Source organism: Castanea sativa, chromosome 10, assembly GCF_040712315.1.
Source record: "Castanea sativa cultivar Marrone di Chiusa Pesio chromosome 10, ASM4071231v1".
Lineage (NCBI taxonomy): Eukaryota > Viridiplantae > Streptophyta > Magnoliopsida > Fagales > Fagaceae > Castanea > Castanea sativa.
In genome coordinates, this window is record NC_134022.1 from 5,198,872 (window position 1) to 5,270,960 (window position 72,089).

Sequence of the window (72,089 nt, forward strand, 5' to 3'; positions counted from 1 at the left end):
TTTTACTATCACACAAATGTCATGATGATAGGTCCAAGATACGATGATTGTGCAAATATGAAGACATATACGGGTAAAATATTTTCTCTTCCCATAAAGTATTAAATACTCATAATATATTGATTTTTTTTAACACACTTTCATATGTTTATGTGTTGCGATGAGTTCAATAGAGTATTACTTCAATGTTTTCTCAAAAAAAAGAAAAAAGTATTACTTCAATGATTATATTAATGAGTGTCTTTAGAGCAAATATTAAGAAATATTTGACATTATTTTTATGAAAAATATAAAAAACTATCAACAAAACTAATTGCCTTATTATTTTCTTATAAAATATTTCTAAAATAGTTTCTAAACTAATGCCCTTAGAGTATTTTTTAACATTTTCCTTACTTCAAATGTTATGTGAATGAAGTGTGAAAAATAATTAATAAAAAATATTAGGTGTCCATGATAAAAGGACAAAGTTTCTTTAGTAACTAGTTTGGAAAGAAACTCTTCCTATATCTTTTTATCGAATGTGAATTTTGAAAAATCTACTATTAAATTGTATTTTCTTATTATATCATTCATGCTAGTAAAATTTTAAGAATATCAAAGATTAATAATTATGTTATCAATCAAATATTTAAATTTCAATTTTTTGTAATTTTAAATTATATATAAAAAAAAATAAGTTAATGAATTGAATAGTAAATAACGTTTTATTTGAATTATGAAATTTGATATGTATGTTAAAAATATTTTTAAAATATAATTCAATAATAAAAATTTTAAGATATATAACTGTAATAATTTTTTGAGTGAGACTTTGAAAGATTTGAAGAGAAACATATATTGTCGGTAGTTGAACAGTTTTCTATATATATAAAGGAGGTAGTGACCCATAAGTTATAACTGTAGCCGTAGTACCTCTAAATGGGACTCTTTCGGACTTGTACCCTAGAACCGACCACGTGGTACTACTCTGCAACCTGATTTTTACGAAAACCACTTGTTGACTCTTGTTTGCATGTTCGCGTGATACAAAAGAATTCACTGATTGCATTGGTGGCCCAAAGTAGTGAGGCTTACTGTTTATTGGTCATTTCCTGCTCCCACTTCACATCATGTTAGCCCACACATTCAATTTTTTTTGGCCGAATGAAAAAGAGCTGTCTGGTGTGGGCTCATCGGTTGTGCGACGGTAACGTGTGACACTACAGGTACCATACAGGTTTGTTAAAATTATTATTTGAACAACTCCTCTGTGGGTACTGGGATAAGAACTTTTACCATCAAGTCACATTTAAGTCTCTTGTGTAGTAGTCCACACCTTTAAATGTAAAAACTTATTTTCTTAAGAACATTTATAGTGCCGCTTTAATCTTTTTGTTCTAGAAGAAAGGGTTACCATTAATATTTCCATAATGTTGCAAATATGTTTCATGGTTTACTGAGCTTAAACCAAATTCCATTATTAAGTAATACTATGTATAAGTTGCCTTTGTTAGCTAACTTCACAAATGGACATGAATCATCTGGAAATATATCTCAGGTTGATTTGTTTTTGTCGAAGCCGTCAATCAAGATTAAATGGTCGTTAATCCACCTGTATATATATTTTCATGGACAAAGTAATCACATGTATAAAATCATTTCTCAATGACCATATGAGCCTCATGATGATGATTAAACCGTCCAATATGTCCAACTAAAATCAAATTATCAAGAATCAATAGCCAAAAGCGTACCTTAGTTTTTCAAAAAAATAAGTTCAAGGATATATTCAATTTCATAACATTTTAAAGCGTTAGATTGTAATGGGTGTATAATAAAAACGAGGTTGGTGATGCACTTACCTAAAAGTACTGCTACTGAGTTGCTCCATTCACAACTTAAGTCCCTGGCATATTATGAAATCACTATTATGAAATTGGTAACGATGTGTCAGCAATCATTAATTCTTTATGGACAGAGTCACGGACGTAAAATTCCCTTCCCAATGGCCATACGACTATCATAGTGTCATGATAATTAGCCACTAGAAAATGTTCAACTAAAAGCAAATTATGAAAGATCAAAATTCAAAAGCCGTACCTTATTTAATGATTCTACTTAGCCACCAATTACTATTTATATTTACATATGGTTTGATTAACAGGAGCCTTGAGGCATTTTTTAATGGATCATTTTAAAAAGGTGTTAATATAATTTTTATGTGAAATATAATAAGCTTTCAAAATAATTAGTTACTTTTTTCTTTTTCGATAAAATACTTCAAAAAAATTTCTAAACTAATACTTTTAGGGAATTTGCTAGTTTTTTACTTTATATTGACCAACAAGAGAAGATCTCTATTTTTAATTAGCAAGCTATTAGAGATCACAATTTAATAATAATAATTATTATTAGTATAGGGTCAATGGGTCCAGGAGTATGTATTGAGCCAAAAGTCCAATCTGAGGACACTAAATGGTCCGAGGATATGGGAGTGTCGACCCAAGAAGCAATGTTGATGGATAAAAAGGCAAAGGCTGATCAAGGTCATTCCGGAAGGTGGTCCAAGGAGAAGTCCGTCCTCGGCTAAATAAAGTCGAGGTAGGAAAAGGTTACCCGACGTCCAAAAGTGATGTTCTAGGAGATCCTGTAAGTAAGGATATGCATGGTGGGTTTACAGGATAGGAAGAAGGGCTATGAAATATCCAAGATAAATCTGCTACCATCGCATTAAATGCACTGCAGCTAAACCTCTGACCGCATTAATAGGGAAGTGATGCCTGAGTATTAGGGTTTAGCCTTACAGTTACCTCCAAAGACTTTAGGGATTGGCTGATGGGACAAGTATCCAAACTAGTAATCTAATTCATACGTGAAGGATAGAGAGATGAAAAAATATGATATAAAAGGAGAAGAAGACATTCAAAAGGGAGGATCGAAAATAGGAGAAAGAAAACAATGTAGACATTTAGATCAATATCTGTAACCTGTTTTTGAGAAAGAGAAATATAGGATCCAGCCTCCTCAGCTTGAGTTTGAGGACAATTTTTTTTTTTATATAAACTATCCCATCTATATGATGTTGCGATCTAGCCCATTATCTTTGTTATTTAAAATCACTAGAACCTAGATTTCAAATTCATTCTCTATACATTCATTGTATTGGGCTTTTTAGGCATATCTCAATCTTATTTTTTGAGTTTGGGTGTAAATTGTGTCCTTACAATAATAATAATAATAATAATAATAATAATAATAATAATAATAATAATAATAAAGCTATTATAAAACTAATACGAGTGGAATGTATATGAAAAGACATATAATTAGTGTGTTTGAGTTTAACTTAAAAAAATAAATTGAGTAAAAATATTACTATATCTGAAAAGAGTAAACTTTAAAAGGCTGTAACTAAACAAACAAACAAAAAAAAATGCTAAAGAAATTATTAAAATTTTCTTGATTTATTAAAATAACTCCTTTATAGTTTATATATATATATATATATATATATATATAGAAAGTTTTAATCTATGGTGTCCGCTCTTGATAATAGCTCTTTATCATCAGACTAAGACACCAATCAGTTTTTGGTGTAGACGGAGATTGAACTTTAGATTTTTTATTCAACCATAAAAAACCTTACTAATTAAGCTAATTGGAACTCGCACTTTGTAGTGTTTTTCAAATAGTGTTAGAGATATTATTCTCATGTCTAATGCCTAAGATACTTAAACTAAGCAGGTCCATGTATTTGAAGAATAAACAAATAAATTCTAAATTAATATAAGATTAGACTAGGTTTCTCTAATATATAATCATTGCATTAAGTTCATTGTAAATGCAATATAAAAATTATATCCACAGTAAACTTTCTGATGTTGATACGGACCGTTGAATCACATCAAATTTTTACTTTTACTGTTATTTTTTATGGGAAATATTAACAAGCACCGTGCCGTGCTTGTTAAGATTTCCTTTAACGGGTTGTGTTAATAAAAAATGATAAAAAGTTATTAAAAATGTTACTAAGGATTAAAAAAAAAACTTTTTTTTTGAGAAAATAAAAAAAAACTTTTTTTTGAGAGAATAAAAAAAACCTATTAAAAAATTGTTAAAAAGAATAAAAAGCTACAAAAAGTAAATTAATACTATAAAAAGCTGTAAAAAGTTGTTATTAATGGACACCTTACATTGCCAATTAACCCAACTCATTTTTTATTTTCTCCATTTTAATTACTCAAACACTCAACAACTTCAACTAGATGTTTGAACTTTGTCATCTTATCAAAAAGGCATTAAAATAACATATCATGATTGAGAAGAAATTCAAAAGTGAAGTCAAGAGAAATAGAAGAGACGCACCGGAAAACAACGACCGCGTACCACACCGCGGAGAGTCCATTGACTCGTCTTTTGTATTGGGTAGGCAAAGTGGAACGCTATCTTTTTCTAGTTTTCTTTCTCAAATCTTCTAGTAGAGTAATACATGGCGGCTAAAGCTACAGCTATATTAGTATAATTTACAAAAGAGAGTTACATGCATCATGTAACTTGCTAGTTGCGAAAGTCTAGTAGTTAAAAAAGAAAAAGGTAATATTAGGTCCACGTCCACAAAAAAAAAGGGTTACAATATTTTTCACAACATATGAATGGTTGAATTTTTATTAATTTTTTTTTTTATAGAGTTTTAAGTTATAACGTCTTCTTTTTTAATATTATTATTTATCATTAAATCAAGACATCAATTATTTTTTAGTCTAAACTAAAAATTAAATTTCAAATTTCTTATTCATCTACCAAATAGTTAAAATAACTGGAATCTATTAATGAAATTTGTTATCAAATTTTTTTTGAATGGGTTGTGTTAAAAGGCAAGGTGCCCGTTAATACCAAATTTTTTATCCTAATTTTTGTCTTTATGTCATTATTTTATCAATTTTTGTAATTTTTATAGGTTTTAGGGGCTATTTGGTACTGATGATGCGAAGAAAATCAGTAGGCTGGATGCTTCGGACTGGAAAGGACTACTGGTTCTTTCTACGGCCTGAAAAAGAAAGAAAAGCGTATCAAAGGCGACCGGGGCTGCCGGCCGAAAATCCTCCGATGGCAAAGTTAGTTTTTTCCTCTAAGTTATTTGAGTTCCAACTTTTTTGGAGTAAAAACTGAACATACCTTGGGTTTGTCTGAAACAGCCTTTATATAGTGTTATCATAGGCGGTTACCAAAATTGGAACTTCTTCTGGCTTCAAGGAGAGATAGAAATCAAACGTAACTTGCATAACCGTTTGGAAGTTATGCTCTTGTTTCACAACGGATACCTGGCGGTTATGCGTGGGATAAGGGATTATCATATCTCATTTGGAGATTTTTCTAAGTGTGACACCCTCGTCCTTGAGTTCCTCAGTTGGGCGTGCTTTGTTTCACACGCGGGGGCTGCCTCGCCTAACGGGTGAATTTACTCAAGACGAGGATGTCGACACTCTGGACGAGTGCATCACCCTGACGGTGCGTACCTCGTCTTGAGTTCTTCTTCCCTGGACGAGGCACTTGTAGGTAAGTTTCTGAGGGCATTTACGGTAGTAGGTGGGCTATGGACGACCTGTATGGACGACTTGGAGATGGGCTAAATCATTCTCCTATCAGGTACATTATATTAAATATATATTTTCAGTTTTTAAACAATATTACACTAATTTTTACAAACTTTTTTACCTATATATATTTTCAAAGAAATTAAAAACTATTATTTAAATACACATACCTCATTGCACATTCTTAGAATCAACTTTTTACAATTTTTCTTATTTATCTCATTTTTTTTTTAATAAGTAAGACCCACTGTTATTTTAACTTTTAACTGTTTGATAACATTTTCCTTTTGTAAAATAAACTTTGACATTAAAATACAAAAAGAAAAAAAAAAGGCAAAGAGTGACACGGACGAGTGGTGATGTGACGACAAATTGAAGAGGGGGCATGAATCACGTGGAGTTGCCGCCCGCACATAAAATATAAAAATATAGAAATAATAATAAAAGAGGGAAGACATGATTGGGTCTGTTTTTATTTTCCCCACCACTACTTTGGTCTTTGCTTTCACGTTTATCTCCTGTGCTTGTGCCACTCTGATTTTTTGTATGGGTACACGCATTTTGTTCGTGTATCTTATCCCACTGGGCCCTACCTCTACCAGCTGCAATCTCTTTTTCAATTCTAGCAAGCACTAGCATGACATTTTTCCCAAGAACCACTTTCGTCATTCTAAGACATGGATCATGCATGCATGTTGATTCTTCGTTGGCATTTTCTCTTAAAAAAATCAATACACACCAGCACAGCATAAAAAGATAAAGACAAGTTACCTTTTAAAAGGTTTTAAAGAGTTTTCGTGAAAGAATGATTAGTGAGGATGCTCGCTGTGATCAAGATTTTTTTATTTGGATAAACTCTGTATTTGGATCTTATCTTTTACGCTAGACTTTAATTTGATCCGTAACTTTTTAATTGTGTCAATTTAGTTCTCTAATTTTTTATTGTTATATCAATTTAATTTCTATCGTTACTTTTTAAATGGAAATTATTGACATTACTAACCGTCAAAATAAAAAATTAGTTTCCATTGATATGATAATAAACTAATTTTTATTTTGATTGTTTACCATGTCATCAATTTTTATCCAAAAGATAATAGCGGGGGCCTTAATTGACATGACACTGAAAGATTAGGGACCAAATTAACACAACTAAAAAGTTACGAATCAAATTGAAATATAATGTAAAGATAGAGGCCAAATATATAGTTTACCATTTTTATTTTAAACATCTACTAATTTAGAACTTGGATTATTATCGATGTAACAAAAAATTGTCAGTTGAGTCACTAGTTCAATCTATAACTTTTGATGTGCTTTTAAGATTTGTAAGAAAAAACAGAGGTGATCAAAGAGACTAAAGGATTGTGCTCGGTGGAAATCAATGGGAGAGCCTCTGATGCTTGAGTCAATATCAACCCATATATTTTGTATATAGATGGTGTTTTGTAGTATTCTTTGATGTGTCTTAGTTAGTTTACTACAGTAACCATGTAAATTGATAATAGATGATGGTTGTTTTATATGAAGAAAGAGAAACTACTAAAAAACAAGAAAAATTGATATTTTAATGAATTTTAGTGTAAAATAAATAGTCTGATGTAAGGTGTTTTGAAAAAGGAGTGTGTAAAATAGAAAAAAATAAGTTCTTATACTAAATAAACAGAAATTTTTGCAAGTACGAGTACGAATGATCTTATTTGCTTTATTATACCTTCTCTATTTTATTTTTCCAATTCCTAATAGCTTTACTAATTAAAAAATAGAGATCGTCTCTTGCTGTTTATATATAAACAGCTAATTAGTGACCAACTGAAATGATTAACCAAGTTCATCAAAAAAAGAAATGATTAACCAAGGTACAACTTTTGACTATTGATCTTTGATAATCCGATTTTAGTTGAGCAAATTCTACTAGCTAATCATAATGAGGCTCACATTGCCAATGGCAAAGGATTTTATGTCTGTGACGCAAACTATAAAGAATAATGAAGAATCCATTAATTAATGGGTTATGCTAACAAGTGCCCTTAGGGCATTGGTTAATAATCTATTTTAGGAAAGTTTTGACATCACTTTTATGGTAAATGAAAAAAACTGTCAAAATATTAATTGCTTTTCTTTCTTTCCCCATAAAAACTTTCTTTAAATGGATTACTAAACAATGCCTTAATGGCATTCGTTAGCATTTCCCTTAATTAATAGCCATTTAATCTTCATTGACTAAGCTAATCAAATAATCAACCTGAGATTGTTTGAAGAGGGTCCGTGTTCATTTGTAAAGGATATATTCTCAGTTTATTCAACCTATTTGGTTTCCATATAGTTAATGTTATATTATTTCTTGGTAGTTTATTCTTTCACTCAACCTAAGGCTAAGTTCAATGAACTAAAGTGAATACGTAATTCTCAAACTCAAACCATAAAAGATAGTAATATTTAATAGGAAATAAATTCTCATTATAAATCAATTTACAAGTTATTATTCTAGAATCTGGGGGTGAGGTGGGGAAGACAACCTAATGGTACGATCGATTCTGGTCTGATTTCCTTTTCCTCTGAACTGTGGATATAATTTGAGTTCATTGCATGAAGAACAACTTAGAATGATAAGCTAAAATTGACTTTAAATGTGGGCAAACGCCTTTCTCTCTCACACATAAGCTGATCATATTTATTTTATAGAGTTTCAATCTATGGTGTTCACTTCTACTGATTGTGTTCTCTATCATCAGATCAAGACATCAATCAATTTTTTATGTAAGCGAGAATTGAATTCTAAATCTTTTATTTAACCATTAGAGACTTTACAAGTTAAGCTAATTATAACCCTCTAATCCATACTTTTATATATATATATATATATATATATATATATATATATATATATATATATATAAAAAGAAAAAAAGAAACGAACTAGTAAAGTTAAACAGGCAGTAGTACGATAAAAGAAGGCTCCTCAGCAAAAACCTAAAAAACAAAAGACATGTTCATCAAAAAAGAAAAGTCATGAGATCATGCCAAAGTTCTTTTACTGCGTATCTCTTGCCTCCATGTGCAATACTATATCACTAATTAATTATACACACATTTCAAGCATCCCCACTTGCCGTCCATTCAAATAAACAAATTGTATGTAATATCGTATAGATTATGACACTTTGTCTTTCTTCTTGACCCATACTAAAAATCTAATATTTTGTGATCACCGTATTAAATGTGACCGACATTTTTTAGTGTTTTAAATGAAGATATATAAGTTTAAATCTAATTCTTTATAATCACAATATGAAATCCAACTAACACTTTTTAGTGTTTTAAACGAAGATATATAAGTCTAAATCTAATTTTTTGTGATCACGATATGAAATACAACCAACATTTCTTAATGTTTTAAATGAAGACATATAAGTTTAAATCTAATCATTTGTGATCACGACATAAAATGCGACCGACACTTTTTAGTGTTTTAAATGAAGACATATAGGTCTAAATCTAATCCTTTGTGATCTCGATATTGTGATTGACACATCTTAGTGTTTTAAATGGAGACATATAGGTCCAAATTCTTATTTTCAACAATCGAATTAAAAAAAAAAAATCATTTACCAACTGATATATATATATATACACTAATATATTGCTTCTTTGCGCAGGACGAAAAATGGCGTTGCTCATTGTTAATATGCAAGTTGATGGCCTTATAAAACTGAGGTTCAAGTTCAGAATAAGGATTAAGAGAAAAAAGAAGACTACAGTTTTCTATTAGAATATAATAGGAAGTTCAAGTAAGATAAGTCTTCAAGAAGATCTGATATCTCTAAACTACTTATAGACCACCCTTTTTTTTTCTTTTTCTTTTTTTTTTTATCAATTGAAGTTAAGTAAAAAATAGTGAAACCCTCTTTGAGAAAATTTCATCTTTCATCAGGCTGACCTCACTGCTTATCTATATTTAACTTCAAGTACCTCAATCGGAACACATATTTGAAAGCAGTGAAAGCAATTTCTACACGACGCCTAAAAATATTTGAAGGCCTCAAATTAAGATGTAATTAAATATCGGGCTTGCTTTTTCTTTACTTGGTCCGATTAATAACTGTGTTCAGATTCTTTAGTAGATATAGTTTAAAGGTCTCTCTCTCTCTCTCTCTCTCTCTCTCTCTCTCTCTCTATATATATATATATATATATACATGATTGAAGGTTTAGGTATGGAATTGGCTTGAATGAGTTCGCCACATATATTCTTGAGTTAGTTTTTCTCTTCTGGCTTTCTTCGTACGTAGCAAAGAACAAAGATGAGATAGTACATGGATAAATTAGTTCAACATTAGCTTGATTTCTAGCAGAATAAGGTTATTATTATTATTATTATTTGGTAAATCAGAATTGAGGCCCATAGCATCATGTGATTTGGCATGATGCATAAATTAAAGTTTTGAGATCATATATACTGATAAAAATTTTATAATATGGATACTTAGACCGTATAAATTGAGGTGCCATCATATATTGTAAAATTAGTGATAATCTCAAAACCATAGATCAAAATAGATTATGTAAGGAAAAGTTTCGGGTCCTAAGCCCAAAAAAGTAACAGGGTTAGGGTCTAGAGAGCCCAACACAATAAATTTGTAGAAAGTGGATGTATGGACTGGGCTTCAATGGATTGAGCAACACACACAATAGACTAAGGATAGTAAGAAAGTAAAGAAAATCCCTCCTTGGCAAAGTCCGAGGAGAGTAGTTCTTGAATATATTTCTTCAGACTCGGTTACAATTTTAGTTCTTGGTTGCTATAGTGTCTTCTTCCACAATTTTCAGATGCCCCCCACTTCTGGTGGGTTTCTTACGTTATTTATCCCCTTTTCACTGATTTTGACCCTCCATTTGTTGATCATGTAGGCCATCACTCTAGTGCTTGTCCCATCAAATGTTTCCCCAAATCTCTTGTGAGTGGCGGCAACCAAGACAACACTATTTAGGGGTCTTCTCCACATAAATGCTGTCAGAGGGTTTGGTGGGGTGCAATTAATGTAGTGGTAACTTCCATCCTTTTAGACATGACTGGATTAACTCCCTCTCTAAAGTTCTTCCCCTGCAGTGTGACCTCCTTTGATGACGTGTCATTGACGTGACCATGGCTCACCTTCCTAGACTCACTGTTTGAGGGGATGGTCTCCTCAGATCTGCACTAGACTCCTCGACCGTGGGTATGACATGTGGCATTGCTATCTTATTAAATTATTGTACCCCACAATAGCCCCTCGAAACTCTAGTTTTATCCTTCTTGTCCGAGGAGAAAAATGAGGTTTTAACTCTGAGTAATTGATTCCACATGCTTCTTTGAATTTCCCACGTGAGAGTGTCACTTCGCATGCCCTGCAACCACTCCTGGTGCTTCGGAGTCTGTAACGTCTCATTTAATGCTCTAGGCGGCGCCTTGTCCCCCACATCTTAAGGTGAGATGGAGATCCTATGGCTGAGACTTCTCCTCGAAATTTGGGTGGGGTAACTCCTGCCCAACTCTGCCTTCTATATAAGGCACTTGGGGATTCATTTCTCCCACTTTCCTAATCTTCAAACTTTCAAGACTTTCCCAATCTTCAAACTTTTCAAGACTTTCCCAATCTTCAAACTTTCAAGAAGCTCCACTCCAGTTCCAATTTTCGTAAGTTCCCTATCTACCCTCATATTGTTCTGAAGCTCTTTTCTCCTCGGCCAGTCTCCTTGGCCTTTTGTCTTCTGTCTCTTTCTTCAAAAAAGTTCTTTCCCTTAACCTTAGCTTGCTTAGATGGGTAGGTTTGCTCACCTTGCAGATACACTTGAAAGTATGGAGGGATTTAGGGCCCTATACCATATTTCCCAGGGTGTCTCCCCGCGGCATTGCCCTCAAGGTGGTTGGCACGACCTTAGGAAAGAGGGAAAGGTCGTGATTCCAATAATTGTATTCATAGAAGGGGGAATAAGGCTTCCCTTGGGTAGGGTAACCAGGGATTATCTGATCACCCATAGGATCTGCCCTTTTTAGTGCGCGCCCAACCTGTTTAGAGTCCTAGGTAGTGTAGACGCTCTCAACATGTAAATGGGGTTGGGCCTCACTTGGCACGACGTTGCTTGTATGTACGAGTGCCATTTGCTTGCAAACTTTGGCTACTATCTTAAGTCTGGGTCTTTTGAAGTTAGGCTTGTCTCGTGTCTCCCCAAATCAAACAAAAGCATGAAAAATGACTTTCTAGTCGTCACGGGTGAATGGCATGACAGTTTTCATTGCCCAACCTAGGAGGGAGTATCAAGTGGGGTACCTTAGGTTTAGGTCCTTTAGTATGGGAATCAACTTTGCAGTTTATTTCTTCATTCCATTAGTAATTGGATTCCTTCTGACTGATGACTTGCCTCTCTAACTATGACTTTGTTTCTCAGCTTTTTTGCAAATAAAAGATACCTGATCCCTAATATCAATTTCGTCAACGTTCCCGGTCTCAACAGAGTGCTGAGATCTGAGGTGTTTGTAAGTAAGGATAGGCAACTAAGAGCTGTCCACCTTATTCTTGACTTCAATCCTCTGTCCGACAAGTTTCAGAATGTGAGCAACGCAATCAGAGCAGGTGATCCTTGGCTGGCCCGAATTGACGTCTCGGCGCTCAGATTCCTAGCCCGAGAAGGCACTATGCAAGTTGAACTGCCCTTCCATCGCTCTCCTAATGAAGCAGCGGTTCAGAGAGAAGAGACAGCATCTTCGTGCTTGTCACTCAAGGTAAAGATAGACTAGTTTCAGCTTGAGGAAGAGGGAGAGAAGTAGGGAGTGATTCAAGTCTCACATTCAGAAGATGAGCTTGATAGATCTTCAAGCCTCCGTACCTCCAAATTTGCCATTGCGCGTGCAGTTATCAATTCGGAGGAAGAAGAAGAAGAAAAGATACCGCTAGAGAGGAAGAAGGGTCTGCAAGAGCTTCTCGCAAATAAGGCTAAGGGGTCGGCACTCAAGGATGTTTTAGGGTCTAAGCTTCCTCCCCCACCTCCTCCTCCTCCTTCGGTTAACCCCTTCGTGCCTGCGAACTTGAAGAAGAGGAAGAAGGACAAAGAGGTGGCTAAGGAGGGGGAGTTGGTCCTTCATAATGAGGAGGCTCCTCCAAAGCTTCCAAAGACGGGCAAGGGTAAGGGGAGGGCCTCCTCGGTCGAGAGAAATAAGGATAGGCACGTGGCCGCGGTGCGCCTACAAAATCCAACGTGGAACCCTCAGTTGGAGTTGAATGAGGCAGCCATACCATTAAACACCACCGTTAAGGAGTTCCAGAGAGGAAGTGCCCACTACCTCTCCGAGGCCCTAAAGCAGCCCCTCCTATTGCCCAGGCATATGACTGCCTTGAAGAATATGAGGCAATAGGACCTCTTTTTGTCCCTAAAGTGGGACTTGGCCTTGGTAAGCTTCTTAACATGCCTTAATAATCCCATGCCACATTATCTTTTCCTTATTTGATAAAGCATTCTTCTGTCATTTTTGTGCAGGCCATCCAGAAGGTCTTTATGGCCGAGAAGTGGGTGAAAGATGCCCAAAACAAGGCTAGTCTTGTAGATAACCTTCGCACAGAGACCAACAAGTCCCTGATCATTGCTGAGAGCAAGAACAAGGAGCTGGCTCTAAAGCTGGCTGTTGCAGACTAGATCGGAAGAGCATTGAGGTTGGCCTCATGACTGCCGAGGCTCAAGTTGAGAAGCAACGTAAGAAGCTTCACTACGCTGAGATAGAGTTGGCCACAGCCCAACAGGAGGTCGTGGCTTTGAAGGAAGATCTGGAGAAGGCCAAGGAAGCTGTTCCGGCAGCTAAGGCAGACCTGGAGAAGGCCAAGGGAGCTGAGCAAAAGTTCTATGAACTTGGGGTGCAGGAGATCGAAGCCCGTCTAATCGAGGAGTTGGCTGAGCTCTACAGGGACTATTGCTAGGAGGTATGGATTGAGGTACTGAACTTGGTTGGAGTTCTTGCTGCCTCGGAATGGAGGAGAGCTGAAATTTTTATTACCCATTAGACCTTTGAGAAGCTCCCGCAGCACTTCCAGGCTCCAAAGCAGATGCGGCTGCTACAACAATTGCCTCTGAGCAGCCTCCAAGCACCCAAGCCACTCTCCCCCCTCTTGATACCTTTAAAGGGCCTGACAAGGCTGATGACCAAAGCCAGGGGGTGGAAGGGGCCAAGGGCAAGGAGGCAAAGACTCTACTGGAGACTAAGGCCCCTGAGGCTGGCCGAGGCAAGGAAGCTACCCCCAAAGCGAAGGAGTCCGAACCGGTTAAGCCTTAAGCCGTGGCCCAGGAGAAGAAGACCTCCTCGGGCAAGACTTCTGATCCTTCTATCTCCCAGTAAGCTAGCACAAAGGACCCTCCCCTAGCCAAGGCTTAGCCTAGGATTTTTATTTTTTTTATTTTTTATATATGTATTTTTCTTTTGTTGTGGCAATTTGCCCTAGTTTACGATGTATTTTTCCTTTTAATTTAATGAAAATACATCAGCCTTTGCTTTGTGAACGTTTGTTTTTCTTGCAACATTTATCTCTGATTGGCTGTGGTTATTGTTTTGTCCTTTGCTGAAGAGTGGTGATGCTTATAAGGGTGAACACCCATACTTTAACAAAAGCTAATAGTAATGAATTTTTATTAATTCAAATAAACTAAGCCCATGTAAACATTGAGAAAAATAACTATGTGTTGGTACTAAGAACTGTATAATTAACAGGAATGTCTAAGCCCTTAGAGACAAGCAAAACACTTAGTAGAAAAAGGGGGTGTTTGAGGTCTATCATTTTAAGAGTACCCTATGAATGTACCTTTAGAATCCTTTGAACAAAATCCAAGGTGAGTTCTCATTTTCTCATGATGATGCATATGCCGAGGTCCCATCATTGGTGAAATTGCGAAGTGTTATTTTACTCATGGCATGTGGTCCGAAGGACCAGGCATGGCCGAGGTCCTGCCTGGTATTCTCATGATCAAAGAAATGTTAATTTACCTAAGGCATGTGGTCCAAGGAACCGGACATAACCAGGGTTCTATTTAACACTTCAACAAATAATGAGGAGTATTAATTTACCCAAGGCATTTGGTTCGAGGAACTAGACATAACCAAGGCTCTGTTTAACACTTAAACAAACAACCCAAAATATTAATTTACCCAAGGTATGTGGTCCAAGGAGCCGGGCATGACCAATGTTCTATTAAATATTCAAACAAGTGGCTCAGAATATTAATTTACCCAAGGTATGTAGTTCGAGGAGCTAGGCATGACCAAGGTTCTATTTATTATTCAAACAAGTAGTCCAGAATATTAATTTACGCAGGGTATATGGTCCGAAGAGCCAAGCATGACCAATGTTTTGTTTAATATTCAAACAGGCAACCAACATGACACATAACTTTAACAAAAATATGGCAGAATTGCCTTTTATTAATAATAATACCTTCACAATTTATTTACATTTCAGAGGCGTGGTACAACATTTTCGTCCAAATCTTCTAGGAAGTATGCCCCTATACCAGCTACCGAGATAATACGGTACGACCCTTCTTAATTGGGCCTAACTTTTCTCATGTTGGGTTTTTTGCAGTGCCTGCAACCTTTCTTAATACCAAGTTCCCAGGGGCTAACAATTTTACCTTCACACTTGAGTCATACCCCTGTTTGAGTTTCTGTTGATAATATGCTAATTGAACCATGACACTTTCTCTCCGTTCTTCAATTAAATCCAGGCTTTTTTCTAGTAGGTTGTCATTGCTATCTAGGGTGAATAAGCTTCTCTTCAGCGTTAGGAACCTAGTCTCCAAAGGGATCACAGCCTCGACCCCATAAGTAATTGAAAATGGTGTTTCCTTTGTGGACCTACGAAGGGTAGTTCGATACGTCCAAAGAATATGTGGCAGCTCTTCCACCCATTTACCTTTAGCATCAGCCAACCTCTTTTTGAGTCCATTTACTATAACTTTATTGACAGCCTCGGTCTGTCCATTCCCTTATGGGTAAGCCAAAGTTGAGTACCTATTCTTTATTCCCAATTCATAACAGTACCCTCTGAAAGCTTTTCTATCAAACTGAAGTCCATTGAGGGAATGAGGAATTCCAAATTAAGTGACAATATTCCTCTACACAAACCTTTGGGCATCCACGTCCCTAATATTTGCTAGTGGCTCCGCTTCAACCCACTTGGTGAAGTAATTAGTTCCGAACAAAAGGCATCTTCTATTTCTTGCTGCTTTAGGAAAGGGCCCTACAATGTCCAAGCTCCATTGAGCGAAAGGCCAGGAACTAGACAGAGGATTAAGCACACCCCTTGACTAATGAATATTCAAAGCAAATCTCTGGCATTAGTCACACTTCTTCACGTATTCTCGTGCCCCATTTTGCATATTTGGCCACCAATATCCCTGAGTGAGGGCCTTGTGAGACAACGACCTTCCTCCCATATGGCACCCATAAATCCCCTCATGTAGCTCCTTTAGGAGTGGCTCTACCACGTCAGGGTGGATGCATAACAAATATGGTCTAGAGAAAGAGCGCTTGTACAACTTCTGATCCTCGGATAACAAAAAATGAGGAGCTTTTCTCCGCACCTTATTAGCCTCCACTTTCTTCTCAGGCAAGATGTTATCCTTGAGGAACAGCACAATAAGATCCATCCAATTAGGCCTTGCTCTGACTTGATGGATCTGAGCTTTCTCCCTCTTCAGATCAGTGGGTTTACACAAATCCTCGACCAAGATAATCTGAAGTAAGCTCTGCGCCGAGAAGGTTGCGAGAGTGGCAAGGGAGTTTGCATATGTGTTTCTGTTTCTAGGGATTTGTTGTAAGATGAAAGACTTGAACTCTGATTGCAAGTGCCTAACTTGACTCAAATATACTTGCATCCTCAAATCCCTAGCTTCCAACTCTCCATTTACCTGGCCAACAACCAACCTTGAATCTGAAAATACCTCCACTGTTGTTCTTCCCATTTTTTGAACTATATCCATTCCAACCAGCAAAGCCTCATACTTGGCCTCATTGTTTGTGGCCGAGAAGCCCAACCTCAAGAATTTCTCAATAGTGATCTTCTCGGGAGATATCGCAACTAGCCCCACTCCAGATCCCCTTTGATTGGCTGCACCATCAACGTACACCATCCCAATTGATTTTCTATCTATGTTTTGTTCTTCTCCTTCCTTTTCCAGTGGGGACTCAGCAAATTCAGCCACCAAGTCCGCGAGGACCTGGCCTTTAACAGAGGTACGAGGCATATACTTGATATCAAAAGCCCGTAGGATCGTACCTCACTTGGAAATCCTTCCAGTGTAATCAACTCTCCAAAGTAGAGATTGAAAAGGAAGTTGGGTCAAGATCACAACCATGTGAGCTTTGAAGTAATGGGGGACCTTACGTGTAGCATGCACCACTGCCAAAATGGCCTTCTCCAGTGGTAGGTAGTGAACCTCTGCTTCATTCAATGACTTGCTCACATAATAAATTAGTCTCTGCATTCCATTGTCAACTCGTATTAGTACAAAGCTCATTGCATGGTAGGCTACAACAACATAAGGAAACATAATCTCCTTCTCCTCAGGCCTAGACATAATAGGTGGCCAAGAAAGGTATTCCTTTAGCTGTTGGAAGGCTACGGCACACTCCTCGGTCCATTCAAATCCCTTCCACTTATGCAATAGCTGGAAGAAAGGCCTACACCAGTCCGTCGATCGAGAGATGAATCGGTTTAGAGCGGCAGTCATCCTTGTCAACTCTTGGACCTCTTTGGGATTTCGGGGAGGCTGCAAACTGTTAATTGCCTTGATCTGATCAGGATTGAATTTAATTCCACAATGAGTGACCATGTAGCCCAGAAATTTACCCGAGCCGATGTCAAACGAACATTTGGAAGCATTGAGGCGCAGTTTGTGCCTCCTGAGTCTTTCAAAGATGCTCCTGAGGTCATCCACGTGCTCGAATACTACCTTACTTTTTTCCACCATATCATTTATATAAACCTTAATATTTTTGCCAAACTGTGGTTCGAACATCTTGGTTATTATCCTCTGGTAAGTAGACCTTGCATTCTTCAGTCCAAATGACATCACCTTATAGTGATAGTTTCTAGTGGGCGTAACAAAAACTGTCTTCTCCTGATCTTCCAAAGCTAATGGTATTTGATGGTACCCTTGAAATGCATCAAGGAAGGTCATTCGAGGATGGTCCACAGTTGCATCTACCAACTGGTCTATCTGAGGCATGGGAAAGGGGTCCTTTGGACAGATCTTATTTGAATCTGTGAAGTCCACACATACTTGCCATTTCTCGCTTTTTTTTCTTCACCACCACTGTATTGGCCAACCACTCCGGGTAAAAAAACCTCTTTGATAGCCCTGCCCACTTGAGCTTGGTCACTTCCCCCCTAACGACATCAAAATGTTCCTTAGATGATCACCGAGGTGGCTGCTTCTTGGGGACGGTGGATGGGTTGATATTCAAGTGGTGGCAAGTGAAGCTCGAATCCACCCCGGGAGCTTCATAAGCACTCCACCCAAACACATCGAGGTATTTCCTAAGAAATATTACTAGCTCCTCCTTCTCCTAGGGAAGCAGCTGAACTCTGATTTGGAAGAACTTACCCTTGTACCACGAACAACAACTCTTTCTAGCTCCTCACACTCTGCCTCTCCTACTACCACATCCGCGGAACACACTGGTACCTTTGATTGCTATAAACCCTGGTCAATATCAGCCAATAACTCACTTTCGGCCTGATGCCTAATTGTAGCCACCGAGCAATCCTTGGCCATAGACTAGCTTCCCACCAGTTCCTCGACCCGATCCCCTGATGGATACTTCACCTTCAAGTTCAGGGTGGAAGGCACGACCCCCATGGCGTGGAGCCAAGGTCTTGCCACAATAGCAGTATAAGGGGCGTATGCATCTACCACGATGAAGTTCACTTCCACGACCTCTGACCCAGTCTGAACAGGTAGTTTGATTTGGCATTTCGAAAAGACAATTTTCCCATCGAATCCTATCAGAGGGGAGTCATAGCTAGCCAAGTCCTCAGGCCTCAGCTTCAGCCCCTTATACAGGTCGGGGTACATTATCTCGACACTACTACCCTGGTCTACCAGCACCCTCTTAACGTCGTACCCTCCAATCCTGAGAGTAACTACCAGGGCATCATCGTGTGGCTGCAAAGTTCCAATTTTATCCTCATTGAAAAAGCTCAAATATGGTCGGGCCTTCGATTTAACCTTCTTCAAATTAGGGGGCAAGTCCCTTGTAGATGGCCGAGCTATATACATCACCTTGGATGGCTGAGAACCAGTCCTCACTAGGGCAGCCAGAATGACACTGATTGTACCCAAAGGTGGTCTTGCAGAAGCATTTCTTTAAGCTCCTGACCCTGTCTGGCCACCCTATCTGCTAGGTTGGTACAGGAATTGCTTTAACTTTCCACTTCGAACCAGCTGCTCCAAAGAGCCCAACACAATCAATTTGTAGAGAGTGAGTTTATGGACTGGGCTTCAATGGATTGAGCAACATGCACAGTAGACTAAGGATAGTAAGAAAACAAAGAAAATTAAGCTAAGGGTAAAGAAAATCCCTCATTGGCAAAGTCCGAAGAGAGTAGTTCTTGAATATATTTCTTCAAACTTTGTTACATTTTTAGTTCTTAGTTGCTACCGTGTCATCTTCCACAATTTTCAAATGCCCCCCACTTCTGGTGGGTTTCTTACGTTATATATCCTCTTTCCGCTGATTTTGACCCTCCATTTGTTGATCATGCAGGCCGCCACTCTAGTGTTTGTCCCATCAGACGTTTCTCCAAATCTTCTATGAGTTGCGGCAACCAAAACAGTATTGTTCAGGGGTCTTCTCCACATAAGTATGGTCAGAGGGTTTGGTGGGGTGCAATTAATGTGGTGGTAGTTTCTATCCCTTTAGACACGACATGATTAACTCTCTCTCTGAAGTTCTTCTCCTGCAGTGTGGCCTCCTTTGATGACGTGTCATTGACGTGGCCATGGTTTGCCTTCCTGGCCTCATTGTTCGAAGGGATGGTCTCCTTGGAACTACACTAGACTCCTCAGTCGCGGGTATGACACGTGGCGTTACTATCTTATTAAATTGTTGTACCCCATAGATTAGTATCAAAATATTTTGTTCTAATAGAAAAAAAAAAAAAAAAATCTCGTAAACCAAATCCCAATTTCCCACAAAATAAAAGAAATGAATTTTAACCACCCAACGAAAAAAAAAAAAAAAAGAAAGAAGAAGAAGAAGTAGGATTAGTTATAAATAGATTTTTTTTTTTTTTTTTTTGTATAACTAGACATGGTTTTGGAAATATTCCCCCTTAAATAGACCATAAAATATTATCTATTGCTATTTTATTTAGAAAAAATCAATTAAAAACAAAATCAAGGTTTACCTATTTTCTTTTTCGTTTTTTTTTTTATGAAATTAAAGAATGGCCACATTTTTATTAGTAAACAATGACCACATAATTCCAATCACATGACTAAATTGTAAATATCCTTGTCTTGGCACTAAAATATAAAAATGTCTTTATCTCCTCCAAAACTGATATAAAAGTATGCGGCATCTTTTATGTCAATTGAGTTAAATTAATAGGTGGGATCCATATTCTATCTTCTACCTTCTCACGAAAACTAAAATTATAGTGACACGATATTTGTTATAATTTGTGTTCATATTTAGGGTCAACTTAATACAGTATGAGCTCTGTGACTATTTTTAAATGAATTTAGGAATTTCCTTATTTTTTATATTTAAATACCACATAAATAATATTTAGTTAATGTTCTATCTTTTAATTTTTATAATTCATTATTCTTCCCTTTTAATATGAATAATTCACTTAATAGTTGTGGCAGGCAAATAATAGGACAGGTTAATTATTAGTCAAACTTGCTTCTTTTGATTACACAATTAATTTGAAGAGGCGGGATGCTTAATCAATCTTGAATACCTTTATTTGATGAAAAGAGTTAATTTGGAGTTGATAGAATTAGTTTTAAGTGCAAATATACGCTGATGAATAAGTAATGGTCTCAAAGGATTTGTATTGAGCTCCTTGAGCTTACTCCGAGGCAGTGATTACAATTTGTTTTCGATGCTAAAAAGTAAATCCTTTTTCTTCAGGGCTTTCTTTGCCTTATATAGTCATCTAAGTTGTATCCTAGCCCTACATCTGGAGGGCTAGGGTTTAAATTGCTTGATACTTGTCCCATCAAGGCTTTATTAAAAGGTTTCTATATTAAGATACGAGTTGTGTTGGCATTGTTTAGGGGTCATTTCCTCATAAATGCAGTCAGTCAAGTAGATTCATAATATTGAATGCGGAGGTGGTAGACGTTTTATCTGTCTTCCTCCCTTCCAAGCTTGATGACAAACTTTCACTCTCATCCTCAATTTATGCCCAAGGGCCTTCACTGCTGGTTCCCAGCCCTCAAGAACATACTCTGATCCTCAGGTCCTCGGGCATTATAATCTTCCTATACCTGCAAATGATTGCTCATATCTTCTTGAGGATTCACTGTCGGTGTCTTCCAAGGTTTGTACCCATGTCATTGTCCCTGGCCCACCTATTCACGTCCTCGGATCCTTGTCCTCCCACAACAGTGATTTGATTGAAAATTTACTAGCTTAGGACCAATCTTTTTGATATGAAATGGGTTGATTGGAGTAATATTGTCTTCATTCAGTGTCCGTTTGCTATTTAGCTTATTTTTGTTATTATTTATGAGTTCCACTGCAGCTTTTGGTTCTATTAATGGGTCTCATTGTACTATTTCAGTTAACTTTTACCTTTATCTACAGTATTTTCAGTTAAAAGTTTTCAGTTTCAACAAAATAAGCGGATCCCAAACGGATCCTTAGATATTAAGGTAGTTATTATTATACATCAGTCACAATAGGTCTTTGAAAAAATAAATTAAAAAAGAGAGTTATACATCTAGACTTTTTTTTTTCTTTCTATTATTTCATTTTGTAGAGACATGGTATTGGTATTTTATTCCATAATTTTCTGATTTTATGAGCTTGAAACTGTTTTATTTATTTATTTTAGAAACAGATACACACATATATGACTCTCAAAAAAAAAAAAAAAAAAGATACACACTCCTACAAGAGAGAGAATGTGGTTCTAAGTAACACAAATACACACTATAAACTCTACTCAAATGGATGTTTGTCAACACATATGAGCATGAATTGTCTAAAAATGGGACTTAGCCAACACATATATGACCGAAGATTGACATCATTGGTGGTAATTTAATATGTTGAGTTCCGACCAAATTTGGAAGCTAGCCTTGCGTTTTATATTTGGTGAGGGTTGCTTGTAATTGTAGTACGTACTATTGCTGTTTTTTTTTTTCCTACTGCAAGGAACCAGAACGTAATTGGAGCAAAATACTATGTTTGTACGGAAAGCCCTGCACTTAATTAAGTCTTAATGAGTACCAATGTTGAAGACTTGAAGAAATTGCAAAATAGACTTAGTCGTGTGACTTTCAACTCCAACAAAACAAGCATGCGCTACTTTGAGGAAACGCGTTGTGTAGGGAAGTATAAGATCAAATCAAGTCCGATTATAGTAAAGCACAGTCAAAGTTGGTCTGTACGTAGTAGAGTGCTACTCTACAATTTCAACATTTGATTGGAAGTCATTAGTCATTAGTCATTAGTCATTAGTCATTTACCTAGAATAGAGTTGTTGAATGGAAAGTCATGTTGATATGAGAATGGTGGTGCTGGGTAGTGAGTACTTTTCGACCAAGGTACTTTTATTTTTTTATGGCATGAAATACTGCTTTTTAGTCACTAGGGGTTGTGTTGCTCTTGTCAAGAAGCTTTCATTTGTATTTGCAAACTTTTTTTTTTTTGGCTGGCATCCATAAAGATTGACATAATTTCCCAAGTGCCCCTAAGAGATTATTCCTTCTTTTTTTTTTTTTTTTTTTTTTTGGGAACCCCTTGGCAGTACTCTTTGTAGAAAAAATGATTTTTATTTTGCAGTACTTTGTAATTTATAGAATTTTTTAATAGGGTTTTATTTCTTTATTTTAAAATTAAAAGTATTTTAATTAAAAATAATGGGAAATATAATTCTCTTGAGATTTTGAGTGTTTAACCCTTGTGGTATTGTTTTATTTATAAATCATTAACAATGTGTTAGGAAGTTTAAAAGGAGAGAAGAGAAGAGGTAAGGGGCCCCCGACCCTCCCCTGTTAAAAAACAACCAAACATTATGGCATTAAATTCTCCCCTTCCTTTTCCCTTACTCCCCTTCATGCCTCCTCCATCCCAACACACTACAATTGTGTAATACTTGACTCCCCCTTGGGTTTTTGGTGACACGCAAAACACTCTTGTGATTGTAACATTGTATTTAAAAATTTAGTTCTAAAATGTTCATATAAACTAAACCACAAAGGGATTACGAGTTACATTTAAAAATCTTAGGGGTTTAAGAGTGATAAAATTGATGGTTTACACATAAAAAAAGAATGCAAAAGGGTTAAATGTTACACTCAAAACTTACATTAATGTAAGCCTTTTGGTGAGATTTGATATTCCTCCAAACCTTTCCCCTCCCCCGTTAAAAAACAACCAAACAATGTTTATTAAACCCTCCACTTCCCCTTCCCTCTCCTCCCTCTCCATCATAACACTACAAAAATTGTGTAATACTTAACTCTCTTTGGGCTTTTTGGTGTAACAGAAAACCGCCATGTGACATTGTATTTGAAAATATAGTTCTAAAATTTTGCAAAAGACAAAATCACAAGAGGGTTCAGTGTTATGTTAAAAAAACCTCAAGGATTTAAGTGTGATACATTACACATAATTATTTCTCAAAAAAAAAAAATGAGACAACAAAATGTTTAAGTGTTACACTTAAAACTTAAATCTACGCCAGCATTTTTGGCGAGTAGATTAATTCCTCTATTTGAAAAAAAAAAAAAGGGGGGGGGGGGACACTTGTCCTCCTACTAAAAAATCAAGCATATTTGTATTACAATAAGAACTAACATTTAATCAATTATTATTGGATGATCAAAACTAAGGCATGATACTTGACATGTCTTATTAAAAAAATTAGATGAAAAATTATTTGCACTCAATTTTTATTATTTTATTATTTTAGATTTCTTTCAATTGAATTAAAACTTCGTCATATCCTAATTTACATTATTTGAAATTCACAATTCACAAAGTTGGGGTATAGATTAGGAAAAAAGAAAACGAATGGGACGCACCTTATTATTTTCAAAAAGACGAGGGACTGCGAAGAAAAACAGAATACAGAAGTAATAAAAAATAGGATAAATGATGGGTGGGTTTTTTCCACATGGGAAAGTGGTATATACACGTGCCTGGTGCCCCCAACAAAAAAAAAACAAAAAAAGAAAAAGAAAAGAAATATATAATATAATATAAAGACATTATTTTCACGACACGCATCAAGCAAAACGTGCATTAATAATTAATTCTATATTATTACTATAGTTTAAAGTAAAATATAATTGTTTAAAACAAGTTGTGGGAATATCTTAATTTGAACAATTTTTATAATGGGACAAAAAAGGACGAACCACTCAAGCTCCGGATTATTTCTCGTGACGCCAACGCGTCCCTTACTTTTCTTTTTTTAATTTACTTTGTTATCATTTTCTTTTTGATTTATTTAATATTATTCTGTCTCTTTGCGGTAATTTTATTTTGGGTAATGCTAACGAGTACACTAAATGTAATAATTAATAATTTTAAAAAAAATTTGATATTATTTTTATGAAAAATTAAAAAATGTATCAAAATTTTAATTGCTTATTTTTCTCATTAAAATTTTATATAAATAAATTATTAATCAATTTTTTAAGGACATTATTAGCATTTCTCATTTCATAATAAAAAATTATTTTTTCTTTAATTTTTTATTTGTGGGAATCTAGAAAATAACACACACTCAAGAGAGTGGAAGTGTAAAAGTTTAGTTCAGAGGGCCCCAAGTTTAGGTCAAATGGGTTGGCGATTATTTGGGAAAGTGGATGCCGAGTTTTTTGGTTTTATTGGCTGCCGAGTGGCGGCTCTTTCATGGAAGTCTCCAAGTCCAAAGACGAAAATGATGAGAAGTGACCGGGTGGGGAGTAGCATCAGTACTCAGAATTAGTAGTACTATGGTAGTCATAAAGAGATGGTATCACCCTTGGTGGGTTTGCGTGTGTCAACCTTCGATTAGATCGCTTGTATAATACGTAATAAAAGGCTTTTAGCCGCGTATGACCTAAAGACATATATTAGTAGTAATTTTTTATGAAAATGTGAGAAAATAATTCACTTTGTTCTACAATTTTTTTTTTAGAGATTTTTAATTTATAATTTCTAATTTTTTTTTTTTTTTTTTTAAGTTTCAACCTATGATGTCCGTTTCTAATGATACATCTTTATCATCTGACCAAGACATCAATCAGTTTTTAGTGTAGGCGGGAATTGAATCTCAGATCTTTTATATAACCATCAGAGACTTTACCAGTTGAGTTAACTAGAACCCACTTTTTTACCATTTTTTCAATTTCTTATAAATAAATTTAAAAATAGATTATTAAAATATGCCTTTAGAGCATATATTAACCAACCCATAATAAAATAAGGTTTTATTAACGCATGCCTGTAGGGCATATATTTGTAATCCATTTTAGATAACTTTTTATGGAACAATTGAAAAAGTTACTAATTATTTTGAAAAAAAAAATTCAATTTCTCATAAAATGTTTCTAAAAATGGATGATTGATGTGTACCCTAAGGGCATACATTAACTGGACCCATAAAAAAAAAAGTAACATTTTAGCCCATCAAGAAACTAACTGGAACCCACTTTTTTTTTTTACCTTTTTTTCAATTTCCTATAAATAAATTTTAAAATAGATTATTAAAATATGCAGGCATATATTAACCAGACCCATAATAAAATAAGGTTTTATTAATGCATGCCTTTAGGGCATATATTAGTAATCCATTTTAGACAACTTTTTATGAAAAAAATAAAAAAGTTATTAATTATTTTGAAATTTTTTTTTTCAATTTTTCATAAAATGTTTCTAAAAATGGATGATTAATGTGTACCCTAAGGGCATACATTAACTGGACCCATAAAAAAAGTAACATTTTAGCCTATCAAAAAATAACTAGAACCCACTTTTTTACAAATTTTTCAATTTCCTATAAAAAAATTTAAAAACAGATTATTAAAATATACCTTAAAGGCATATATTAACCAGACCCATAATAAAATAAAGTTTTACTATCATATGTCTTTAGGGCATATATTAGTAAACTATTCTATAAAACTTTTTATGAAAAAATGAAAAAAGTTATTAATTTTTTTGACAACTTTTTCAATTTACCATAAAATGTTTCTAAAAATTGATAATTAATGTGTACCTTAAGGGCATACATTAACTAGACCCATCAAAAAAATTAATATTTTAGCCCATTAAGATTAAAATTTACCTATTCATGTAAAATTGTGTAAAAATGCATGATTATTACAGTAGTTGTGTATATTTATACTAACACTATTTATTTTGCATTTATTCTTTCTTTACATAACTCGATGATGAAGAAAGAGAGTAGATAATAGTTATTGTGTGTAAAGAAAGAGAAACAATTTTAAAAAATTAAAATTTTTTGATATTTTAATGAAGTGCAGTGTAAAATAAATAATCTTATATGTAGTGTTTTAAAAAGTGAGTATGTAAAATAAAAAAATAAAGAGTAAATAATTATATTAAAATGGACATAAATTTTTACATGAGTTGATGTGAATATTATAAGAATTTGATTAGAGATCAAATTTACAAGTAACATTTCTATATACGTAAAGATAACTTTATAGTTTATACACCTTATAAAGGAGTATAACAAATGCACGTTATATTTAAAAATACTGAAGACTGATATGTATAAATAATATGGCACTTGTGGATTTCAGTTAACTCAACTGGTAACTTTTTTTTGTTTCGTAAAATAAGAGATTTGAGATTTAATTTTTGCCTATATTAAAAACCAATTAATGTCTTGATTTGATAATAAATAGTAATTATCATAACGAACACCAACGATTTAAAATAATATTGTATCTAAAAAAATGCTATTCAAACTAATATTAAATAGTATTTTAATATTAAAAAACCCATAAAAAGATAGAATGCCTGTTATATTATATCTATTTGCTAGGTTTTTTTTTTAATAATTTTTTTATATCTCTTTTGTTAGATTCATTAAATGGTTAAATATTGATAATTTTAAAAAACTACTATCTGGCGGCGTCAATGGTGGTGACTAGCGATGTCTATGATAGAGGCTTCTGGTGGCGGCCAAGTTTGGTGGTGGATCTAGTGGTAATGGTAGGGAGTTGTTGGGTTTTTTTATTTAGTTTAGCTGGTTAAACTAAAAGAAAGTCAATAATGATAATATTTAATTAATTAAGTAAACATATGACAAGTTCTTATTGGTGGAGTATAAAGCAGAGAAGGATAAGTAAGACAGAAAATTTGAACTCCCATTTATGTGACCAAAAGTATAGAATTCAACTTGAAAATAGTATCAATTCACAAGGTTTATATTATATAATTATTTTCAAATTTTATTGTATTTTACACGTTTTTTTAATGAAAAACAACACGTTACTGTCTAAGGAATTCAAACTCAAAAGTCACGACTCTTTTGAAAAGGTAACAATATTTATATATAAAAAATTGAATTATAGCTTTTGCTTCTTCTTTTTTTACTTTGTATTTTTGCTATTTATATATTTAGACCCTGTAAAAATTGTAATATATATATATATATCAAATAAACCTTGACATATAAAAAAAAGTTATACGAATGTAAAAATAAAATTAATATTATTACGGGAAATTGCCTATGGCCTTGTCGGCAAACTTACTAGAAGCTAATCAATATGCTCATCATGGAAAGTATCCTTTCTCTCGAAGGTTAAACGTCTTTTGCCCATAAGCTGTAAAATTTTCAGATTGATGAATCTAAAATTACCTTTTTAATTTTGAGAATCAATTCTAATTGTCTTAGTGTATGAATGAATGTTACGAGAAAATGTCTAATCAATCACAGAGCTAGATTGAACGGGTATGATGCCAAGAATAACGCGTGGGGTCCACCCTTAAATTGGTATCATTGTCTCTGGACCCGACGTAAGTCCCATGTGGCGGCAAATTTAGAGAATACTTTCGCCCATTGGTTTCAAGACCGGTCAAACAGTCACGTGGAGTAAGGTGTGGCCCCGGCCCCGGCCCCAGCCCCACCCAATTTACTTTGTCCTGTTCTGAGATTGAGATAGCTTGCAATTTCACCGTCCAATTTACCACAATTCTCTAATAACTTTTTTTTTTTACTTTTACTTTTTTTAATATTTAATAGTTAAAATTTAAAATTGTTTTTCTCAATTTTAAATCTCAACCATTTATATCAATTACATCAAGTGCGGGTATTGCACTTAATCTCAATATCCTGTTCTATTCATCCATTTGGCACTGACTTTTTTAATTTTTTTGTTGGGTTCGCTAATATACACCCTTAAAGCATACAATAATTATCTATTTTAGAAATATTTTTTTATAGAGAATTGTAAAAACTGTCAAGACAATTAATCATTTTCATATGTTTTTCACAAAAAGTTTATTGTTATTGTGAACTTGCTTAATGTTAGCTAAAAATATCAATTGGTTTTTCTAATAAAAAAATATCACTTGATTTTTTTTACCAATTTGCCCATTGGATGACCAGAGGCTTTTGGTTGAAGTAATTGGAATTGGCAAGAATATATTTGCTGGTTTCATTTTAGGAAAATGATTATTGATCTCCTTCAAATCCCTCCCATTTTAGGTGGATAAAACAATTATTTTATTTTTAAATATTACATGTGTTGAAGCATCTTAATATTATTTAATTAGAATGAATTTATATGACAATATAAATGTAAAGATATGAGAGTTAATATGTAAGATAAAAAAATTAGTGAAAATGTTTAATCACACATTAAAAATAAGAGAGACTATTTTTTTTTTAATTGTGGTAATTAATGAATTAATATGTATTGATTCATATAATGAGCCAGATACGTGCTCAAGGGAGAAGTGAAGGACAAATTTGTCAACAATGGAAATGAATCAACCTCTTGCATCCTCATACTTGAGTCTATAAATAGACTCATTCATACCTAATACAAGTTACAGCGTTACAACAGTTTTTGGCTATACGACATTTGTTGGGCTGTTGTATTCTAAGAGAGACAAGTTAGAAAAAGTCTGCACCAGTTACAAAGTTTAGCTAACCAATGACTTGAATCTCCTTAAAGAAAGCGAGTGCTGCACCTCAATCAAAATAGTGTTATATATTTTTTAATTTCAAATAAATAATATTAAAAAAATTATTCAGTTTCTTTTTCGTTCTATTTCCATTATTATTATGTTTGCACCAACAACATGTCTTATATTTTAAATAATAATTAGATAAAAGTTTTTTTTTGAGAAGTTTTAATTAGATAAAATTGAAGGATTCAATTGAAACATATATTTTTCTCTCATCTTAAGAGTGTGTGTCTGTGTATTATTAAATATGTATTTAAATTTGTTATAAATAGAATTTAATACATATCTTATTTATAATTTAGATTTTGGTTTTTAAAAATAAGACATTTTTAGCCTTTTGTCTCACATTCTGCAAAAAAGTTATCAAAAATAAGCAATTACTAAACGGACACTTTCTTTTAGCTTTTAATTTTTTTGTACAATTTTTTAAAACTCCACTTTTTCGAGGTACAAGTATACTTTACCATACTTTCAACAAAAGTTTATATAAGTTAACTCCAAATGGACACTCAAACAAACAAGACACGACACATGTCAAAGAAAGAAAAATAAAAACACGACATGTGCAAGTCCATTTGAGCGTGTAGAGGCTAATATTTTTAACGAACCCGCCAATAGCAGGTTTTAAAAAATTCCAATTTGTTGAAACCAATCTTTAAATCCGGCAGGTCAGTTGAATATCTTAGCAATTTCGACTTGATAGTTTTAGTTGGTTCTATAGGTTAACAAATTCAATTGATTAAATGAAATTATTTCAAATATATTGAATCATTTTTTATTCCTCAAATAAAAAAGGAAAGAAAAATTAAATTTATTATTAATTTAATTACAAATTCTAGATTATTTTTTTATAAAAATGGCGTAAGTTTTTTCACATTGAAAATGAAAACATTTCAAAATCTAAAATTAGACTAGTACATATTGTAAGATCAATAATAAAATCTTAGAGAGAGCAGCTATAGTTTATTAGGGAACAGAAAGACGAAATTGAAAAAATAAAAGGGAAGAGACAAAGATGAAAGAAATAAAGTGGGTGGGTATGTGAGGTAGAGTTTGCAACATAATAAAGTATATAAATATATATAATATAGGTGGGCGGGTCAGGTTGTGGTGGGTTAGAAATATCTTAACTCGCTAACCCGACCCACCTCACCTAGTGTCCGTTTGGCAAAGATTATTTTTGTCAACTTATTTTACTATTCAGCTTATTTTTGCTACTATTTATGGGCCCTATTGCACTGTTTGTTACTATTTATATATCTCACTATACTATTTCAGCCAAATTTTACTTTTATTTACAATACGTTTAGTAAAAATTTTTCAGTTATAATAAAATAAGCGAATCCCAAACAAACCCTTAATGGACATACATAGATTGAGTCAGGTAGGTTTGGTAGGTTAGGCAGTTTTTCTGCACAACCCCATTAGGTATATTTTATTTATTTATAAGAATATTTTATATTTATTTATAACTTTTCAAACTAAATAAGGAATATCTAATCTTTATAAACATATTTAAAATTAAAAGACTCTTTTCAATAAATAAAAAAAGTTTTTCCACTTAACATAATGATGACACGCATGCAAATGTGTTTGGACATGTCAAGGTTTTTGATGTGTTTGTACTTTACTAAGTGATAGGGGTTTTGTGAAATCTTCTAAAATATTAATGGGTAAAAGGATTGGAGTTACTTTGTACCAAGGCACCGACAATTTAACCCATTTTGTTTAGTTGTCATCCCTCCTTGGAGTGGTATCCTCTTTCTCAAGATACAATTATTATCTCATGCACCAATTAATTTTACAAACATGTAAGTTTTACCATGTGTGAAACTAACTTGCACATTATAAGAAACTAGGTTGTAATGTGTGCTAATGCTAAAAAACATTCAAAAGTAGTAATTATGAGGTACTTTCAAATAAATAAGTAAGGGGGTTATCTCAAATTTCACACTATGTATCATGAATGAGTCATTTAGTACAAAAATTAAAGGAGAAAAGTACGTGGTACAAAAATTAGACAATATTTAGAAATTAATCTAAATTTAATTTGGATTCTAATTAAACTTTCATTTTAATATAATATTATGATATAATGCAAACATATGAGCAAAATACTTGTATCCCCAATTTCTAAATTTGTACTCCCCTCAAAATTCTCTCTAATAATATATTTTTTTAAAGTTTGCAACCTATAAATAGTAGGTTGTGTATTTGAGAACTCACCATTCATGGTTATTAAAAAAAATATAGCAATACATTCTCAAATAAAGAGAAAATTTGGGGTGTTGAGCATTCACATGAAAGCTTTTTAAAAATTTAACTTTTAGCAGCTCAAAAAGTTACTTTATTTATTTTAACAACTTACTTTACAATATACCCAATATTAAAGGTTTTATTTTAACATACAACACAATAAAACAATATAAACAACACAATAATCAACAACCACAACCACAACCACGACCAGCCATGGCAAGCACCACCGTCACAACCACGACTAGCCATGGCAACCACCACCATAGCCACAAAAACCACTGCCACAGCCATAGCCATTGACACCACCACCCACAATTCCAAGAAAATAACCCAAAACATCATCAGTTACCATTAGCAACATGCCCATATTTAGCCAAGCATACCCCCACCTCATTTTAGATGAACCCAAGGAAGTTTAACCTCTATGTGAGATTGACAACATCCATCTCAAATCTCCATCACTGCCACCCACTGAGACTAAACTAGTAGTAGCCCCGTTCTTAGTGGCCCAACCACTACTCACAACGATAACAAATAATAACAATCACTACTACAACAAAATGAGATCTAACCCAGGCCTAACTTCAACCCCTAAAACAAGATTAACCCAACCACAACCTAACCAACACTTAGCCATAGCTGTTGACACCTAGCCACAACCCATACCGGCGCCCTAGCCACCAACGAGGGACGAACACCATGAGCAAAACCGAGCCACTGTGTAAGGGGAGAGAGACGAAGAGGAGAGCAAAGAGAGAAAAATGCCAACGAAGAAGTGGTAGTAAGGAAGTTGCCAACAAAGAAAGCTACCTTTGGCTTTGGCTTTGGCTTGTTCGGCCATGAGAGAGATGAAAGATTAGAGTTTTGGAGAAAGTTGCGAGACAGAGGTACGGAAGAGAGAGAGAGGAGAGAGAATAGATAAAAGACTTGAGCGAAAAGTGGCACAAGACAGATAGAGAAAGAAAAAAATTAATAAAAAAAAGTAGTAACTTGCTATAGTGAATTGTTATTAGTAACAATTTAATGTAGTAAGAGCATCCACAGTAATGGAGCTAAAATTTTAGCAATTTAGCTCCATAAAAAGTTATTTTATCTATTTTACCTACTCATTTTACAAAACATGCTACAGTAGTGGATCTATTTTAACTTTCAACACAATAAAATAATATAAATATCACAATAAAATAATATATCTACTACAATAAAATAATATATCTCACTACCCAAAAAATATTCAACCACAATTTAATTGGAAAGGTGAATAAATTTTTCAATACATGAGCACTGTAGCATTTTAGTTAAATTTTTTTGCTTTACCTCCATTGCTGCAGGAGGATTTTTTATGTTTGAGTGAAACTAATATAGCTATATAGCTACTTAGCTCCACTGCTGTAATTGCTTTAAATTGCTAAATAATTATAAATTTGACACTATTGATGAATGAGCTTTTTTAGTGTTTGTATGGTTAAAATAGCTTATTTTGACCACCTAACTCTCTCTCTTCTTTTTTTTTTTTTCCGAGGGAGTTGACAACCTTATTGTGAATACCTTAATTGGTAAGATAGTATCTGGATTTTTACACCCCAATGCTGATACTAATTTACTATAGCTACAGTTAGCATACTCTACAGTCTACAGTCTATACAAAGTATAGACTAAAATAAAAAAATAAAGTGGATGACCCCGATTAAATCGGCTTGCCCCTTCGTAGAAACCGCCCCAACGCTTTTTCCCTTGTCCACTCACTCAATCTCCCAAGTCCCAACTAAAATTCAGCTCAAATGCACTCCAAATAAATCCCAAACACAAATGCACCCAAAATTACGCTTCTTTCTCCTTTTATGCCCCACACACCCTTAAAGCTCTCAAACTCCAAACCCCCACCCCTACTCACACCTCCTCCGCTCCTCTCCCCCCCTCTCTCTCTAAAAACACCTACTACTCCGCCCTTCTCTCTCTCTATCTCTCACTAAACAGTTAACAGTTAAAAAGTCTGTTAATACCATCATCATCATCTGCAGAACTGGAAGAAGGGTGGATTGTTTGTAATAAAGTGCATGGAATGACAGATTACCATTTAACGACGACGACGGCAACAACAACAACAACAACGCCAATGAATCTTTGGACCTCAGACGACAACGCATCGGTCATCGAGTCTTTCATGAGTTCCGATCTCTCAAATTTTTGGCCACCACCTCCTTCCCAGCAGCAGCAACAACCTCAGCTCCATCACCAGATATCTTCTGCAGCTTCGACCTCAGCACCCACGCCCACGCCCGGGCCCATCGTCTCTCAATCGCAACCCTCCGTTGCTCTCTTCAACCAGGACACGCTCCAACAACGCCTCCAAGCTTTAATCGAAGGTGCGCGCGAGAGCTGGACCTACGCTATCTTTTGGCAGAGCTCCTACGACTATTCCAGCGGCGCCACTGTTTTGGGTTGGGGTGATGGGTACTACAAAGGCGAGGACGATAAGGCCAAATCCAAAGCCAAGAACAAAGCTTCGTCGTCTGCGGCGGAGCAAGAGCACCGGAAGAAAGTCCTCCGAGAACTCAATTCTTTGATTTCTGGGTCGGCAACCCCGGCTACTGATGATGCTATCGACGAGGAGGTCACCGACACTGAATGGTTCTTTTTGGTGTCTATGACTCAGAGTTTCGTTAATGGCGGCGGTCTCCCCGGTCAGGCTTTTTTCAATTCCAACCCGATTTGGGTCTCCGGAGCCGACCGCTTAGCGAGCTCGCCGTGCGAACGGGCTCGCCAGGGCCAGGTTTTCGGGCTCCAAACCATGGTTTGTATACCCTCTGCAAATGGGGTTGTGGAATTGGGATCCACGGAGGTGATTTTTCAGAGCTCGGATCTGATGAATAAAGTCAGGGTTTTGTTCAATTTCAACAGCCTGGAAATGGGTTCTTGGCCAATCAACGACCAGGGCGAAAACGACCCGTCTGCGCTTTGGCTTAATGACCCGACGTCGACTCCGCCGGTGACGACGGCGACGACTGAGATCAAAGACTCGTTGAATACCAATAGTACTGTTACTGTTCCATCGGTTCCAGGCGCCACCGCAACCGCCACCACCAACAACCTCCAGATTTCAAAGGAGATTCCGTTTGAGAATCCCAGTTCGAGTAGCTTAACGGAGAATCCAAGCGCGATTCATATCCAGAACAGCAGCCAGAGCCGCCAGCAACAAGCGCAGAACCAGGGGTTCTTTACCAGAGAATTGAACTTTTCGGAATATGGGTATGACAACAGCAGTGTTGTGAAGAATGGGAATAATAATAATAATAATTCAATTTCGACGATGAAGCCTGAATCGGGTGAGATTTTGAATTTCGGGGAGAGCAAGAGGAGCTATAATGTTTCAGGTCATTCCCAGTTCGCGGCGGAGGAGAGTAACAAGAAGAAGCGGTCGCCGACTTCGAGAGGTAGCAACGAAGAAGGAATGCTGTCTTTTACATCGGGTGTCATTTTGTCGAGCGGTTGTGTGGTAAAGTCGAGTGGCGGTGTCGGCACGGCCGATTCCGATCATTCAGACCTCGAAGCTTCGGTGGTGAAGGAGGCTGATAGTAGCAGAGTCGTAGACCCGGAGAAACGGCCCCGGAAACGTGGTAGAAAGCCCGCTAATGGCAGAGAAGAGCCTCTGAATCATGTGGAAGCAGAGAGGCAGAGAAGAGAGAAGCTTAACCAGAGGTTCTATGCCCTCCGAGCTGTGGTCCCAAATGTTTCTAAAATGGACAAGGCATCACTCCTCGGTGACGCTATTTCGTACATAAACGAGCTGAAAGGGAAGCTTCAGAGTACGGAGTCGGAGAAGGAAGAGATGCAGAAGCAATTGGATGCAATGAAGCAGGAATTGGCAAGCAAAGACTCACGCTCAGGGCCGCCACCTTCGCTTCCTGATCAAGACCCAAAGATGTCGAAGTTGATAGATTTGGATATCGATGTGAAGATAATCGGATGGGATGCGATGATCAGGATCCAATGTAGTAAGAAGAACCACCCCGCCGCGAGGTTGATGTTGGCGTTGAAGGAGCTAGACTTGGATGTTCACCACGCCAGTGTGTCGGTTGTGAATGATTTGATGATTCAACAAGCTACGGTTAAGATGGGGAGTCGGTTTTACACGCAGGACCAGCTCAGGCTAGCGCTATCAGCCAAAGTTGGCGATTGCCGATAGTCTTTTGAAGCCATACTAGAATTGGATGACAAGCAAAGCATTGTTGTTGGAGGGTGAGAGCTCAAAAATAAGGAAGACTAATAGGGTCAGAGATTCTTTGCTAAGTGGTGTTGAGGAGTTCTGGGACATTTTAAGGCTCCCGGGAGCTGAGTGCAGCTCTGTAATATACACTGTTCTACTTTTGTTATTTTTGGTAGTCTTTTGATTAGTATAATCTGGGTTGAGAGATTTTGTTTTAGTTTGAGGAGCTCAAGTAGTGAACAGTTTTTCAACTTCCAAGGATGAACATGTATAGCTCCCATCATGGTGAAATTAGCCATAGCACTTTTTTTGTGTTCCATTTTTCTTTGTTGTTTATGTGTAATGTGTATATATGTATTATGTTAGTAAATTGAAACTGAATGAAGTTTCTGGGCTTAATGGATGTCTATCAGTGATTATACATTATTTTTTAAGGATCTTCTCCATGTTATATCCTTATCTTTTCTGTGTTCTCCATGTTATATCCTTATCTTTTCTGTGTCCAGGATCATAGCTCGTTTCAGTTATATGTTGGATTGCAACACTGTTATTTGGTGTAGTTCTGCATGTATATGAACCGAGTCAGTTTTTAACAACTGCATAAGTGGGAACTTTGTGTTGCACTTTCTGTGGTTCTCATTGTAAAGATTGCATCGTGGTCCTGGTAATCAGAAACCCAGATCAGCCAGAGTTCATTTGTGCCTTAAAAGCCATGTGAAAAATGGACTAGTTAGTGATAAGGTCATTTATTGTACTCTTATTTTCTTTTGTATATTTTTTAATGAATATCATTAAGGAGTGTGGTCCGAACTTAGTCTAAAGCTTTGGATTGAGTGTTTTGAGTGGCTGTACAGACTCATTAAAAATTATAACACCAGATTTTTGGGATACGAAACATTATTCATTTATACTACACCTAACTTCCTTCATTTTGAGATTAATTCAAAAGAGGTAAACGAATAAATGACCCTTTCAAAGCAGTTAAAAGCTTCATTCTAGTTTGAGGCGTGGTAAGTAGGCTCCCTTTTTTGGTTAAAGCCTTTGGCAGATGACACCATTTAACATGCATTAAATTGGATCCTCTTGTTACTTATTTATTTTCTTATTTTTGTTGATGTGAACTTGTGGCATTTGTTGAACTATGAAGTCTGAACACCATAAATGTTACAACTGGATTCTACTGTTACACCGACTTTCATCATTATGTAGGAAATGCTAATTTAATTCTATCATTTTACTGCCTACTCTATATTTTAATGGTGTACAAATTTGGAGTTGTGAAACATCAAAAACACCGGATGAAGTTGGTTTGCCTGATCTTTACTCTGCTGGTCTTCACTGGGGCTTCAAAGTAGCTTAAGTAAAGATGCTGCTTATGGATCCATCTTCTTTTCTGTTCCAGTTTGCTATTCTGTCTTGTTTATTGCAAGAAAATTTGGAGGTGGTGATAGAAGTTGAGATTGCCCCTCAAATTTGGAGGAATTGAAGCATTAAACATTGCATATTGAGTGCTACTGTTCACTAAGTGCTACTGATGCTGTTTAGTTTGATGTTAAGATGCAGGGTTCGTTTGTTATTATTATTATTAGTGTTGAAGCTCTAATTTGTATTGGCGATCTTTGTTTGTTGAGCCTTGCTGTTTTTGTTTGTGTTTTTTTGGTTCTTTTTTATTGCGCTCTTGCTGGGATGTGCAAGTGTATAGTTGTGTTTGCAATATATATATATATAAAGATTCTATTTGGAATAATAATACTTAATGATTCACCAAAATAAATAAAAGAAAAGACATTACTCTTCTTCTTCTTCTTCTTCTTTTTTTTTGAGAATAGAGAAGGCATTACTTGTGTTTACTGTTTATGGCTCTTCAGTCTCCCTTGAAACAGTTAAGCAAATTCCAGCCCGGTTGTGCAAGACAAGTAACTCCTTAATCTAGTATGATCTATACATTATAGTGTGAGGTACATCAAATTCCATCCAGAACTCCTATTTTTATTGGTTGGGCCTTAATAATAAACCTTGAACTGGGCTATTAAGTAGTAGAATGGAGAAAATTTTGTGAATTTAACACTTGTATTGTATGGTATGGGGAAACTTTCTTTGCCAACCATGTGGCTGTCTTTATCAGTTGCTTTCTTACTTTAGCCCCTACCCATGTCAAAATTGCCTTTTTTCTCTTCAATCTTTGGGGCTCACCCCTCATGTGGGAGGAGGGTGCATTGCACCCAGAACATATAAGAATTAACCCTTCTTGGAAAGAATGTTAGATTCCTGCTTACAAGTACGCGCAAGAATGTTAGATGCCTATTAACAAGTACACCAAGAACAAAATGAAGAAGATACTGAATAGTGGACTCAAGAAGTCACTGTGTGACACAAAACTCACATGTAAAAACAATGGCTAAAACAGGTACCCAACCCAATAACTACTTTTCCAGCAAATATGTCCCAAACCCTTTGTCGATTCTAATTGTTGCTTCCTTACCTCTCACTCACTAAAGGACTTCTGTTCTAGTTTTCACTCATTTACTTTAGCGACAGTACATCCATCCCATATGGTAACTCTGGGTACATAATCATTTCTTAGTTGTCGAGTAATTCTAACTTTTAGAAAAATTGTTGCATAGTGAAGATGAAATAAGATACCATAGCTAACTCCATTGCTGTATAATGTGGATTAAGGGAATATAAATTCTCTGTACCACATTTTGTGTTCTATTTTATGTTTCACCGTTCATAACTTTTCATGTGTTTATTTATTTATTTATTTTTTATTTTAAACTTTGGATATTTTATAAATAAAGTTAAACAAATATGTACATTGTGATTAGTGAAATATAAAGTGGAACATAAAAAATAGTACATAAGATTTGTATTCGAATTAAGGGCTTGATAACTTTGCCTAATAATAATAATAATAATGAAGTAATACTAATGTCACATAAAATGATACAATTTGTACCAATGTGACAAATTGTGAATGACAACACCTCTACCATTCACGGGTTACCAATTATGCAATTTTATGTACCATCATCATTACTCATAAGTCATAATACTGCAAAAGCGAGCGTGGGTCCTAGATTTTATAAGATGTAATCCTAAAAAATTAATCGGTGGTCCAAAGAAAATTAGGTACAGATAGAATTTAATTTTCAAAATTGTAAAGGTGAGCGATCCCAGTCATTTGATGGTTGTAAGCCCAAGATTTTTTTTTTTTTTTTTTGGAGAAACGTAAGCCCAAGATAATGCTGCAAGATTCCACTATTGAGTAATTACTAAGTACTAATTAGGAATCTTTCTCATTTTTTATTTTATTTTTCATGGGGGCTCCATCAATAATAATAATAAAAAATATTTTTAAAAATAAAAAACTTGCAAAAGAAATAATTCTATTCACCTCACACCTAGAGAAAACTAAGTATTGATTCTAAAATAAAGTTGGTCAGCGGATATTGCGGACCTAAGGTATTTTACTATTTTTGTAATATTAATATTGTCATATACTAATCTTGATTATTCCTTACGTTTTTGTTTTTTAGGAAACGGTTATTCCTTACTTAATGAAGGGTCTGTTTGGATACCGTTAATTTTGTTGAAAACTAAAAATACTGTTACAAATAATTTAAACACTAGCTGATTTTTTTTGGGGCTCATTACTGTAGCTTCAGCTGAAAGTATTTAAGCTACGCATTTTTACTTTTATTTATTCTAAATTTCACTCCTCTCTCACTCTAACGCCTGTCTTCGAGAAGAGAAATCCATGCCCACTAGAGAAATCCACGAGGAAAAGCTCAGAAGAGAAATCCACGAGGAAGACAACCCAGTCTGACCCCGGCGAAGTTTGAGTTCCCTAAGAGAGTACTCTTTCTTCCATAAACCCATTTCACGCCTCTTCCAATTTCACTTGCTGACCCATCTGTTTAATTCAAGTTAGCTTTATTATTTTGTGGCTTTCTTTTCTAATATATATATTTAGTAATGTTTGAATTGTTGGAATTTAACGTAAATTGTTCTACTTTGCTTTTATTTTTTTTGTTCTAAAATGGCCTATTGAGGTTAAGAGCCTAATCTTTTAAGCTTGTTTTATGAATATATGACTAGAAATTAGAATACAATGAAGAGGGTTTTTTAATTTTTGGGTAAATGGGTTTTTGAGTTTGTGAATTGTGATGGTGTTTGATATTTAACTGCTACATGTTTAGTTATTAAATGTGTGTTTGTGTGGTAGGGTTGTTGGTTTCAGCTACAGAGGCTTCTGGTGGGTCTTCCAAAAAGGTATATTATTAATATTTTGAAAATTCTATTGTTGGATTAAATATTCTCTATGTTCTTAATATACACATCAAATTTTGTGTTAGTGGATGTTAATTACTATGTCATCCATAAACTCATGTTTTGCATATCATTTTTAAGTTAAAATCCTTTTAGGTGTAATATTTTATGATGAGATGGTTATTAATCTCCGATTACCTTGATATTTTGAAGGCATAGAGAGTATAACAAGGCAATATAATCCAACTGTTGATTTTTCAAAATACTTGTTCAATAAAATATTATGGAGCGGTGTAATAACATTGCAAAGAGTTAGACCAATTGTAACTTGAACCTTTGAGTTAGTATTGGAAGGGGAGATAAATATGTTTCATGAGTTGTGGTCCCTAGCTGATTGTGCTACCTCTTGGGGTTGTGAATATGATTAGTATTTTGGTTATGATTTTTTGAGCTCTGTAGGAATTCTAACTGAGCAACCAAGCAAAAACTCTACCCTTTAGCTCGAGTGGTGGAATTGTGTGAGTTTGTTTATGTGATGTTTGTGTAAACTGATTACCAGACCTATCAAAAAAAAAATATAAACTGATTACAAACGCGGCTGAAAAAAACGCGGCCTAAGACCCGCGTGTTTTGTAGTGATAGAACGCTAAATTATTGTTGCAATCCTCATTTTAATTGAAGTGCATAACTTACTATTAGGGACGGTTAAAGTCAAAAGAAGAGAAAGCATTTAGATATACAATATGTGTGAGAGCTTGGAGTGTGTTGATTTATGCTAGTTGTACTGTCTTCTAAGTTCCAAGACTTATAGCCGATGAACTAAAAGGCATTTGTAAGTTGTAACTACTCATAGGACTTCCAAGACTCATAATGTTTGAGAAGAATTATGTAAATATTGCCCAATTGCTATAATTCTTGAGCTTTCAGCTTTCATTCAACCACATTGGGAGTTGTAGGTCATAAGTATTAGTGGTTGGGAATTTTTGGATTATTTACTGAGAGGGACATGCATTGGCACTTTTGTTGGATGGTTTACCTTGTTATCTTGCTTCTCTTACTTGGAGTAACCACAACCTAGTATCACTTGAATTTAATTATTTTTTGGAGTAACAACACCCACAGCGGCACCGGCACCACCGACAAGGATTGTTCCGGCGGCGAAGAGGAAACCACCAGCCGACATAGTTGCCGCCGCAGGGAGTATCGTGGCCAAGAGAGATTGAACAGAGAGAGATATCAGTGGAAGAGGAGAGAGAGAGAGAGAGAGACAAAACGCAATAAAATAATAATTTTCAAATTTATGATTGTTGTCTGTACCGTGACATTTTTGCAACGGTACTGTAGCAATGTGGTATAATGTTTGAGATTTGGAATATCTGATAAAGCTCCGTTTTTGTGTTTGGTGTGCAAAATGTGCCAAATATTTGGCATTTGGCACATTTAGCACATCTGCTACGGATGCTCTAATAGTTTTTATTTTAGATGGGACAAGCTAATAGTTTTTATTTCAGAACAATGAGGTTAAAAAAGAAATAAACAATAATGTTTATTTTTTGCGATTGGTGTCGTGGTTTGATGATAAAGAACTATTATCAGGAACAGACGTTATATGTTGAAACCCTCTAAAAAAACAATAATGTTTTTTGAAAAGAAAAATAAATAATAATATAAATATGGTCATGACTAATCACAATGCTCTATTCATCAATATATCCTTGATGCGTGAAAATATTATATAGTCCTACTTTGAAAATTGCAAAGAAATTTATCGAAAATAATAATAAAGACAACTGGAGCAGAAACATAACAAAAAGTTAAGGCTTATCCTCCACCGGGGTAATACAGACAAAACTCGGGGGAAATGACCTGGGCCAATTTATGGGCCGCTTTATTTGCTTTGCAATGAAAACCCCGTTAACCTGGGCCTTGGATCCTTCAATGCAAAGCTTAGGATCATTTTTATTTTATTATATTTTATGGTTGAGGTAAAAGATAGAGAATCACTTTTCAAATTTCAATCATTAGGTTAATAAGGTTTTAGGATAAAACTTAAATACAAATATACAATACCTTAGGCACAGTATATTAGATTCTCCAATTGAATTCAAACATTTAGTTATTTTGAATTTAACGAAGTATTTAAATTCTTATTTTATTGGTTAATGTGGAGTCCGTTTTGCAACAGCTTATTTAGTTGAAACTAAAATTTTTTTGCTAAAAGAGATAAAATTAAAAGCTAACTGAAATAGTACAATGTGACCCATGAATAATACCAAAAAGTGTAATGGGACCTATGAATAATAGCAAAAATAAACTAAATAGTAAAAAAAACTGCATTTTTTAGCCAATACCAAATGCAACCATAATCAAGTATTTGAATTCAGTTAGTTATATCCACATTATAATTATCATTCAAATATAGTGAATAGATTAATCTAGAATTAGGACCATGATTGTCTAAATTTTGTATTTAATTTAGGTACACCCAATAAACATCTCCATACTTTTATGATATATATAGATAAGAAGATAACTATAACTACCCACTAATCCATTATATTTAGATTAGACATTAATTCGAACAATGGTTAGACATTATAGATAAATATTAGCCTCGATTGGATGAAGTGTAGCACTAAAAATTACTTTGAGAACTTATCACATCCCACAAATGCCAATGCCACCTGTACACACGACATTATTTGACATCCTTAACATGTAACTGCAATTCTATGCAACCAAATGGATGATCAGCACATAACTGTACAATTGGATAAATTGATCATTGGTTACATATTGAGTAGACACAAAATTATCGGGATCAGCCCAAATTAGAATCGGATAAGCTCTCTTTTCGGGTGTCAATAATAGGAATTCAAATGCTCTGTAACCATTTTTAGTGAAAAATAAAGTAGATCACAATAAGTGGTATAGAAGATTTGTAGTCTAATAATAGCAAGAAAGAAAGAAACAAATATTTGGTCGTAGTTTTTCCAACCAAAAACCGCAACGAAGATAGATATCTATTTATATGTATTCCAATCCCTTCATCCTCTCCTATTCTCGCTTAAAAGCTTCAATCCTCAAACTATCATGTGATTTCCGACCTCCCTCTCCAGAACCTCCGTGCGTTCTCATTGAACGACCCTTGAGAGGAAGCTTTTAATCTTCAAAGAGCTTAATACAATTTCTGGGGAGACATATACAATTTCAACAACATCAACAACAACCATGAATCTAAATTGCCTTAGCCGCAAGTTAATGCATGGTAATAAATCGGACTCGGATTGTGGTGAACATGACAGAGACAAATCTGGCAGAAGACTATTTAATTCAAAGGCTGAGGGAATAAGCTGGTCAGGGTATTTGTACATACCTATGAGTATTCCACCACCCTACAAGAAAATGAGAAGTAATACAACTAGGTCTACAAAGATGAAGGTGAAGACAGGTCATTGTCAGAAACATAAGTCAGGACCTCTTGAATTTAAAAGCAGCAATGATGAACCGAGGTTGGTAAGGAGCCGTGGGATGAGGAGGGATTGGAGCTTTGAGAATTTGAGACAGGGGGATGAGAAGAAAGGCAGAAAATTCGGATTACATACCTGAATATTTCTCTTTTGCTTATCTTTCTTCTTTTCTTTTTCTTTTTTGACTAATTTGTTGGGCTTTGGTATTGTTTATTTATTATTATTATTTTTTTGAGGAGAGGATGTTCTTTCCTCTTATAGGGGTGTTGTCTATTTATTTGTTTGATTATTGAAGATTACATGCAGATGCACTGTTTGCAGTCTAATCCAGAAGGTGGAATGGATGTACTTGTAAAATTGTCTTGTTTAAAATGCAAAACAAGTGCCTTTGTAAACATTTCTTGCTTGTTATTTGTGTTACTTTCTTCTTTTTTCTGCTTTCATATTTTGCATTTTTTTTCCATCTTATCCAGACCATCCCTTTGTATCATGCATTAGGAACAAAGATTTTGGACTATTATATTGGTTGATGAAGAGTTTGACAATTATATGCGTTTTCTAGTAATATATGTATTATTTCTTTCATAATTTGGGGTTTTTATAGTTCTGTAGGATCCACGTAACGAGAGACAAGATGCATAAGACACATTCTTCTAGATATGGATATGGAGGAGATACACACCCAACCATGATTCCACTAACACTAGTTATGAGATAGCCTTGGACAATATAACGCACCTGCATCTAAATCTCCCCAATATTCAAGGAAATTACATTTTACCCCTTAAAACTATATATCATTTTACACTTACCTTCCTAAACTATGAGAAAACACACTTACCTCCTAAATGATGTGAATACACATTTTACCTCCCTAAACTATACTCCCCTTTAAACTTACCACCTAAACTATGAGTATACACACTTACTTTTCTAAGCAATTACCATAAAGTGTTACACAAATGATAGTTTAGGCCTTTAAGGGGATAGATATATTCTCATAATTTAGGAAGACAAGTGTTACACAGATAATAATTTAAAAGGAATAAATGCACATTCTCATAGTTTAAGACGGTAAGTGTAAAGGGGTATAATTTAAGAAGGAAAAGTGTAATTTTCCCCAATACCCTTGGCTCATTTCCCACATAAAAAGATAGATGAAGAATAAAATAAGGGATACATTGAAAGCACTTCATGCTTCCTTAAGATCAGAGTTATGGAAAGGGAGTATCATAACAAGAAGCCTTTTACTAGGAAGTAATACAAATTCCAGACACACCAATTATGCACTAATATATTATCAAAATTTGACATTAAATGGAAATTTTGTTTCCCATACACACGCAAAGATATGCAGTCAGATGCGAAATAAATGTGAAATCCACAACAAACATGAACTACACTTAACATCATGACGGAACATGGAACAATTTTCATGAACAAAGATCTTACTTTAACATCATACATTACGATCATTCTTGATTATTATACTGACATCTAACTAATGCGGACTCACAACTCAGATTGTCATTGGCATTGTTATCCTTCTCGCAGTAACCTAGTGGTACCTCTAGTAGGCATATTTTAAGTGTCTTTCTTCATCTGCAACAGCAATCGCAAAGGCTGTAAAAGTGACCAAAAAAATAAAAGAAACTAACAAAAGTTTTCTCCAAAATCATGACTGGAGTCGGCACAAGAGAATTTTTTGAGCCATTACAACTTCTGAAAAGCAACATATTCGGGAGGTCTCTGATACTCTAGCATTTTTTCTTTCTTGCATCTGCTTTCCAGTCTCTACGACCAACTGTAGTTCTATGTGTTTCAGAACTGGCCAGGCTATGAGATATCTCAGAATGACAATCTCTTTTTAATGATGGTTCTGCCTTGATTCCATAGGTAGAGCATGGTGTCTGACTTTCACCAGTTAATGTAACAGTAACATTAGATATGACATCTTGATCCTTAGAAGTGTGGGCCTTTCTTGCATCTTTTTTCCAATCTCGTTTACAATGCACCCGGGTCATACAAGGGCCATGAATCACATTTTGTTGCAAATCTACCTGTGAGGGAGTTGACTGATTTAGAACACTAGACTTCTTGATTTCTTCTTCTAGCCGTTTCCGGGCCCTGTACCTACGTTGCCGTTCTCGGTTCTTCAGGCGACGAGTTGTAATGTCAAGACGGCCTCTAGCAGTGCGTTGTATTTGATCCATGGGCTTCATCATAAAGTTATCTAATGTTCCAGTCACATTCATATTTTTCCCATTTTCCATTTTGGATAAAGGTTAGCATCTGCTTTAAGAAACTAATTAAAAATCAAAACCATAAATCTTCATATCTTTCCCAATCTGTTAAAAAGCACTTCACATTTCTTACCAATGAAACTTAGCTTTCTGGTCCATGCCACTTCCGTTTGAAAGCCCTTCCATCACTCCAATGTCTCAGTCATCTAATATATTAATGAATAAAACACAAAAGTATTGCTGTTCATAAACCCAAAATCACAATATTCAGGTGGTCTAATAACTAAAAAAAAGAAAAAGAAAAGGAACAACTTTATTTATGAGCCCCAAAAGAGGGGCAAAAACATAAAATAAAATAAAATAAACCACACAAGATCCATGAATGTATAAAAAAGCATATAAGGCTTATCTCTACCTGGTCAGAAAAATATATTGAGCTTACAGTGAAGACCACAGAAACTGTTGCAAAGAAAAAGTTCAACTTCTCCTCTTCACAAAAGGTCAATTCTATTTAAAATTTAGTTAGTTAAGCATCTCCATGCTGTAGCATTCAGAAACGATCTCATAATTTGACTTTAAATACATTGCTACTTTTGAAGTCCACAGAGAAATGGGATAGTTTGATTTTAAATTACAATACATCTAAAACAATTTATTGTTTGTTACATTGGTAAGTTAGAAACTGGACCCAGTAGGCCTTGAAATTATGACCTCATCCTCCATCTTGTTCTTATGGGAGGAGGGAGTGCCATATATACTAAAGCTTGAAAGCTCATTGGCACACATAAAACCTTTTTTTTTCTTTTTTTTTGTTTGCTCATACCATTAAACTGTCTCTTTTAATGACATGATGTGCTGCACCTGTCCATTGTGGCAATGGCTTTGGATTGTTTTCCCAGATACTTTATACAAGAGGAGAGATCAATAACTTCAAATGTAATTAAAATATGATGGAATGATTCCATCCCAAGGGAAATCGTAACATAGAATCTGCATTAACCAGGGTTTGATATGCTTATTTTTTTATTGCTATGATTCTTGCTAACATTTAAGATTATGCTTCATGGACCAATGCAGCGATGCTATATTTGGTATCTCTAATGTTAGCATGTCAACTTATACCTATGTTATATAATCAGGAGCTGATTAACAACATGACTAGTTCACCCATTGAAGTTACCTTTACAAGAAGTCTCTCAATATCTAAAATCCAAGACCAGAATGGAACCCCCTCTAAGCTTCTGCAGCCTTCAAGTTTGAGGTGTCTTCAGAATTCTGCAACTGAAAAAGAGCATTAGTCCCTTTCTATATTAAATATCAGTTATTCATATCTGATGTGTATTCATAACGCAAAATTCCTTCACTCGCAGAACTTCCATCAATCCATTTGATCATTGGTCAATGCTAAGTAGACCCAGAAGTTCTAAAACAAAGAACCCTCAGTAGTAGCTAAAGATTAAAAGCTTACCTATTGCTAGTAATAGCTGAAACTTTGTAATTAAATACTATTTTATTCCTCTAATCATGATAACTATCAAGAAAATAAGAGTCTTGGCAATAAAAAAAAGACAATCAACCAATCCAACTATGAAAGTATCAGTTACATGTATAAAAAAATTCCAATTGTCCTGAAAGTTAAAGCAGCTAAGAAATGACAAATTTAGTCATTTAACAATTATTCTAAGAGAAGTATTATTTTCACAACAAATAATAGGTGATAAGTTGTTATTGGTTATAATTTGTAGAGACTACTGAAATTACTTTTTCGCTCACTAGTAACAAGTTACCACTTAAGATTTATTGTGAACATATTGTGAATTTATCATTTCTCTTATTCTCACACTTCCCCTCATATGTGGGCCCAACTCCCCTTAATTAGTGGGATACAATATGTGGGGTTTTTTTTTTTTTTTTTAAACTTATTGAATGGGAGAGAGAGTTGAGACTATAGTCAAACTCAAGAGCACCCATTATTCTGATACTGTGATAAATTATCGATTATCTAAAAGCTGTTGAAAAATTGTGAATTTAATCCTTTAACCATATTCTAATAAGTACAAAACTTATGTATAGTACCTTATGTATAATACCGCAGGTGCTCTTCCTTAGGTTCCCTATTAAGATTCTGCCACGTGGATAACTTAAAAAATAGACTTTCATTCATAAAAGAAAAAGCCATACGGCAACGTGGCAAAATCTTAAGAGAAAATCCTAAGGAACAGCAATTAAGTACGGTATCTAAGCCTTAGTCTTCTAATAATATATATACAAGTCATGTGATATATATAAAAAATGACTAAACCCATTAATTCTAACAAGACTACAAACACAGTAAACCTAGGTTAGAGTAGTAATATATACCCTTCAAGGGCACATTGTAATATACATTGAGACTCAATAGTAAAGGCAACCGCTTATACCCTTTTCTTCTTTATCATCTTCTCTTTATTTCTTTGTAATATTTTTTTATATTTAAAAAATAAGGAATTCAATCTCGTGGGATTTTAAGGGTTGTTGGTAGCCCATAAGTCCAATGGGCCTCCCAGTGGATTTTAATTTTAATTTTAAAGAAAAAACATAATTCAACCGAACAGTTGAGTTGAGTTGACAATTGAGCAAAACACAGCAAAACTGAAAGACAAGAAATAGGTTATGAAATGATGCAACTTAAGTTAACAAGTTAAATATAAAGATGGAAGAAACAGAGACAAAACAGAAATTTAGGAAAAAAAAAGCAGTGGATTGTGAAAAATTAAAGCTGGATTTAAAAGCAGCAAGCAAAGTATAGTTAGGGGAAAAAACAAAACAAAGAGATTAAGAAAAATACCTTTAGGAATGCAGATCTGTGTTTGTAAAAAAAGGTCCTAGGAAGGAAGTAGGAAAGTTTGGAGAGGTGTTTGTGAAGAAGGTAAAGAGTAGTGAGAGTGTTTGGACTTTGGTCGAAGGAAACAGGTGTTTCAGATTTTTAAGGACGATGTTAACCAGACAGGTCACAGGTAGCCTTTTTCTGGCTTCTTATTCTTGTTATTATTATTATTGCCCATTTTTAATTTATTACTCGAAATTAATAATCAAAACAGTATTTCACTATCTCATTTCTTAATCGAGGTTCGGAAGTGCGCCACAAATCATAATTGGTTATTACAAAAATATCGTAATTCCACTGACATCTTCGGGGTGGTGGCGCAGTTGGCTAGCGCGTAGGTCTCATAGCTTCTGAGTGATCCTGAGGTCGAGAGTTCGAGCCTCTCTCACCCCAATTCTTTTTTAAAAAGTCTGATAATGCCACCTATTTTTAACTTTTTTGTTTTGTTTTGAGAAGAACCTTTTTTTTAACATGTTGGCTAGGAGCTTTGCGAATTTTTTAAAACTATGTCTGTTTTTCCGTTCTAAAAATAATAATAATAATAATAAATAAATAAAATTTTGTTTGGATTTGTACATACTAACTATTTTAAAGTTTAAACAATAGAGAAAAAAGTCTGATAATGCCACCTTTTTTTAACTTTTTTTTTTTTGTTGAGAAATAACCTTTTTTTAACGTGTTGGCTAGGAGCTTTGCGAATTTTTTAAAACTAAGTCTGTTTTTCGGTTCTCAAAAAAAAAAAAAAAAAAAAGTAAAGAAAAAAAGAAATAAAAGTTTGTTTGGATTTGTACATAATAACTATTTTAAAGTTTAAACAATAGAGAAAAAACATGGCGAGCATTATTCCACAGAAAAAAAATGAAAAAAACTTTTTTTTTTAGAATACAAAGTGTGGGAAATGGGAATTCAATACGAAGATCATGCCAAGTGTCGTATTGAGGTCGAGGAGGCCATAGCAGCTCCGAGAAGGTAGCGTCCTCGGACGTTAAGGCTACGTCAGCGGCACGCTATCAGAGGAAGCCACACTGAAGGAAAGTAATTTCAGGGAAGGTGACAGCCCTAACTAAAGGGATGAAGATTGTCACCACATTTAATACTTCCCACCAAACCTCCTGATCACATTTATGTGGATAAGATCCATGAACAGTACTATCTTGATTCCCGTGACTCAGGAGGGATTTGGGAAGGTGTTTGATGGGACAACCACTCAAGTAATGGCCTGAGCTACCAACAACTGGAGGGTCAGGATCATCCAAAGGAGGCTATATAACATGAAAGACCCTCAAAGAGAAGGGGGGGGGGAGAAATTGGAGAGGAAACATTGTAGCAGTAAGAACTGTAATAGGATTCGAGTATAAAAGAAATCTAAGCAAGGATTGGTCTCCTCGGACATTGCCGAGGAGAATTCCTTTTATGGAGGGACTTGTTCATCTTAATTTCCTACTGTCTTTTGTTCACTGTGTGTATTCATGGATCCACTGAAGTCTAGCTTTTAAGCCCACCCTCTACAAATTCATTGTGCTGGGCCATCTGGCCCCTAGTCCTGTTCATCATTGGGCCTAGGGACTAAAATGTGGCCTTATGATTGACGCCGTCTATGGGGAAGCTTGAGCTTTAGTAGGATCGACATTCAGTCATGGTAGGTTTAGGGCCTAACCGAGAAGAGTCTGTGGGTTCCCCATGACACGACCACTTCCTCAACCTTGAGCGTAGGAGAGATTGTGAGGTTAGTGTACACATTACTTGAACCAGTGGGAGTTAGTCTCGGGGTGGAAGTCGCATCTCTCGCAAAGAAAACATTAGGAGCCTACAGCGAGAGATAGACCATTTGCGAAGAAGACTACACCGCAAGCAACACAGAGGAACTCCCTCGAGTCCCGACCATTCTTCTGGTGATGATAGTAATGACAGCTACCAGCCAAGGTCGAGAACTCCTCCTAGTGAGTCTTTCTTGTATGACAAAAGGTGCCACAGTAAGCGAAGAGGGAGAAGCCCATCTCATAAAGGTCTGGGAAATGACGCTATGAGCAGGGCCTTGAATCAGATCTCCAAGTCACCCTTTACCCGTAGGATTGAAGCAGGAAAACTTCCTCGGCGGTTCACCCAGTCCATATTCACCATGTACAATGGCAGGACAGACTTGGTGGAGCATGTTAGCCACTTCAACCAGAGAATGGTTTTTCACTCAAAGAATGAGACCTTGATGTGCAAGGTGTTCTTGTCTAGTTTGGGGCCTGTGGCGATAAGGTGGTTCCATGGTCTTGAAGAAGGTTCCATCAGTTCCTTCAAGGGGCTCATTAGGGCCTTTGGGGCCTGTTTCGTGACATGTAGTAGAGTTCCTCAGCCATTGGACTCCCTACTGTTCATGACCATACGAAAGGGAGAGACCTTGAAAATATACTCTGATAGGTATTGAGAGATGTTCAACGAGATTGATGGGAACTTTAATGACGTGGCTATAAGGACTTTCAAGGTTGGCTTGCCTGTCGAGCATGATCTTAGAAAGTCTTTGACTAGGAAACTGGTTAGAAGTGTGCGCCAGCTCATGGACCGTATTGATGAGTATAAGCGGGTCGAGAAGGACCAACAACAAGGAAAAGGGAAGGCCAAGGTGGTCCCCTAAGATAGAAGGGATTTCAGGACGGATAGATACAATAACAACTGACCTTTGAGAGACTTCGCGGGGCATTCCAGGTCTGCTACCACTCAGGTAGTCAGTACTGTGTTCCAAGAGCTAATGCACCAAATCCTGGAGAAAATTAAGAATGAGATGTACTTTCAATGGCCGAACAAGATGGGAGGGGACCCCTTGAGGCGTAACCAAAGCCTTCACTGCCAATACCACCAGGAGCGAGGGCATACCACTGAAGATTGCAGGACGTTATGGAGTCACCTAGAGCAGCTAGTCAAGATTGGAAAGTTAAAGCAATTCCTATATCAGTCTAGTGGACAAGGTGGTCAGGTAGGATCGAGGCCTCGGAGAGATGCTCCTATAGGACCACCTCTGGGCACAATCAGCATCATTCTCGCTGCTCTTGGAAGGACTAGTTCTCAGCTGTCTAGGGTGATGTCTATGGCTCGATCGTCTGCCAAGGGCTCGTCCCTCGAGCTAAAGAGTAGCAGAATGGAGGGCCGCCAGACTTTGAGCTTCTCGGACGAGGATAAGGCCGAAACATTGTAACCACACGATGACGCCCTGGTGGTCACTCTTCGGATAGGAGGTTACAATGTGAAGAGGGTGCTGATAGATTAGGGTAGAGACACAGAGATCATGTACCCTGACCTATTTAAGGGACTGAAGCTGAGGTTTGAGGACCTGACTTGCTATGACTCCCTTCTAATAGGGTTTGACGGGAAGGTTGTCTTTCCAAAGGGCCAAATCCAACTACCCGTTCAAACAGGCATTAAGGTCGTGGAGGTAAACTTCATCATAATAGATGCCTACTCCCCCTACACTACTATTATGGTGAGGCCTTGGCTTCACGTCATGGGGGTCGTGCCTTCCATGCTGCACCTGAAGGTAAAATATCCATCTGGGAATCTAGTTGAAGAGCTAGTGGGAGCCTAATCTATGGCCAGACAGTGCATGGTGGCCGCAATCAGACATCAAACTGGGCCAGAGACCTCGGCCACCGCTGGGCGGGACTTATAGCAATCATAGGCGCTGGTGTTAACCGCCGGGATAGAGGGGGAAGGGGCGAAGTGCGAACACTTGGAAAGGGTCATTATTAGTGACGATGAGGAGAAGTTCTTTCAAGTCGGGGCACAACTGCCTCCTCTGGAAAGGCAAGAGCTAGAAAAGTTTCTTATAAAAAAATCGACGTATTCGTGTGGAACGCCTATGAAGCCCCAAGGGTGAATCCAGATTTCATTTGCCACCGCTTAAATGTCAATCCGTCCGCTATCCCCAGAAAGCAGCCGCCTCGACGCTTATCTAGGGAACACTCTAACGCCGTCAAAGCAGAAGTGCTCAAGCTCAAGCAGGTTGGGGCCATAAAAGAAGTATTCTACCCTGAGTGGATGGCCAACACGGTGGTGGTGAAAAAGAAAACGGGGAAGTGACGAGTGTGTGTGGATTTCACGGATGTAAATAAAGCATGCCCAAAGGACCCTTTCCCCCTTCCTCGGATAGATCAATTGGTGGACGCAATGGTGGGACATCCACAGATGAGCTTTTTGGACACCTTCCAGGGCTACCACCAAATACCCCTGGCTCTCGACGATTAGGAAAAGACTGCTTTCCTCACACCCATTGGGAATTACCATTACAAAGTGCTTTTGAAAAACTCCAGGTCTACCCACCAAAGGATGATGACTATAATGTTCGAGCCTTAGTTGGGAAAAAATATTGAGGTGTACATAGGCGATATGGTGATAAAAAATAAAGCAAAATCCGAGCATATAAATGACCCTCGGGAACATCTTCGAAATACTGAGAAGGCAAAAATTGCGCCTCAATGCCACTAAGTGGTCTTTTGGCGTAGGCTCTAACAAGTTCCTGGGTTATATGGTTACCCACCACGGCATCAAAGTTAACCTTAATCAGATTAAGGCAATTAACAATCTACAGCCCCCTTAGAATCCCAAAGAGGTCCAGAAGTTGACGGGAATGATTGTCGCCCTGAACCAATTCATCTCTAGATCAGTCGACAGATGTAGACACTTCTTCCAATTTTGCACAAGTGGAGGGGGATTCAAATGGATAGAGGAATGTTCCTCGGTCTTCCAGTAGTTGAAGGAGTATCTTTCTCGTCCACCGATCATGTCCAAACCCAAGGATGAGGAGGTCTTATTCGCCTATATTGCTGTAACCTTACACGCGGTAAGCCTGGTGCTGATACGGGTTGATGACGGGGTGCAAAAACTAGTGTATTATGTGAGAAAATCTCCGCACGAGGCAGAGGTCCGTTACCTGCCATTGGAGAAGGCTATCCTGGCAATAGTATATGCTATGTGAAAGCTCCCACGTTACTTCCAAGCTTCCAAGCTCACACTGTCGTGGTTCTAACCTAACTCCCCGTTCGATCACTACTCTGAAAGGCCGATTACACAAGGAGGGTTGTGAAGTGGGGGACGATCCTAGGGGTCTTTGATATCAAGTACACGCTTCTATAAAGGGCCAAGTCCTCGCAGATCTGGTGGTTGAGTCCGCTGAGCCTTCATTGGAAGAGAATACTTAGAGGCCCAACATAGATAGAAAATCAGTTGGCATGATCTCTCCCTGATGGAATCCCTATCATGGAAGGTGTATGTTGATGGTGCGACAAACCAAAATGGATAGGTGTATGTTGATGGGAATAACAACCTCCCCTTCCCTTTTATTGGTATACCACCCACCCGGAGGGCAATACCGCAAGGAGATGCCTGGGGGAATGTGGTACAAAGCCCTAAACCCCTCCATACCGGCAGGAGAATCTACTAGGTGAGTGAATCTACCTATCTAAGCAAACTAGTGAGAGAAGAAAGGTGTTTTGTGAGGAAAGAGATAGGGAAGAGAGGGCTGAGGAGAAAAGAACCTAAGAAGGAAAGAACTTACGAAATTAAGGGCGGGGGAAGCTTCAGAAGGTTCTTGAGGGCTTGAGAGTTGGCGAATTTGAGAGTTTGAAAATTCAGACGCTTTGAAAAGTGGAGGAAATGAGCTCTCAGGCATCTTTTATAGGAGGCAAGATTGGGTGGGAGTTAGCTCGCCCAAAATTTGAGGAAAAATGCCAATCGTAGGATCTCCATCTCACCGTAGGACGTGGGAGACAGAGTGCTGCTTGGAGCATTTAATGCGACGTTACGGGCTTTAAAGCATCAGAAACAGTTACAGAACATGAGAAGTGACGTTCTCATGTGGGAAAAACAGAGAAGCGTGTGGATTTAATCATTTAAGATTAAAACCCCACTTTTTCTCATCGGACAAGAGGGAAAAAAGTGGAATTTCGAGGGGCTATTATGGGGAATGAGAATTCAATAGGAAGAACATGCCATGAGTTATATTGAAGTCGAAGAGGCCACAACAGCTCCAAGAAGGTCGCGTCCTCGGACATTAAGGTTACGTCAGCGACACCCCATCAGAGGAGGCCATACTGAGGGAAAGGAACTTCGGGGAAGGTGCCCACCCTAACTGAACGGATGCAGGCTGCCATCACATTTAATGCTTCCCACCAAACCTCCAGGCCGTATTTATGTGGAGAAGACCCCTGAATAATGTTAACTTGATTGTCGGGACTCATGAGGGGTTTGGGAAGGTGTCTAATGGGACAAGCACTTAAGTAGTGGCTTGAGCTACCAACAACTGGAGGGCTAGGATCATCCAAAGGAGGCTATATAACGGGAACGACCCTCAGAGAGAAAGAAGGGGAGAAATTGGAGAAGAAACACTGTAGCAGTAAGAAATAGGATTCGAGTATAAAACAAATATAAGCAAGGATCAGTCTCCTTGGACATTGCCGAGGAGAATTCCTTTTGTGGAAGGACTTGTTCATCTTAATTTCCTACTATCTTTTGTTCACTGTGTGTATTCGTACATCCACTGAAGTCTAGCTTTTAAGCCCACCCTCTACAAATTCATTGTGCTTGGCCGTCTAGGCCCTAGTCCTATTCATCTTTGGGCCTAGGGACTAGAACATGCTCTTACATTAAGTATTTTTAACACACACACGGGAAATGGGAGAAGGTTTTTAAAGAAACTTACAGTGGTGTATATCCAAAAGGACCTAACTTTTGGATACACAGCATAGACTTTAAACCTCTTAAACTTACACTCATTTTATTTTGATAGTGTTTAATAACATATTTTATTATTACTAATTTCACAACATCAGGGCCCATTTGGTACACGTATTTGAACACATATTTTTAGTTTTTAAACAACATTACATGTATTTCCACATACTTTTTTACCCACAAGTATTTTAAAAAAATACAAATAACGTTACTAGAACAACATTACCAAATGTCCCCCAAATGACATTGAATTTTTTTGAAACACATGGGATTAAATCAAAATTAAGGGGTCTCAAATTGTTCTTTCTCCTTTTATACAGAATTTCAAAGATGAAGTAAATCATTATTAACATGTTGGCTAGCTATGCGAATTTTTTAAAAGTAAGTTTAAAAAACAAAACATAAAAGTTTGTTTGGATTTGTACTTACAATAAATTTTGAGATATTTTCTATTCTTTTCCCCATAAGTTTATCATTGTCCTTGTCATCACCACCGTTTTTGCTCTCTTGTTCCTCAATAATGTTGCTGCCAATTTCAATGCCATCTTCAAGATCCCGTCCAAGGTCAAAGTATCATGGGTTGTTGGCAAGAAAGTGGAGATGTAGAGATTGGTAGTAGCTTTTTGTGCGACAGACTTGGATTGTTTGGCTATTGTGAGAATGCAAGATCTCTTTGGTTTAGTGTTGTAATTGATGAGTTAGCTTTCAATTGCTTAGTGTTGTTTTTATTATTATTATTTTTTTATAGCTTAGTTGAATTTTGTTAATTGACATGTTTACATTCAAAATATTTTCACAATACTTCACAATAAATCATAGGTAGTAAATTGTTATTGGTTTTAATTTGAACCAACAATTGAAATTACTTTTTTTCCTACTGATAATAGCCAATAACTAGTGAGAAAGAGAGAGAGAGAAGAGCTAGGGTTTCTTTCCATGGGTGACAAGCTATAAGAGAGGTTGCCTCCTTATTCAAACACTCATTATATCTAGCGAGTGTTTAAATAATCTATTCCATTACCCTAAAACTAAGGATTTTTATATACTACGCTACCCACAGCTGTGAAAAGAATCTATCTAAGCTTGAAAAAATTACAACAATGGTGTTCACACAATAAAACACTCAGTGATAAGCAATAAACGTAGAGAGAAAGTTTAGAGAGAAAGAAGAAGAAAGAATAGAGAATTCTAGAAGAATGATTGCACCATAATTCATTACACTTGATGTACACTATATATGTTACAAGAGGATCAGTAACTACCTAGCAGAGACCCCTGAAATCTCAAGATTGATCCGTAAATGGTGGAGGAAAATTAGGAACTGATTAACTACCATAACTACCTAATGAATTGTTCTAAAGAACCAATTATAGAAGAGTAAAACACAGCATTTCATTAAATACTCTTACAACCCTGCGTTAATAGAACGACACCGTTTTGGTTGTACATTTGTGCTAGCCGTTGGACATTTGAACATTACTTTGGTTGAACTCTGGGTTTACTCTTAACATTCCCCCTTAAACTCGAGGCTTTGTTAGCCAAGAGTTTGCTACGAAGAACCAAAAAATGAGGATCAGGCAAAGGTTTGGTGAAAATGTCAGCGAAATTGTCATGGCTAGAGATGAATTTGATCCCCAAAGTACTACGAAGAACACAACTCCTCACATAGTGATAATCTACTTCAATGTGCTTGGTTTTGGAATGAAAGACAGGATTAGAGGCCAAAGCAATAGCAGAGTTAAGCCAAGCCAACTCTGCTACTGTGGAAGCCAAGGCACGATACTCTGCCTCGATGGAAGAACGTGAGACAATGGATTGTTTCTTGGAAGACCAAGAAATGGGGCTTGAACCAAGGAAAACTAATAGCCCAATAGTAGATTTCCTGTCAGTGGGGTCACTAGCCCAATCTGTGTCAGAGAAGGTAGAGAAGGCAAGTGGACCAAGGGCAAGATGAATCCTAAAATGCAAAATGCCCCTCACATTACGAAGAACACGCTTGGCTACCTCCAAATGAGAAGTAGTGGGATGATGCATAAATTGGCGTAGCTAATGCACACCAAAAGCCAAATCAAGGCGTGTGAAGGTCAAGTACTGGAGAGCACCCACCATACTTCAATACTCAGAGGGCTCAGGCAAAACAGAACCATCAAAAGGAATAAGACGAACATTTGGACAACAAGGAGTCTTCATAGGCTTAGAATTCTCCATCTTGAATCTATGGAGCACATCAGATGCATACTTGGATTGGCACAAGGTGAGACCAAATCTGGAAGGCATAATTTGAATGCCCAAGAAATAAAAGGGCACCCAAATCATTAAGCTCAAAAGCCCTACTAAGAGCAGTAACAAGATGAGACACTTGTGAAAAAGAATTGCCTGTAATAATAATATCATCAACATACACAAGGAGAAAAATGATAGTTTGATGAGAGTGAAACACAAACAAGGAGGAATTTGCCATGGAAGCTTCAAAACTAAGATGCAACAACTGAGAAGTAAATCTGTCAAACCAGGCTCTTGGGGATTGTTTTAAGCCATACAATGATTTATGTAATCTGCAGACATGATTAGGGAACTTGTGATCCACATAGACTAGTGGTTGCTCCATATACACCTCATACTTTAGAAAACCATGGAGGAAGGCATTGAAGACATCCAACTGCCTAAGAGGCCAATGAAAACTCACTGCAATGAAAAGAACAAGTCTCACTATTGCTGGTTTCACAACTGGACTAAATGTCTCAATGTAGTCCACACCTGCCTGTTGATGAAAGCCCTTAGAAATCAATCTTGCTTTATAAAAAGCAATGGTGCCATCACTATGTAATTTCAGCTTATAAACCCATTTACAACCCACTAAATTGATGCCAGGCACAATAGGGACAAGAGACCAAGTCTTCTGTCTTTGTAAAGCAGAAAATTTCTCATCCATGACCTTAACCTATTGAGGAAACTTACAAGCAATTCTATATGAAGAGGGCTCAGTGTAAGTATAATCAACCACAGCCTTGTAACACAGTTTAGGCTTGGATATACCATTCTTTGATCTGGTGGTCATAGAATGAATATTCACAAGAGCAATAACATAAGTAGTAGCACCAGGAGGTGAAGAGGCAGTGGGAACAGAAATAGGTTGAATAGGCTGTGAAGGAGCTGAAGGTGTAGGAAGAGATATAGATGAGGCTATAGGATTTGGAGGTGTAGTGTGAGAAATAGAGATAAGGGGAGAAGTAGGAGCATGAATAGAGGCAAATGAATGGGAGATTGTGGAAGTGTTAGGTTGGGGAAAATGACAAGAAGTATGAGATGGAGGAGTAGGACTAGGAATTGTGGGGTGAGACATATGAGTAGAATAAGGACCTAGGATAGAAGGCTGATTGGAAGAGTGTAAATATAGGTGGTTAGAGAGCCAAATATCTGGATTAGGGGTATGAGGGATTGAAGTAGAAGATGGATTAGAAGAAAAGGAAAATTTAGCTTCATCGAACAAAACATGCCTACAAGTATATAGTTTGTGAGTGAGCAAGTCAAGATATAAGTAGCCTTTTGAAATTGCAGAATAACCCAAGAAAAGACACTCTGTGGTCCTATGATTAAGCTTGTGTTTGGTGTGTGGTCTAAGGAAATGATGGCAAGCATAACCAAAAATTTTAAGAGAAGAAATATCAAGATGTTGACCATATAGCTTGTACCAAGGAGAACGAAACCCTAAAGTAGCAGTGGGAAGTAAATTGATTAGAGTCACAGTTGATTGAACAGCAAAAGACCAGTACTAAAAAGGCAACGAAGCTTGAGGCAGAAGTGTGATGGTAGTTTCAATTAGGTGCCTATGCTTCCTTTCTACTAAGCCATTCTGTTAAGATGTATAGGGACAAGAAATCTTATGAATAATCCCATTAGAAGACAGAAGATTCAAAGGACTTAGAAGTATACTCACCTCCACCATCTGATCTAAGAGTTTTAATTGTTGAGGAAAACTGTGTTTTAACCATAGTATGAAACATGACAAATTTTGAGTAAACTTCAAACTTATCAGAAAGTAAGTATAACCATGTAAAACGGGGTGAAATGGTCAACAAAAATGACATGATATTTGCAGCCATTTATTGAATTAAGAGGTGCAAGACCCCACAGATCAGTATGTACAAGTTCAAAGGGAGAATTAGCTACAAATCTTGAACTGGGAAATGGAAGTCTGTGCATTTTGCCATGAAGACAGTGAATACAAGAATTGACAAAATTAGCACTAGTATGGAAAGACAATCCATTATTTTGTAACAAAAGCTTAAGAACTTAAGAGTTAGGATGGCCAAGCCTGCTGTGCCACAGATGCCAACTAGAAGAAGAAAGCTGGACTAAATTGCACAGTTTATTAGGAAGCAAAAGCTTAGTGGCCTTGTGAGGATAGATGGGGTACACACCACCTTCACTCTTGCCCTTGTATAGTGTTTTCCCTGTGGCCAAGGCCTAAATAAGCAAGGTGTTTTCATCAAAGTAACACCAACAGTTATTATCATGACAGAGTTTGTGAACTAAAGCAAGATTAGAAGCAAAAAAGGGAACTCTAAGCACATTTCTAAGTTGAATAGGTGAATTTGAAGTAGGGATGAAAGAGTCACTTATGTGAGTAATAGGCAAATTTTGACCATTGCCAACTGTGAGGTGCTCTTGACCAGTGTAAGGCTTAGGAAAGCTCAAATGGTTAAGACTAAAAGACCTGTCTATAGCTGCACTATGTGCCAGCTAAGGTAGCTCTTGAGCTATCATGGAGTTGGAAGAAGTAGCCATTGCAGCTAGCTTTGTGGGTGGATGTTTGCCTTGATAGACACAATCCATCCTGTGGTAACAGTCTCAGGCAAGATGACCTACCTTACCACAAATCTGGCAAATTGGCCTTTCTGATCTAGCATAAGAGCCTTGAGATTGTGAAAACTAGTTGAACTTATTAGGTGATGAACCTCTACCTCTACCTCTTCCATTGTTATTTCTTCCTCTTCCTCTATTATTAGACTGGTTGTGATTATTATAACGACCGGTGTTGTTAAATCTTGGTGCAGTGTTAACTGCCATTACAAAGGTGGAGTCTTTGATCTCCATTCCTTCATTCAATGATTCATCTTCTGCATTTAACAAAGTAGCTAGTTCATCAAAACTTAATTTGGTGCTTCTGGTTCTGATTGCAGACTTGAATGCACTGAATTCTTTTGGAAGACCTTTGATTGCTACATGAAATGGATCTTCATCATCCAAGAATATGGCAACTGCCATAAGCTTTTCTCTTATTACTTTAATTTTCTGTAGATATGCGTCCACAGAATCAGATCCTTTCTTCACATTATGCAGCTCACCCTTTAGATTCATCACATGTGACCTTGAGATTGAAGAAAATATGTTTTCAAGAACCTTCTAGACTTCTTAGGCTGAAGAACATCCAAAAGTTATAGCCAAAACTGAAGGAGTGAGGGTTGAGCTAATGAAAGTAAGAAGTGCATTTTCCTTTGATTTCCAGATGAGATAATCTGGATTAAGCACTGAAGTGATGGTACCAAATAAATCCTTGAGAAATTTCTCAGGAACGAGTGGAACTTCATCAAGAAGTTCAAATATGGAGTATGTTTCTAACACCATGAAGATTTGATGCTTCCAAACAATGTAATTGGAAGAATCTAGTTTAACTATCATCATGTTTGACACATTCGATAGTAATAGCAAAGGCTGATTAGTGAGATTGATGGAGGTAGATGTCGAAGTTGAAGGTATGGTTATAAAGGTTGAAGGCACAGTTGTTGAAGGTGAAGCTGAAGTAGTTTCTGCCATTGATGTTGGGATCGATTGCTGCTCTGATACCATGAAAAGAATCTATCTAAGCTTGAAAAGATTACAACAATGTTGTTCACACAGTAAAACACTCAAGGAGAAGCAATAAACGTAGAGAGAAAGAAGAAGAAAGAATAGAGAATTTTGGAAGAATGATTGCACCACAATTCATTACACTTGATGTACAATATATATGTTACAAGAGGATCAGTAACTACCTAACAGAGATCCCTGAAATCTCGGGATTGATCCGTAAATGGTGGAGGAAAATTAGGAACTGATTAACTACCATAACTGCCTAATGAACTGATCTAAAGAACCAATTATAGAAGAGTAAAATGCAGCGTTTCATTAAATACTCTTACAACCCTACAATAAATAGAACAACACCATTCTGTTGTACATTTGTGCTAGCCGTTGGGAAAAACTAGTCGTTGGACATTTGAACATTACTCTGATTGGACTATGGATTTACTCTTAACAAGTTGCCCACATGGATGCTAATTAGGCTCAAGCTATGGCCAAATAGCAACACATTTCAATAACTAAGAGTAACAATTCTTCTATAGACACAATATTTGCCACAATTTATTTAAGGAGTTGATTATAAGCAGTGGACAATCACTTTTATATGAATCCACCTCTTTTTTAAACACTCACAACTGACAACTTTTGCAGGTTATAGCAAAATTTGTATCTTTAAACTGTCTCAAAGAGTAATGTTAAAAATACAAAAGAATTTCACAATTATTGATATGATAAATTATTATTGGAACTTCATTTTTATATAGGCCCATTATTGTCACCATTCCTATTAGCACTAATCATAGCATACAATGCCAGTAATTGCAGAAAAAAAAAATTGATTTTCTATGTTCATTGATAAGAGAGAAAGAGAGAGAGAGGGAGAAAGAGCAATGGTGGCTCTAGGATATATTTTTAGGAGGGTTGATAATAAAATGCATTTTGGGTAGAAAATAAATCTTGCAGTCTACTTGATTTCTTTATTACAAAGTGCTATATTTACAAAATTTTCATAACATTTTTCTAACAATTTTAGCTGATAAGTTGTTATTAGTTTTAATCTAAACTCACTATTGAAATTACTTTTTTTTTTTTTTTTTTTTTTCCATCAGTAACAACTAGTAATAATCTATTACTTAAGATTTGTTGTGAAAGTATTATGAATATAACGTTTTTCATATAAGATAAACTATAAGTTTAATGCATATTGTTTATTAATATGATTTTTTTATTATAGTTTATTAATATGATGAGGATACTAGTTGCTAAGATTAAATCTTGAAAATCATCTATTGTTTTTAATTACAATAAACATTTGAATTATTGTTGTTAAGTAAACTCCAAGCGAGATCTAAATACAATAAGCTTTTATGTATTAGTTTATTTCAAAATTTTTAAGATCTAAATGATTTTTTTAACAAAAAAAATTAAAAATAATAAATTTATACTTTTGTTGTTAGGCTTACTGTTCCCCCATATTTTAGGTAAAATTGGTTTGATATTGAGTTTTTTTTTTTAAATTTTAAAAACCAAGATATTGTCAAGATAATTATAATCAAGTTCATTTCAACTAGGCTTTAAAAAAATTTAGGTCTAAGGGGTTCAAAATTTTATTTTAAGAGGGTCAAAAAATAATCTAAAAAATTATATATAATTTTTTTTTTTTTTGGGGCAGCTCATGAACCCCTGAACTGTTCCTAGAGCCGCCCATGAGAGAGAGAGTGTTGGTAATCGTTCAAAGTCAAACGTTCTTGAATGAAGTTCTTGTTTACTTGTTGAAAACTTGAAAATAGTTGAATTTCTGGCGCAGTCTGTTGACAATATGAGCTTTAGCTGATTATTTCAACATTGAAAATTCTAAAATGCGGGTGACATGTTTTCTACTGGGTAGGATTTAGATCTTTAGGCTGATGAAACATGTTCTCAGTTTTGCTGTGTTAAAACTTAAAACCATTGAAGTAAACATATCAAACATTGATCACCTACATAAGGTTGCCATCTTAGCTATCTATCAAAAAGTAAAAAATAAAAAAGAAAAAAGATTGCAATCTAAGCTAGAATTCAATTTGAAATTAGAATGATGGAATATTTGCGTATATCTTATATCATTTTCGTTAATTTTTATTATCGGGAAACCAAGCCTTGTATTTAATAAGATTAATTTTTTTTTCCAGAGTAGACAAAATTTGTAAAATGATATAACTGTTTTACTCTTTCATCCTTAACCAAAAAACACAATAGGATTTGGACCATCATTGCATCAAGGCATTATAAATGAATAAAAACATAGTATTCATATCTATCTTCAAATGCAAACAAAAAAGTTTCTAAAAGAAAAAAGCAACAAAAAAAGGACTTTCAATTTGGAAAATAATTATGTAAAAAAATCCTTATCTATTTTTAGGAACTTATATATTAAATATGTTTTGTTTATTATAAATGATTACTTAGAATTTAACTTATGATGTCTACTCCATGATGATTGTTCTTATTATCAAGTTAAGACACTATTTGATTTTTGGTGTAGATAGAATTTTAACGGCAATTTTTTTTTTAGAAACTCAAATTTCTTATTCGATAACACAAGACTTACTAGTTGAACTAAATATGGTATAAGAGTAATTTTTGTCACAAGATGGTATAATTATAAGAGTATTAAGAGGGAAAAAAAATAGTAATCAAATAATCATTTACATGGCTTTTGAGTGGAGTTGTGGTGTGCCTTTGTGTTAGAACTCATTTCCTTCTCTCCCTTGCGTGTGTGTGTTTGTTTCTCCAAAAAAAAAAAAAAAAAACTAATCATTTACATAAATATAGTATAAATTTTTACAATTTAGGAAGGGGTTTCTTAAAATTTACATATAACTTCATATTCTATAAAAATAATATAGGAAAGAGAATGATTTTGAAAAACCAGTTGAGTTACAAGTTTCATAATTTTTTTTAAAAAAGGAATATAGAAATTATTTTCTCCATAATCATATAATCATGATGGCTTTCAATCAACCAATATAATAATAATAATAATCATGGAGCCCTATTCATGTGATTGGTACATTAAACTAGTTGGGATTAATTCCAAGTTATGACCTATTGTTAATAGAAGTCGTACGTGCAAGTCCTTCGATAACTACTTGAATGAGATTTTCCAAACATGCATGAGGGTTATTCAACACGTTGGCTGCTATAGAAGCACGCGTGACTCAATTAAATTGTGCTGCTCTAAACTCTAAACTATTTGCCTAACCAAAAAGTTGTGGTGTGCTTTGAGACTTACAGCCAATTCAACCACATCTAAAATCAGTGGCGGCACCGGATATATTTTTCAGGTGATCATTATTGATCAAAATTTAATAAAAAAATAACTTTATATATTGACCAAAACACACAGATACACAAATGTATAAAGTCTTACAATTTTCTTTCAGAAAATTTTCTTATTTTGAAATCTTTGTATGATAGTCTCATTATCAATGTTACAAGTTACATCTCTTTCAAAATTTTAGCTGGATAAAAAATTTATTGGGATTTTTTGTGTGTGTGTAATGACTTAATATATTGTTAAGGGGGCCAAAATTTAAAGATAAAGTTTGGCTAAAAACTTAGTTGTAGCCTAAGACTACAACTCTCTCTAAACGAATTAACATAGTTACATATTTTGAAAATCTAACTATTGAATTACATGTTTTTTATGTTCTTAAAACACATGTTAAATTTCATGTTCATTGAATGTTATTTATTATTTGATTTATAAACTTAAATTTTATGTAATTTTAAATTACAAAAACTCAAAATTTAAAGATTTGATTGAGAACATAGCTATTGATCTTTGATTTTTTTTTTTTTGAAAGTTTGCAAATATGAAGGATATAAGAAGAAAATGTAATCCAATGGTGGTTTGTCACAATTCACATCCACATATATATATATATATATATATATATATATATATATATATATATATATATATATTGAGTGAAGTTGTAGTCTTAGTCTACAAATAAGTTTGTTGCCAAATTTTGTCTAAAAATTAATTATGTTGAGCCTAAAAAATTTTAGGGTGGTCACAAATATTTCTTAAGGATAATGGAATTATAAATTTTTTAAAATTTATATATAATAATTTATATTTTTGCCAAGTGTGGGTGGTCTTGTGACCACCTGAACTCCATGTGAAGCCACCAGTGTCTAGAATTGTGTAATTTGTTTATGAGGGGGGAAAAACGAATTAAAAATATTTACATAAATATATGCAAACTGTTGTATATTTTGATAAATTTAAGTAGGTGTTAATATTAAGAATAAGATAGAATTCAATTGTTAATGTGAAGGAAAATTAAATTTTGCATATTTTGCTCATCTCGCTCCTGATGATAGTTCTTTATTATTAGATTAAGACACCATTTGGTTTTTAGTGTAAGCGGAGATGGAACCCCAAATTTTTTATTCAACCATCAAAGATTTTATCAATTGAGCTAACTTAAACCCACCGGTGTGTCAACCAAAATTCAATCAACAATAATGTAAAATTTTATGTTTAAATTTTTTTGATTTAGTATTAGTTCTTGAATTAGTGAATTTCAAGCGAATTTCGGAAAAGTGTAAAGTTATGTTTTTCTACAAAATTCTTTCAAAATTTTATTACCCATTTGATATGGTATCGAGTCCGTTTGGATAGAACTTATTTTGCTGAAACTGAAAACTGAAAATACTGTAGCAAAATAATTTTTAAATGTGTGAATAGTGCCGTGTGACCCATTTTTAATGAAAAAGTTGCTGAAAAGTGAAATTTGTGGGTCCGTGAACAGTGTACGGATGTACTGTTCACGGTTGAATTGGTCAACAACTACAGCTAAACCAAAAAAAAAAGAAAAAGAGAGAAAATGCAAGAATGAAAACGTAAACGTGGAAACGTGGTATCCAAACGGGCAAATCATGTGCCTAATGGTCTAAAGTATTCCCAATTGGTTTTTTAAAAGGGTATAACACCTATCTAGTATCATTGCATGATGTCTAATAAGTTGGATCCTCACTACATCTATAAATATTAAATAGGGAACAAGTTTAGTTGTTTCTTGCGTCTTTCATTATTTTGCTGCAAAACATACTTCTGTAAATACTCGACCTTTGTTGTATCTTGAAGACTATTTGCTTGTAACTTTTAGCAAGCTCTTTGAAGTGAAGATACATTTAGTCTTAAAAAAATAGAATCTTTTTACGTGCCTTAAAACTTTCAATTTGTTCCTCCCTTCCCCAATATTCCCAACACAAACCTGTATTATTATTTTTTTTTTTTGATAATGACCCATTCAACACTTTCATTAACTTAAAATAGGATTACACTAGGTTACATCAATTCAAATTTGGTCAACAATGCTGGGCGGAGTATCTTCTACCCAGATATTACAATCATCAAGAAATTTGGCTTGCCTAGCCAAAATGTGAGCAGCTTGGTTGCCGTTTCTTTGGGTATGGATTATCTCCCAATCGTTGAAGCTCTTCAGTCCCCCCCAAATTCCATCCATAATTAAACATATAGAACTCGGGGGTACAATCTGCCTACCTAAGCACTTGACCACCTGTTGAGCATCGCACTCGATTATGATGTCTTTGAGGCCAAAGTTTGCAGCAAACCACAAACCTTCCTCCACGGCTTTTGTCTCTACTTCCAGAACTCTTAATGGCAGATCAAGTTTCTTGCTCATAGCTCCCATGATCTCACCTCTGTCATTTCTTATAACCACACCCACGCCACATCCCCTTAAGTCCTCAAAGATTGCCCCATCAGTGTTCACTTTATACCAACCTGGTTTTGGAGGCCACCACTTGGCCGTATCAGGAGCAGAAGGAATGACTTGAGCCTGACATACCTATCGGGATTCTTTCATGTACTCTGCTGGTTCCCTGACAATCACATCGTGGTTTTTGCAATGACCCCCATGTCTCACTTGGTTCCTATTATTCCACAGACTCCATACCGTAATGGCAAACAGCTCCCAATTAAAACTGTGCTCCTGTCCTTAATCTCCCACATGATGTCAATGAACTCCTTAGGAGGATCTTGGAAATAGGACAGCTTCATTCTTGTGCAGCTCCACATTGCCTCCGCTAGTTTTCAGCTCCACAACACATGCCCCAAGGACTCCACACTACCACAAATATCACACCCCTCATCCACCTCAATCCCCTTAGCCCGCAAGCGAACCTTTGTGGGGAGAATGTTTTTGCAAGCTCTCCACAGCAGGTGCTTGATTATGCTTGGGTAGTTTAGACGTCATATGATCCTCCAAATGGCCTTCATCCCTGAGTTGTCCGAGCTGCTACCACCATCACCCCGACTGCCCACTTCTTTTAGAGCCCTTTGAGCCACCTTATATGCACTTTTTACTATAAATTTTCCATTTGTAGTCCATGCTCACACCAGTGAGTCCTTAGGGAGTCTAACACTAATGGGAATGCTTAACACCATCTCAACTTTGTGAGGGAGAAAACTGGTTTTAACCTTCACCACGTCCCATGAGCCTCTATTTTTATTCAGCAAAGATGACACCTTTTCCATACCTATGTGCTCCCCCATCGGGCTTGTCACTTTGAAAGACTCCGGGGAAGGAATCCATCTGTCTTTCCAAAGTGGATGCTTTCTCCATTACCAATACACCATCTGGACCCCCTTTCCACCACTGATCTAGCAGCCAAGATGCTTCTCCATGCGTATGAAGGCCTTCTTCCCAGCTCAGCCTCAATGAAATTACCGTGCTGAACGTATTTTGCTTTGAACACTTTATGAACCAGCGAGTTGGGGCTTTGCAGGATCCTCCACCATTGCTTAGCAAGTAGCGCTAAATTAAAGCTTTGAGGTCCTTAAACCCCATGCCACCTTCCGCCTTTGGGGAACACAACTTTTCCCAAGAAACCCAAGCCATTTTCCTCTCCCTATCCTTTTGACCCCACCAGAAATTGCTCATCATAGAATTTAGCTCCTTACACAACGTGTCAGGAATTTTAAAACAACTCATCGTGTACGTTGGTGTTGCTTGCACTACTGCTTTTATTAAAATTTCCCTCCCAGCGTGAGAGAGGAGCTTGCCCTTCCAACCCGCTATTCTTTTCCCTACTTGGTCCTTGATGCGGTTAAAAGCCTTTTTTTCCCCCCTCCCCACCAACGGTGGCAGCCCTAGATACTTCTCGTGGTGTTTAACTACTCTTGCCCCCAATTTCTCCTTCACATAATTCTTAACCTCCCCACTAGTGTTCTTGCTAAAATATAGGGAGGTTTTTTCTCTATTGAGTTTTTGCCCCGAATCCCTTTCATAATCTTCAAGTACCTTCAATACTCTATCACATTCTTCCCTCGTGGCACTACAAAACAATATGCTATCGTTGGCAAAAAGCAAATGAGATATTCTCGGAGCTCCCCTACAAACTGCAATCCCCCTAAGCTGCCCTTCCCTTTCCTCCTTTTTAAACATCGCCGAAAGGCCTTCGGCACATAAAAGGAACAAATAGGGGGATATTGGGTCACCTTGACACAGCCCCCTTGAAGGAACTATTCTCCCTTTTGGTTCGCCATTGATCAACACTGAGTAGGAGACCGTAGTTACGCACATCATTATTAGAGAAATCCACTTGTCATGAAAACCCATCTTTCGCATCATCGCTTCCAAGTACACCCACTCGACCCTATCGTAGGCCTTACTCATGTCAAGCTTAATTGCCATTAAAGCCTCCTTCCCTTTCTTCCTTTGGTCAATGCAATGCATGGTTTCAAAGGCCACTAGCACATTGTCTGTAATAAGCCTACCCGGAACAAATGCGCTCTGAGAATCATCGATCACTACTGCAAGAACTCTTTTCAATCTATTCGCAAGAATCTTGGAGATTAATTTGTACACAAAGTTGCATAGGCTTATTGGCCTAAACTCAGTAATCTTTTGAGGGGATTTCACCTTCGGAATGAGGCATATATATGTTTCATTTAACCCCCTCGGCATTGTGCCTGTATTGAGGGTAGTAAGAACACAATTGACAACCGCTGGACCAACAATATCCCAATAGTGTTTAAAGAAAATCGGAGACATACCATCCGGTCCGGGAGCTATTGTGGGGTGCATTTGCTTAAGGGCCCCCCATACTTCCTCTGCTTTAAAGGCCGTAAGCAACTCTTCATTCATTTCCGGGGTGACACGATTTGTAATTGAGTTCAGGCTAGCATCAAAGCTAGTTGGCTGGTTAGAGTGGTAAATGTTTTCAAAGTAGTCCATGATAGTGCGTTCCCTACCCTCCTTATCTTCCACCCACACTCCATCTGTGTTTTGCAACCCTGTATTATTAGTTCCAAGATTATTATTCTTTTAAATCTAGGTAAATTTTGGACTTAATAAAATAACTGAATGATACACGCATAGTGTGGCTCCCTTTGTATGATCAAACATAGATTTGTGTGTGCAAAATATTTTAGCGGACCTTGATTGGACATGCCCAAAAACACATAATTGGTCTCTAAACTTTAGTCCATGAACAATTTTAGTTTCTAAAATTGAAATTGATTGTTTTTAGTCCCTCAAATGACGTGGTCAAACAAAAAACTCACACATCATCACTTCATTAGACATATTAAGGACCAAAAGAGATAATTTTAAATTTGTCCAAGACTAAAAGTAATCACTTGAAACTTGTTGGGGTCTTTTTGTGGCCGGTACATGAGTTGCGCCTGGATTTGATGGCTAGATCTAGGTTGTTGGAGAGTCAAGCACGAAACCCTTACCAATGGATCCCTTATTGGCCGATTCTATGGTATTTCCCTAAAGTGATAAAATAGCATAATGAGTATTTGAAATAGGGAAAACAAATTGTGTGGAAGAGTTTATTCCTTTATACAAATAAATAAGCAAAGGGTAAAAATTTATTAGCTAAATAAAACAAGTATGACACTTAAAATGTAAAAGAAAGCTGAAATAATGTTGCACAAGACCTTTCTAATAGTTGTTTTGGGTTTCTTTTACATTATTAGAGATCATATTAGGCATTTGATCAAGGACTCAACGGGAAAATAGTCTAGCCTTAGTGGGAAGCATTCAACAACATGTTGAGCTATTTCGCCATGGTGGGAGGCATATAGTAGTGGCACCTTGAGATATTCAGTTGCTCAATGTGTGACATTCATCAGTAATAGTGAAGAGAGCTTAATGGTAATGTCCTAAGATGTTTAGTGGTGCTATTAGTAGCTATTGAGAGAGTGAGAACAAAAGCTGAGTTCGAGCTAATTATCGAACAAGATTACATGTTCAAGCTTGACTTATTTTTTGTCGAACATGCTAAAGCTTGTTCATTAATTACTTGACTAATTTATTAATTTCTTGTGTATAGTAAAACCATGACCAAAATTTTTACTCTTTTACAAATCTATGAATTGTTTATATTATCAATAACCTACAAATAATAATTTGATATTATATAAACATGTTTACAAACTTACACAATACAATCTCAAGTCTATATACGCATATTTTTAGACAAGTATACATACAAAAATATATTATTTTATATAATTAAATTGATTATTATGTTTACGAGCTTGTTCACGAACCCATATGTTTGAGCTTGACTTGTTTAATAATCAAACCTAAACTTGGACTTGGGCTTGAGCTTGACTTTTTTGCTAAATAAACAAAACTTGAAATCTTCACCCATGAAAGAATTTGATGACACTTTCACACCGCTATTATGGAATTGTAGGGATTTGTTGGAGTAACAGTCAGGCCAAGGCCATATATAAACACTATATCTATATCACATTCACTCCAAGGTATGAAAGAAAAACCTAACACTTGATTACTTTCTTGAAATTTGTGTTTAAGGAGTGCAGGAGGTTTAAGTTGGCGTCACAATAATGTCACTCTAATTATCATATGTCTTTCAAAAATCCGTTGACGAGTGGTCCATTGTGATAGCACCAACATCAGCGATGTAGGCGACAATAATAAGGCTTTGTTTGGTTTGATGGAAGAGGAAGGAAAAGAAAAGAAAGGAATGACTTTCCTTTGTTTGGTTAGAAATGAAAACAAAAGGAAGGAAGAATGGAAGGGAAAATGCTTTTGTGGAATCCATTATTTTTCTCTTAAAATTACTCTTATACCCTTAAAAGGTCTTTTCTATTTTTGTGAAATGACATTTATATCCTTATTTATTTATAATTTAAAAGGATAAAAATGTAAAATACCTCACATCTTTCCTTTCTCTTCCTCTTCATATCCAAACACACTTGAGAAAATACTTTCTTTCCCCACTCTTTTTTCTTTTCCTTTCTCTTCTCTTCCCTCCTCTTCCACTAAACCAAACATAGCCTAAGTCAATTTTCTTCTTGTATTTGTGTTTATGACCTTGCGGCAGAGGATCACATATTTGTAGTGAACTGAGTTAGCCAATATTTAACCAATAAAGTATAGGAAGAATGATTTGATAAGAAAGAGAGTATTTTTTTTTTTGCAAAATAACAACTGTGGTGCCCAAACCTAGTGATTTTTCCTTTAGGGAGGAAGAATTTGGGCTCCCAATTTATTTGTTGGTGGGTTTCCTTGTGCTCCTACTAGATGTTGCCTTAGACATTGCCTTGATAGACTAACCCTCTCACCTTCATTGTCACAAGCCTAGTTCTAACTCCCCTTCTCTAATTTCCCCTACCTCACTCTCTTTTGTTTTATCTTTCAGCTCTCTCTGTCTCTCTCTCTCTATTCGCCAACCCCTTTTCCATTCTTCCTACTTTCCCTTTTATAGTCTCCCTTTAGTAGGGATCCAAATTATTACTTTTGCATCAATTCTCATGTAAATTCACTTCTGCCTAGAATCCAAGGAAACTGATTCCTTTTAAGAATTCTCTTGAAACTTGTACCTGACGCTAAATAGCGTTTGGCAACAAATTTCCCTAAGGCACTAACTAATTGTACTTGGGGGACCGACCTAAATCTTACTGTTCCCTCATCAGCCTCCCCTGGCCCATTAGTCGGCATTAGGCCTAACTTGACCCTGATATGGTAGATTTCCTGAGTGCCGATTCTACACATTTGCACTTTTATTATAAGGCTGGGCCTATTCCAATAGTGTTGGGCCAATTTCAATTACTTGGGCCAGACTTAGTTAATTGGGCTAGTATTGGTTACTTATGCCCATGTCCCTACAACAATATTATCATTCAACAATATGAGTGATGCATGACAACAATAATA

The 72,089-nt window shown here is 35.9% G+C and overlaps 4 protein-coding genes, 1 long non-coding RNA gene and 1 other non-coding gene across 6 annotated transcripts; 3 read left to right on the forward strand and 3 right to left on the reverse strand.

The window, feature by feature from the left end:
* Positions 1-15,932: 15,932 nt before the first annotated feature.
* On the reverse strand, positions 15,933-16,841 carry LOC142611907 (uncharacterized). Its single transcript, XM_075784057.1, has one exon. The coding sequence runs from the start codon at positions 16,839-16,841 to the stop codon at positions 15,933-15,935; it is 909 nt and encodes a 302-aa protein (XP_075640172.1).
* Positions 16,842-33,065: 16,224 nt separating this feature from the next.
* LOC142613137 (transcription factor MYC2-like) lies at positions 33,066-35,867 on the forward strand. The gene has a single exon (XM_075785350.1). The coding sequence runs from the start codon at positions 33,320-33,322 to the stop codon at positions 35,441-35,443; it is 2,124 nt and encodes a 707-aa protein (XP_075641465.1). The 5' UTR covers positions 33,066-33,319; the 3' UTR covers positions 35,444-35,867.
* An 8,728-nt stretch (positions 35,868-44,595) lies between these two features.
* On the reverse strand, positions 44,596-48,465 carry LOC142611719 (uncharacterized). The gene is made up of 4 exons (XR_012840105.1): positions 48,277-48,465; positions 46,630-46,730; positions 45,583-45,655; positions 44,596-45,498 (listed from the first exon to the last, which is right to left on the reverse strand). It is a non-coding gene; the product is annotated as an uncharacterized LOC142611719 (long non-coding RNA).
* Positions 48,466-48,623: 158 nt separating this feature from the next.
* Positions 48,624-48,708, forward strand: TRNAM-CAU (transfer RNA methionine (anticodon CAU)). The gene is given in 2 exon segments: positions 48,624-48,661; positions 48,673-48,708. It is a non-coding gene; the product is annotated as a tRNA-Met (tRNA).
* Positions 48,709-50,734: 2,026 nt separating this feature from the next.
* Positions 50,735-51,496, forward strand: LOC142611909 (uncharacterized). The gene is made up of 2 exons (XM_075784058.1): positions 50,735-50,926; positions 51,026-51,496. The coding sequence occupies exons 1-2, from the start codon at positions 50,735-50,737 to the stop codon at positions 51,494-51,496; spliced, it is 663 nt and encodes a 220-aa protein (XP_075640173.1).
* A 14,728-nt stretch (positions 51,497-66,224) lies between these two features.
* LOC142611910 (uncharacterized) lies at positions 66,225-66,949 on the reverse strand. The gene is made up of 2 exons (XM_075784059.1): positions 66,839-66,949; positions 66,225-66,728 (listed from the first exon to the last, which is right to left on the reverse strand). Exons 1-2 carry the CDS (start codon positions 66,947-66,949, stop codon positions 66,225-66,227), a joined length of 615 nt encoding a protein of 204 aa, XP_075640174.1.
* Between the last annotated feature and the right edge of the window lie 5,140 nt (positions 66,950-72,089).

What these genes read in the sequence shown, in the direction of transcription:
- LOC142611910 (XM_075784059.1), bottom strand. Translation starts at nt 66,949, where the DNA reads ATGAAGCTGTCCTATTTCCAAGATCCTCCTAAGGAGTTCATTGACATC. An exon ending in GTTTGCCATTACGGTATGGA is followed by an intron (nt 66,729 to 66,838) that starts GTCTGTGGAATA and finishes TAGGTATGTCAG; the next exon opens with GCTCAAGTCATTCCTTCTGC.
- LOC142611907 (XM_075784057.1), bottom strand. Translation starts at nt 16,841, where the DNA reads ATGCCTCGTACCTCTGTTAAAGGCCAGGTCCTCGCGGACTTGGTGGCT.
- LOC142613137 (XM_075785350.1), top strand. Translation starts at nt 33,320, where the DNA reads ATGACAGATTACCATTTAACGACGACGACGGCAACAACAACAACAACA.
- LOC142611909 (XM_075784058.1), top strand. Translation starts at nt 50,735, where the DNA reads ATGTTCAACGAGATTGATGGGAACTTTAATGACGTGGCTATAAGGACT. An exon ending in AAGGAAAAGGGAAGGCCAAG is followed by an intron (nt 50,927 to 51,025) that starts GTGGTCCCCTAA and finishes GCTACCACTCAG; the next exon opens with GTAGTCAGTACTGTGTTCCA.